The sequence below is a fragment of the Ovis aries genome, chromosome 23 (assembly GCF_016772045.2).
Source record: "Ovis aries strain OAR_USU_Benz2616 breed Rambouillet chromosome 23, ARS-UI_Ramb_v3.0, whole genome shotgun sequence".
Classification (NCBI taxonomy): Eukaryota; Metazoa; Chordata; class Mammalia; order Artiodactyla; family Bovidae; genus Ovis; species Ovis aries.
In genome coordinates, this window is record NC_056076.1 from 12179800 (window position 1) to 12251888 (window position 72089).

The 72089-nt window shown below is 38.5% G+C and overlaps 1 non-coding gene across 1 annotated transcript; it reads left to right on the forward strand.

Moving 5' to 3' along the window:
• The first annotated feature begins 30076 nt into the window (after positions 1-30076).
• On the forward strand, positions 30077-30149 carry TRNAG-CCC (transfer RNA glycine (anticodon CCC)). Its single transcript has one exon. It is a non-coding gene; the product is annotated as a tRNA-Gly (tRNA).
• The last annotated feature ends 41940 nt before the right edge of the window (positions 30150-72089 follow it).

The window sequence follows — 72089 nt, forward strand, 5'->3', positions numbered from 1 at the left end:
TTAATAGGACTGCATTATTATTAAATTCCCTGGTTTCAGCAATTGCACAGTAGGCATGTAAGGTGTTAGTGTTAGGGGAAGCTGAACGAGTGATCCACAAAGATTGCACCTCTCCAGTAAGCCTCAATTATTTCAAAACAAAATGTCAAAATGAATCTTACGCACAAAGAAATTACTCATGTAATGACTTACATTCTAAAACTGTGAGATTAGGCTAGCACACGTGCTGTCTGGAGGAATAAAAGTGTGAATGGCCCATCTCATGCAGAATAGGTACTGTCCCCTGCACTGGTACGCAAAGGTTACCACCTTAGAGTGGAGGCGTGACTTTGGCAGGCAACTTAACTCATCTGAATTTTTGCCAGAGAAACAGCTTTTCTCACCCTTATGAAAGGTTGTTGCTGAACCACAAAAGACACCGGGATTCTTGGCCTCCAGAGGAGAAGAATTCAATCTAGGGCCAGAGATGAGGCCTGACCACTCAGATCTTTTGTGTAATAGAGTTTTATTAAAGTATAAAAGGGATAGGGAAAGCTTCTGGCATAGATATCAGTAGGGGGCAGAAAGGGTACCCCTTCACTAGTGTTAGCAATGGAGTTACGTACTTTTAATTAGTTATTGCAATGAATCAAAAGAATGTCTGGAGGTTGTAAAGACCTTACTAGACCCACTCCCATAGTTTACATTTTAATCTTACAGGATTAGCCAGGAGGTTTTTTCCAGAAACTGTCCTCAAGCGGGATACATTATTGTTATATAATCCTAAGGAATGTAGAGGGGAAAAAAAAATTGTCCTTTGCTCCTTGAGAATTCCAGACCCCTCTCTCCTCGGAGACCCCTGGACTTCTTATCAACCTGCCTAATAATTGACTCTCACTTATTTATACCTTGTGTTCTGTAAGACTGTCCCATATCTGGTTTCCTTCTTACCTCTGCTTCAGCTTCTATTTAGATTCTCAGAAATACTGAGTGTCTCCTTTCCCACTGACCCTCCTAGAACTCAGGTGTTCAGCTCCCTTCTCTTGGCCATTATTCCCTTTTCTGTGGATTCTGCCTTTCCAAAGTGACCCTGAGACTATCTGAGAGAGGCTGAAAGTATAATTACTCGCCAGTTCACTTCTGTAATTAGCAAGCTTACAGCCACTGTAAAGGCCAACTCAGCGGTACAGGATTCTTTTGCTTCTGTAAGTCAATGTGCATACAATTTGGGTTAGCATCTACAGATTGATTAAAACTTAAAGACTCAATGAAGATGGAATAGTAATAAATAATAAATAGAAATACTAAAGTTTTCCCTTTGTATCAGGCTGAGAGCTTCACACTTGCTACATATCAGATAGGTAGTGTTCCCAACCACATTCTAGAGACAGGAACACAGATGTCCAAACAGCTGTTAAGTCACAGATAATCCAGGATTTGAACTCAGGCAGTATGACTTCAGAGTCCATGGGCCATTCTGTTTCTATAGTCCAATATTTTATACTATTTCTAAAGTAGAATTGAGAATATGCTCCCTTAACTGTAAAAGTGACTGCCATTTTCCTGGTGAATTGCCAAGATATTCAAAAACCATATATAGAAGGACACGCTACATGTTTGGAGGTTTGGGGAAGCACCTAAAGAAGATCATCCTTCACAAATGATGGCTCTTGGTTTCTGTTTGAAAGATATAAAATTAGGTCCAAAATAGGAAAGCAGGGGATATGGTGGGAGATGAGAGGAGGGTCCATGTTCTGAAGATAGATATCTGACCCCTGAAGGAGAGAAGGGAATACAAATAATAAATTATACCCTGCAAGCAAATCCCAGCAAGAGACAGTCCCACACCCATCCCATCGCACCCTGAAGAACATCTGAAGGAGGAGCTTTGGCCACACTGGTCCATGGAGCATCCAAACCCAGAAAGCCTATGAGTAATAGGAGTCAGGGATTTCCCAGGGGGCTCAGTGGTAAAGAAACCACCAGCAATGCAAGAGACGTGGGTTTGATCCCTGGGTCAGGAAGATCCCTGGAGTAGGCAATGGCAACCCACTCCAGTGTTTCTTGCCTGGAGGATTCCAAGGACAAAGGAGCCAGGCGGGCGACGGTCTACAGGATCTGCAAGGCTCCACTCAGCACGGTGCACGTGCTCCCAAGCCTCGACCACGCTGTACCCTCCTCACTCCTGTCAGTGTGCTACGAGGTTTGGATTTGTTTATTTTCCCTTGATCCACTTTTTTTGCATAAATTCTTCACAGGGGGTTACAATGAGAAACTGTGACGGAGGAAGTTGTTAGCGCTAATGGCTCTGAAAGTTGTTAACGTTAATGGATTAGAACTGGAGGCGTTTTCAACTCAGTGATTTCAGGTAGCAGGGGAATGGAGCAAAAGACTTTCTAGGCTCTGGCTGGATTTCCAGAGTTCAAATCACATTAATGCCATTTGATCAAATCCACGTAAAGAACAATTCAAGCACAAATCCTGTCATTGCGCTGAGCTCCCAGGATTCACTGCCTGGGTTGACTCCATCTGTTTTAAACAAGGTCAGACTTGGGTATCTCCGAAGGAAAATTCAGAATGATTTTGTCTCATTGCATGAACACTGTATGTATGTGCATATACACATATATTCACACATATATACATATATATATAGCTTCTCAAAAATTAATAACATAATGAATTTTTCTGAATACACACATTTTTTCACCCAGGTTTTGGGGTTCCTGAGGTGACCTCCTCAAACAGTTAGGTGGTGTTTTGGGAGGAGTTGTCACCTCCTCTCTTGATTTTGTATGGAAGTGTTCAGGTCACCTAGGGCTGCCATTTGTGCTTTTTATTCTTCAGTAAAGGATTCTCATAGGATTGTGTCAACTCTGCAAAGGAAAATGGATTTTCCTGGGTGGAGAGTTTATCAGAGTACAAGAAGTTGTTTCCTGAAAAGAATTGCCACTCAGCCTGACATCGGAAAATGGATGACTCTGGGGGAAAGAAGAAAATTGTTCTAGTCCTGGAATTAATGGGATGCCGAGATTAGGAAGAAGGCCATTTGGGGGGCCAGGATTTGGCCAAGACCCCAGACCCATCAAATCCAGCCTAGCATGGTTTAATCACCCAGCAATCTGTATGGTCATCATGGCCTGGCTGGTGGGAAGGGGTGCTTCCTTGAACCTTTGAGTGGACCCATGTGAGGCCAAGAAGTCTGAAGTCAAATCCCCATGATCCTTTGCTGCCATCGGAGCCAGTCCATTTGCTCCTGCCTGTTGCTACCCAGATTGTGGTACTTTGTTTTGACGACCCTACTAACAGAACGGCATTCTGTATGATAACAGATTCTAGCGATGTGAAACCAAAATGTTTTTACACAAGTCCCTGTCTCCAAATCTGTTCCACAAGCACAAAAGTTGAATTGATTCCTTCTGTTATTGTTGTGAGTGTGCTAAGAAGTCTCCTTGAGGCTCTAGAGAGAGCAAAGAGCAACATCCAAAGCAGCACTCTCCCCTGCTCTTAGGGACTGTGTCACCCCAGAGGCACTGACGCAAATGGCTTTGCTCCCCCAGGAATCTCAGAGAGTGCAGAGACCACGAGGGCCACAAAGCACAGGCCTCTTAAAGGCTTCTCCTGTGGCTTCGGTTGTTTTCCTTTTTTTAAGATGCTGCCTTGGAAATTGAAGATGTATTTACTCTGAAATTTTACTTTACATTCACTGCCTTTTAAATGCTGTAGGGCAGATCAGAAAGTTTGTTGCAAAAATGTTACATGAAGCCCAGTTGTATCAAGAAAATTGTATCATAAAGTTCACAAGCTGGACTTCCCTGGTGGTATGGTGGATAAGACTCCACCTACCAATGCAGGGGACACAGGTTCCATCCCTGGTCCGGGGAGATCCCGCATGCCTCGGAGCAGTTCAGCCTGTATGCCACAGCTACTGAGCCCATGAGCCTAGAGCCCCATGCTCGGCAACAGGAAAAGCCACCGCGTTGAAAAACCTGAGCTCACCACAACTAGAGAAAGCCCAAGTGCAGCAGTGAAGATGCAGCACGGCTGAGAAAAAAAACAATCTCAAGCTTTAAAAAATAGATCCTTGTAAAGATGCTTGGTAATTGTATGGTACATACATACTAAAATTTAATCACTTATTCAGGAAATACAAAAATTAAGCAATATTCATCACTTGCTGCTACTGCTGCTAAGTCGCTTCAGTCGTGTCCGACTCTGTGCGACCCCATAGACGGCAGCCCACCAGGCTCCCCCGTCCCTGGGATTCTCCAGGCAAGAACACTGGAGTGGGTTGCCATTTCCTTCTCCAATGCATGAAAGTGAAAAGTGAAAGTGAAATCGCTCAGTCGTGTCCGACTCTCGGTGACCCCATGAACTGCAGCCCACCAGGCTCCTCCGTCCATGGGATTTTCCAGGCAAGAGTACTGGAGTGGGGTGCCATTGCCTTCTCCACTTACTTCATCACTAATGCCATAAAGTTAGCATTCCTATAATGGAAAGAGCCCAGGATAGTGAGTTAGGAAACCATGACTTTTGTCTCAATTCTATTATAATTTTCTTTGAAACTCAGGTGAGTAGCTTGACTTTTTTCATTCACAGGTGCCTTTTCTGAATAAAGGATGAGTTATATATAATCCTGAGGTTCTTTTACTGCTTTAAAAGGGTTATATTGCCATACTTATCTTTATAATTAGTAACGTTACTGAATGCTAAGTAGTTCATTCATAGAATTCCCTTTCCTTTTTTTCCCTTTTTTACATGGAGAGGGCGGGATTTACTCTGGCAGATCCATTCCTTACCAATAACACACCCTCTCTGATCAGAAAGAAAACTGCATAGTGGGAAAAATTTTATTGCTGAGGACTGGCCTATACTCTGAGTGTATTTCTCAGGACAGTGGTGGTCAGTGCATCCCTGTTCTAAGTCTTTATCCTTCATTAACTGACTCCTGTACATACTTCCCTCTTTCATGTATTCAACTGAGATTTATTAAACACTTTCTGCCTCCTAAATCAATCAGTGCTCATGATAGAGACTTAAAGACTTGAAATTATGATTCCTGCCAGTAAAAACTAACAGAATAGCCAAGGGTACTGGAATAGAGGACGAATCAATGGAGAAATCATGTCAGAGGAACACATAAACAGGATCTTGGTGTTTTAGTGTAAAACAGAATATATGTATCCAATATGGATGTCTAATGCCTTATATACATTATGCCTATGTTGGGGGCCATAGCAGAGCCCAGGACTTGTCCTCTTTTAATAACTTAGCATCTAATGTAGGAGGTTTGGGTGGTATGTACTAATTTTAAAAAGAAGATAACAATTCTAGTGTTAGAATAAAGGGTTACACATTATCTGTAGAGGAAAAGGAAGACTAATTCTTCCTGGCTAATTAGAACTTCATATAAAGAGTAACATTTTCCTGGAGCTTGATCTCAGTAGGGTTTGACAGGTGGAGACAAAGGGAAAAAGTCATTCTTATGAAGACAAGTGTGTGTGTGGCAGGGACAGTCATCATAACTCAGAGTGAGGTTACTGGAGAGCTACTAGACTGACAGTATAACTCAAGAAGGGGCAGAAATAATATCAGATTCAGCTGGAAACACAGGCTCAAAAAAGGCATTGAAGGAATGATTGTATATAGTATGTTTGTATATAAGCAAATGGGAAAGAGTTTCACTGATGATGTTCAGGAGTTTAAAATACTGAATAATAATCAAATAGGTTAAGAGCTGAGAAGAAGCCACACGATTTCATTTCAAGAAGTGTATCTCTTGAGATAAATATGTGTACTTTCATTTGTTGGAACATGACAATAATTTAATCATATTATGTAAGAAAATACTTTCACCATAATTCCCATAATGTATAAAGAAAATATGATTGGTGAATTATAATATTTGGCTTATCTTTTGTGTGTAATGGTATTTGTGTTTAGTATTGTCCTTGATTGACTTCTGTTCTGGCTTTATGCCTAATCAACTACTACTTCAGCACCAAGCCCCTGCCTGCCTGCCGCTCAGTCTTAGCTTTCTCTCTGTCCCTACTTTGTGCACATTCTATCATGTATTCCATTGATTCAAAATTAGTTGTTATTTCCCAAATACACTCCTATCTTTTGTATCTCCATTCTCCCTCCACCTGTAATATACTTCCTGAATTCTAAGTCTCATATCAAGCTGAGTGTCACCCACCTCAAATACTTTCATAAATGCATATACTTTAAATTCATAATAAATAAATGTATTACTGTAAACTTGTAATATAGAGTTATAATTATTTCCATGTTTAGGCTTACCACCTGTTGACTTTTCTAAAGCTACTTATGATTTAATATATAATAGTTATCTAATGGGGCTTCCTAAGACCCCACCTGTCAATGTAGCAGACATAAGAGACAGGGCGGATGCCCCAGAGGAGGGCATGGCAACTCATGCCAGTATTCTTGCCTGGGCAATCCCATGGACAGAGGAGCCTGGCAGGCTACAGTCCATGGGGTCGCAAAGAATCAGACATGACTTAGCATGCACGCCGTTATCTAATAATGGGAGGGAAGTGTCTCGGCCAAAATTTATTACTCATTCAGTAGATTCCATTGCATTATTCATACTATTACTCTAAAAGAGTACCTCACTCCCTAATGAGCGTCAAAATGTGCTGAAGTCAGGTCTGACAATTGATTATGCAGAATTAGTGGCAGTCATTTGGCATGTGTTTATGAATTACCTTCTTCAGGTGGTAAGGAGGCAATTTTATTCATCTCTTGAAATCAAGCTAAAATCCCATTGTGAGAGTCAGCTCGGGGACTCGAGGCACCTGTTCTCTGTTCTCTGCAGAGACAAGGCTCCTGTTGTCAAAGTGCTAATAACAAGTGCAAATATGTGCACAGCATTGCTTGTTAACGCTGCCTCTAAAGTAGACTTTTCTTTTACAGGAGACAAATAATCGGCACATCAGCACACCAACTGTGAAATTATAGAATACCTTTGATTCCACACGGGAGATGTGCAGGAAATATTTGCAGCAACACTATGAAAATACATACAGCTCAATATGGAAGTTTAAGATGGTTTCCCTTTTAAAAATACAATTATAAGATTTTTTCTCTTTAACTAGTATTTTAAAGTAATAAAAGAAAATAATAAATTCCATCCAGAACGCTAACCAGTCTTACAACTTGATTACTTTATAAGGTGTGTGGAGAGAGAGAAAAAAGAATATTAATGACGAAGGTAGAATGAATTAGTGAGCAAGAGAAAAGCACATTTTCACTACTTTCCATTCTTTATTTTTCCTAAGACGTATTGTTTACAAGGATTCTACCACTTACCTCAATCACTTGATTCCTAAGTTCCAGAGGAAAAAAAAGAATCTGAAGATATTAACATACTCCTGAATATTGGGTAATGAGATGATATCGGCTCAGACAGTAAACAATCTGCTTGCAATATCAGAGACCTGGGTTCTATCCCTGGTTTGGGAAAATCCCCTGGAGGAGGGCATGTCAACCCATTCCAGTATTCTGGCCTGGAGAATCTCCATAGACAGAGGAGCCTGTTGGACCATAGTCTGTGGTGTTGCAAAGAGCAGGACAAGACTGAATGACTAAGCACAGCACCCTATTCTTCAGAAGGAACTTTCTCTGACCCACATTTTTCTACTAAGTTGCTATGTGACTTTAAGCAAGTGATTTCTCTCTCTCAGATTCCTTATGTGGAAATTAAACTAGGACATTTCTATATTCTCATTCGATTTGAAAATTCTGCCTATCATCAAATTCATGGACATACTTAAGTCTTATAAAATTTACCCCTTTTCTTATCAGACAATTCCTTGAATATAAAATCCTCTGGAATAGATCTACCTGAGAAATTCTACTTCCACAACCCTCTTTTATATCTTATATTCTCATCCTTCTAGTTCTCTCATAATTTAACACCACTCATTTCTGCCTTTTGGTTGAAAGAAACCTGAAGATTGAGAAATGCTGGTCCCTGAGAAATGCTGGTCTGGCTGAAGCACAAGCTGGAATCAAGATTGCCAGGGAAAATAGCAATCACCTTAGATATGCAGATGACACCCCCCTTATGGCAGAAAGCAAAGAACTAAAGAAACTCTTGATGAAAGTGAAAGAGGAGTGAAAAAGTTGGCTTAAAGCTCAGCATTCAGAAAATGAAGATCATGGCATCTAGCCCCATCACTTCATGGGAAATAGATGGGGAAACAGTGGAAACAGTGTCAGACTTTATTTTGGGGGGATCCAAAATCACTGCCGATGGTGACTGCAGCCATGAAATTAAGTGACGCTTGCTCCTTGGAAGGAAAGTTATGACCAACCTAGACAGCGTATTAAAAAGCAGAGACATTAGTTTGCCAACAAGGTCCGTCTACTCAAAGCTATGGTTTTTCCAGTAGTCATGTATGGTTGTGAGAGTTGTACTATAAAGAAAGCTGAGCGCTGGAAGAATTGATGCTTTTGAACTGTGGTGTTGGAGAAGACTCTTGAGAGTCCCTTGGACTGCAAAGAGATCCAACCAGCCAATCCTAAAGGAAATCAGTTCTGAATATTCATTGGAAGGACTAATGCTGAAGCTGAAACTCCAGTACTTGGCTACTTGATGCGAAGAACTGAGTCATTTGCAAAGTCCCTGATGTTGGTAAAGATTGAAGGTGGTAGGAGAAGGGGACAACAGAGAATGAGATGGTTGGATGGCATCACTGACTCAATGGACATGAGTTTGAGTAAACTCCGGGAGTTGATGATGGACAGGAAGGCCTGGCGTGCTGCAGTCCATGGGGTCGTGAAGAGTTAAACACGACTGAGCAACAGAACTAAATTGAATCTGTCTACCCCTCCTGGCCTGTCTTCTCAGTCCCTTCCAGAGCACACAGCTGATCATCAGTTCTAGTTCCCCTCAGGTCTTTCATTTACTTTGTTGTTTTTATTGTACTGTATTTTCCTAGTAAAATTCTAACTCAGAATCAGTGGTAGTGCCCGCCCTATCATTTGTAGGTGCAAATGGCTGAGGATTATTGGAGGATATTACACAATCATGCAAGTTTTTTTTCCCCAAGAAATTTGTGGTTTCATTCTGATTATTTGTTCTAGGCTATCATTCTCTTTGGGCTTCCCACATGGTTCAGATGGTAAAGAATCTGCTTGCCAATGCAGAAGATGCGGGTTTGATCCTTGAGTTGGAAAGATTCTTAAGAGAAGGAAATAGCAACCTACACCAGTATTCTTGCCTGGAAAATCCCATGGACAGAGGAGCTTGCCAGGCTGTAGTCCATGGGGTCACAAAAGACAGACTCAACTTCACAAGTAAACAACTCCGACAAATCATTCTCTTCTATTCCTGTCTCTGAATATTCCAGGCTTTCACAGAAGTCTCCATCCACACCTAAGATCACCAGTAGTGCTTTGGTCTCTCTTAGCCCCTGCAGTTCAGCTCTTCACCCCTGCTCTGAGTATTTGCACCCAGAAAGCTTCAGTTTGTTAGTTTTTCTACTGTATCTTCAACATTCTCCTTTCTACTTTTTCCTCTTAGACTCTAAATGTGCTAAAGCCTCACTAGCCAGTTCCCAGCCAGCTGTGCTGTGTTGTCCTAAATCACTTCAGTCGTGTCCAACTCTTTGTGACCCTATGGACTGTAGCCCTCCAGCCTCCTCTGCCCATGGCATTCTCCAGGAAACCATCCTGGAGTGTGTTGCCATGCCTTTCTGCAGGGGATCTTCCTCCCCCAGGGATCCAACTGGTGTCTCTTACATCTCCTGCTATTGGCAGGCATATTCTTGACCACTAGTGCCAAGGCCAGATCTCCCCTCCCCCCCTCCCCCCAGTCAGCTACTCTTCCATTTATAGCTCCTACTTCCACCTGCAATTAACAGAAGCTGTGTTGCCACCCTTCTCAGCCTCTCCTTACACTGAATGCTCCAGTGCCCTGCACACAGGCTTCTACTCTCTCCATGGTACTGAAACTGCTTTGGTTTCATTGGTGGTCTCCCACTTTTGAAACCAGTTACTGAGCTCCTTTGCTACTTTGGGGGATGCTGCTTATTTTTTATTCTTAATGCTTTCTAAGCTCTTGGTTTATATCACACCACAGTGCGCACTGTGCTGTCTGTTTTAGGGACTGGCCTCTGATATTTTATGTTCTCTATTAGAGGATTCCCCTGTCTTAAAGTTCCGAGTTCTTGTTCCCACAGTATTATTGTTTGCTTCCCTGTTATTCTGACTTGATACTTTACCCCAGGCTATCTCACTTATTCACATGATTTAAACTGCCACAGACCTACTGAGAACTTCCAACTTTATTTGTCCATCCCAGGCCTCTCTACCAAAACTTTATATTCAGAGCAATATCCTTGGATATATTATCTTAATTATGTCACATAAGCATCAAGATTCATCAGATAAAATGATAATTTCTCATTTTTCCCTCTCAGCTGACTTCTCTAATACCCCTTTCTTTGTCTTTTGTTTCTTACTCACTTTAAATATAATAGTAATATAATAATAAAATATTTCCTAATTTTGCCTCTTATACATTTTTTATCTGTCTGCTTCTCTCCATCTCTGCTAATAAGTTTCACACGAGGTACCATCACCTTTCACTTGGGTAATTGTGTACATTTCTAATTATTTTGTTTCTTTCTGGTTTTGCCCTCTTCAAATCTATCCTCCACTGAGTTGCTAGAGGCAATTGAAACCTAAATATGCATAAATATTTATCCCAAGCCAGGCTTCAGCAATACATGAACTATGAACTTCCTGATGTTCAAGCTGGTTTTAGAAAAGGCAGAGGAACCAGAGATCAAATTGCCAACATCCACTGGATCATGGAAAAAGCCAGAGAGTTCCAGAAAAACATCTATTTCTGCTTTATTGACTATACCAAAGCCTTTGACTGTGTGGATCACAATAAACTGTGGAAAATTCTGAAAGAGATGGGAATTCCAGACCACCTAACCTGCCTCTTGAGAAATCTGTATGCAGGTCAGGAAGCAACAGTTAGAACTGGACATGGTACAACAGCCTGGTTCCAAATAGGAAAAGGAGTACATCAAGGCTGTATATTGTCACCCTGCTTATTTAACTTGTATGCAGAGTACATCATGAGAAACGCTGGACTGGAAGAAACACAAGCTGGAATCAAGATTGCCGGGAGAAATATCAATAACTTCAGATATGCAAATGACACCACCCTTATAGCAGAAAGTGAAGAGGAACTAAAAAGCTTCTCGATGAAAGTGAAGGAGGAAAGTGAAAAACTTGGCTTAAAGCTCATTCAGAGAACGTAAACATTCAGAAAACGTAGATCATGGCATCCGGTCCCATCACTTCATGGGAAATAGATGGGGAAACAGTGTCATACTTTATTTTTGGGGGCTCCAAAATCACTGCAGATGGTGACTGCAGCCATGAAATTAAAAGACGCTTACTCCTTGGAAGAAAAGTTATGACCAACCTAGATAGCATATTCAAAAGCAGAGACATTACTTTGCCAACTAGGGTCCATCTAGTCAAGGCTATGGTTTTTCCTATGGTCATGTATGGATGTGAGAGTTGGACTCTGAAGAAGGCTGAGCACTGAAGAATTGATGCATTTGAACTGTGGTGTTGGAGAAGACTCTTGAGAGTCCCTTGGACTGCAAGGAGATCCAACCAGTCCATTCTGAAGGAGATCAGCCCTGGGATTTCTTTGGAGGGAATGATGCTAAAGCTGAAACTCCAGTACTTTGGCCACCTCATGCGAAGAGTTGACTCATTGGAAAAGACTCTGATGCTGGGAGGGATTGGGGGCAGGAGGAGAAGGGGACGACAGAGGATGAGATGGGTGAATGGCATCACTGACTCGATGGACATGAGTCTGAGTGAACTCTGGGAGTTGGTGATGGACAAGGAGGCCTGGCATGCTGCGATTCATGGAGTCACAAAGAGTCGGACACGATTGAACGACTGAACTGAACTGATGGTTATGACAATCTGTATATATTTCTCTGTGTATAACTAGGAGAAATTTTTCAGGGTAAAAAAATTGGGCTTTTTCATGTATGTATTCTTAGTAGTATATCAGACATACAGGAAAGAACTAGATATGTAGAATAAGACAGAAAACAATGATAAATTCTTAAAAGAATACTAATTACCCTTCTTTGGGGAGATGAAAGATTATAATTTCAATAAATTCAACTAATTGTACTCATTCAGTGAATACTTATTTGAAGGTGAAAGTGTTAGTCACTTAGTCATGTGCAACTCTGTGACTCCATGACCCCACCGGGCTCCTCTGCCCATGAAATTCTCTGGGGAAGATTATTGGAGTGGGTAGTCATTTCCTTCTCCAGGGGGTCTTCCCAACTCAGGAATCAAACCTGGCTCTCCCACGTTGCAGGCAGATTCTTTACCATCTGAGCCACCAGGGAAGCCCCATATATCTATTTAGTATCTTCTATATAGCAGACCCTGGTTGTATAGCAGTCTAGAATATGATCTTTGTCATTGAAATTTAAATTTTTAATGGAAGATACAGATAAAAATGGGTGACATGGAATAAAAATAAAAAGCAGTGGGTTATTTTTAAAAAATGTAATGGAGGCTGGTTGCAATTTTAAATATTGTAGTCAGGGTAAGTTTCTTTGAAATTTGGTAATAAGTTTTTAAGTATAAGAAGGGAGCAGACCAAATTAGGCAACACGGACATTTAAAGGCATCTTATACAGAGGGAATAGAAAGTATTAAGACCCTGAGAATGGGGTTTTCCAATGAGTTTGAGGAAAGTTAAGGAGACTGTTGTAGTTGGAGCAGTTCTAGTGAGTGACAGCAAATGTGTGTCCAAAGAAGAAGTGGCCTTATCATCAATGTCGCAGAGTTTTAGGATCATAGAGAGATTACAGTCTGAAATCGGAAGAGGAACAAGGAGAACATTTACCCCAATGTTAGCCCACTGAGATACAGGCCAAAGGAGATGATGAAACAGCTTTCACCTGATTGCCTACAGAGGCGGCCACATCCTTAAGAGAGATTTAAGTTTCGTTGAGAGTGAGTCAAAGGTAGTTTTTAGAGAAGAGAACATGGGAGTTTTATTTATTACAGACCATAATTTCCAGAGGGCTCACTGGAGAGACTTTAGGAGTTAGTGAAGATGCAAGACAAGGACATTAAAAAAGGATGTGCAGAGATGTTTAGTGATTTAAATGTGTGCAGTGAAAGGAAACCTGGAAGCCCAGAACTCCTTGTGTGATTGACATAAACAGGTTATAGGCTTAGTGAGAATAGTTCTGGCTGGTCTCCAAGTAGACAGTGGTGGCGAGACTGTCACTCTTTGAGGATACGTTCCACTTTGTGCCTGCTGATAGTTATTGAAGCCTGAGTGGGCAGCTCTTATCCCGCTATGTGGACTTATCCCTCCAGAACCCGGTTCATGATTATTTTGATAGAGAAATATACATATTTTTAGCTTAAGTGTGTGTTTGCATGCTCAGTCACTCAGTCGTGTCCAACTCTTTACTAACCTTTGGACTGTAGCCCAACAGGCTACACTATCCATGGGATTTCCAGGTAAGAACACGAGAGTGGGTTGTTATTTCCTACTCTAGAATAATCTTCTTGACCCAGGATGAAACCCATGTCTCTTGTGTCTCCTGCATTGGCAGGCAAATTCTTTACCACTGCACCACCTAGGAAGCCCCAGCTTAATTATAAAGATGAATAAAATATCCTTGTGTTCAGAATAAAATTTTGTGTAACTTAACACCATATTTTAAAACACTTGATGGTTTATCCAGACATTTGAGATACACTTTTGCTAAATTCATGTTGTGGTAAGCCTTGCCTTATTTCAGCTGTATTTAGAGTCTCTGAAATACATATTCTCGCTTGTCTGCTAGCATTTCCACTCTGGAATTTATTCTTTATGATTAAGTCATGTACTCAGCAGAGAGGAGATGTCTATCACTCACTCACATGTGGGGAAGCAATTTGTCCAAATCCTCCAAGCTTGAAGATGTCAAGATGATTAGACATGCAAGAGGTTACTGGGGCAAGTGCCTGGGAGGGAAAATGAGAATGGAAAGCCATGAACCTACAGCATAGCTCTCAGCCTGTGAAGGGCATGGAAAGAACAGAAGGTCTTAGACTGCAGTGCAGTTCAGTGACAGTTTAATGAGACTGGTGTGAGATCTTCAGGCCAGCATCTCCAGCCAGAAGAGCACTGCATCTCCTAGGAGAGCTCCTGCCTTAGGACCCTTGCCGCACTCTGCCACCAGCTAGGAGCAGCCAAGGGGAGTGTCACCTTGGTGCAGATACAACAGAGGGTTTGGAGCACTACAGCCAAGACCATTCGTTAATCATGCTCATGGCAGTAGAAACGTGAAAGATGGAGTCTGTCATCAGCTACAGTAAATCAGCATGCATGTTCAGATAAGTTCAGTTAAATATCGTGCAGCAAAGGGCATGGGATTGATGCTGCAAAAAACAAGTGCTGAAACAGAAGAGGGTGTTGAGTTGTAAGAATCCCAAAGCATTCTGTGGGCAAAGAATGATATTGTGAGTTGAATTGTGTCCCCTCTAAGTTCGCATGTTGAAGCCTTAACCCACATTAAATCATAGAAAAACATAAAGTAAAAGTGTTAGTCACTCAGTTGTGTCTGACTCTTTGCAACTCCATGGACTGTAGCCTGCCAGGCTCCTCTCTATGGAGTTGTCCAGGGAAGAATACTGGAGTGTGTTCCCATTCCCTTCTCCAGAGGATCTTCCCAACCTAGGGATTAAACCCAGGTCTTCTGTATTGTAGGCAGATTCTTTACCATCTGAACCACTAGTGAAGCCCCCCAATTTTTATAGTGCCACTTAAGAGGTGATTAAGCTAAAATGAGACCTCTAAGGTGGGTCCTAATCCAATTTGACTGCATCTTTACATAGAGAGAAATTTTGATCAGAATGAGACATCTACGATATGTATACACAGTAGAAGAACCTTGTTAGGACACAGCAGAAGGCAGCCAACTGAAAATCCAACAGAGAGGCCTCTAGAGAAACCAGATCTGTCAACACCTTGATCTCAGAATTTTAGCCTCCAGAATGGTGAGAAAATAATTTTTTTTATGTCAGTTCAGTTCAGTCGCTAAGTCGTGTCCCAATGTTTGCGATCCCATGGACTATAGCACGCCAGGCTTCCCTGTTCATCACCAACTCAAGGAACTTGTTCAGATTCATGTCCATCAAATCACTGATGCCATCCAACCATCTCATCCTCTGTTGCCCCCTTCTCCCACCTTCAGTCTTTCCCAGCATCACAGTCATTTCCAATAAGCCAGTTCCCCGCATCAGGTGGCCAAAGTATTGGAGTTTCAGCTGCAGCATCAGCCCTTCCAGTGAATATTCAGGACTGATTTCCTTCATGATGGACTGGTTGGATCTTCTTTGTGTCAGCCCAGGATATTTCGTTAGGGCAGCCCTAGCAAATTAGTACAAGTGGTCTTCTCTTCAGTGTGTTTGCAGAACAACATAATGCCTTACGCATGGCATAGCAGAGCTGCTTGGGTTTTCTTTCATTCTCTTAGACCTTCTTCCAAGAAGGTCTCTGAGAAAGTAATGTTTGAACAAAGACCTAAAGATAGTTAAGGCCCCAAGTCTGCAAAGGTCACAATTATTCTAAGCAGAGGGGCACACAAGAGCAGAGACCCTGAGTGGAGAAGAAAGACTGGATGAGCACCTCTCAGGAATGTTACAGGAGGAATTTCAGCACTGTGTGCAATACTCCCAGGGCCTCTCTGCACCCTGAGGGCAGAAAACACCATTAACCCTAACATGAATTAGTGCTACAGGAGAATCATTTTCTTGGGCACTTCCCTGATGGCTGTATGAAAAGTGAAAGTGAAAGTCACTCAGTCGTGTCTGACTCTTTGCGACCCCATGGATTGTAGTCCGTGGAATTCTCCAGGCCAGTATACTGGAGTGGGTAGCCTTTCCCTTCTCCAGGGGATTTGCCCAACCCAGGGATCGAACCTAGGTCTTCTGCATTGCAGGTGGATGCTTCACCAGCTGAGCCACAAGGGAAGCCCAAGAATATTGGAGTGGATACCCTATCCCTTCTCAAGTGGATCTTCCCACCCCAGGAATTGAACCAGGGTCTTCTGCATTGCAGGTGGATTCTTTACCAACTGAGCTATCAGGATGGCTGTATGCAGGCTATAAAACATGGCCACAGGTTGTGTGTGCCTAAATGATCCTTAGAGGTCATTTCCTAGTTGTATCGGATTGGCCAAAAAGGTCATTCAGGTTTTTCCATGAGATCCTATGGAAAAAACCCAAATAAACTTTTTGGGCAACTCACTGTTTTGTAGAGTTTGGTTAAAATACAAGTTACTGAGAATACAGTGACATACTTGGCAGGTATGGAGAACACTGTAACACACTCTTAAAAAAAAAGAATCTGATTCTTTCCAACTTTGCTTAAGAAGTAATGTCCCTTATTTTTATTTTTATAAAAATAAGATGATATACATGAAAGGATTCTTATAGCCTAGTTTAATAAAATGAAAAGAGATTTTTTTCCTTTATATGAAGCAAACTCTGTGTGAGTCTCATTAAAGACGAAGTTTGTTCTTCATGCAGCAAGCTGAGAGTTATCAAAATTAACACCAAAGGCCCTCATTAAGTAGAAATACTTGTAGGTCAGAAATAGCCATGATAACAACTAGAGATTTGGAAATTAATAAGCTGAGGATAAGTATGTAACATGAGTTATGCAATTTACCAGTTTGAGAAAAATAAACTCAGACTTATATTTGGATTAATAAATATTAGTTACTTGGTGTAGAATATATGTATAACAGAAAAAAAAATAACCTGATTGTCAGTATCAGTTTATTCCTTATATTGGTCAAATTTACTTTTAGACCAAACCCATGTAGCAGTATAATTAATTTACTATGACATACAGATGAGTAATGGAACAGTGACATGGGTTATCATTTAGTTTTAATCTGAGAAGAAAGGCATGTAATCTTACTATATACTGCTACTGCTACTGCTAAGTCGCTTCAGTTGAGTCCAACTCTGTGAGACCCCATATACAGCAGCCCAATAGGCTCCCCCGTCCCTGGGATCCTCCAGGCAAGAATACTGGAGTGGGTTACCATTTCCTTCTCCCATGCATGAAAGTGAAAAGTGAAAGTGAAGTCTCTCAGTCCTGTCTGACTCCTAGCGACCCCATGGACTGCAGCCTACCAGGTTCCTCTGTCCATGGGATTTGTCAGGCAAGAGTACTGGAGTGGGTTGCCATTGCCTTCTCTGAATCTTACTATATAAATACTATATAAATCAGAAATTAAGGACATTTAGGAATTCAGTGATTCTAAAGTTCAAAAGAACAAAACAGGTTGCTTAACATTTTTATAAGAATTACAGTAAGATGTTTACAACTCTAACTGTACATTCAACTTTTGAAAACCCATTTTTTATCCTATTGGTTTCAAAAGAATTCACTGGTCAACCACTTGTAAAAGAATGAAACTAGATCACTTTCTAATACCGCACACAAAAATAAACTCAAAATGGATTAAAGATCTAAATGTAAGATCAGAAACTATAAAACTCCTAGAGGAGAACATAGGCAAAACACTCTCAGACATAAATCACAGCAGGATCCTCTATGATCCACCTCCCAGAATGCTGGAAATAAAAGCAAAAATAAACAAATGGGATCTAATTAAAATTAAAAGCTTCTGCACAACAAAGGAAAATATAAGCAAGGTGAAAAGACAGCCTTCGGAATGGGAGAAAATAATAGCAAATGAAGCAAATGACAAACAACTAATCTCAAAAATATACAAGCAACTTATGCAGCTCAACTCCAGAAAAATAAACGACCCAATCAAAAAATGGGCCAAAGAACTAAATAGACATTTCTCCAAAGAAGACATACGGATGGCTAACAAACACATGAAAAGATGCTCAACATCACTCATTATTAGAGAAATGCAAATCAAAACCACAATGAGGTACCACTTCACACCAGTCAGAATGGCTGCGATCCAAAAATCTGCAAGCAATAAATGCTGGAGAGGGTGTGGAGAAAAGGAACCCTCCTACACTGTTGGTGGAAATGCAAACTAGTACAGCCACTATGGAGAACAGTGTGGAGATTCCTTAAAAAATTGCAAATAGAACTACCTTATGACCCAGCAATCCCACTTCTGGGCATACACACCGAGGAAACCAGAATAGAAAGAGACACATGTACCCCAATGTTCATCGCAGCACTGTTTATAATAGCCAGGACATGGAAACAACCTAGATGTCCATCAGCAGAGGAATGGATAAGAAAGCTGTGGTACATATACACAATGGAGTATTACTCAGCCGTTAAAAAGAATTCATTTGAATCAGTTCTGTTGAGATGGATGAAACTGGAGCCGATTATACAGAGTGAAGTAAGCCAGAAAGAAAAACACCAATACAGTATACTAACACATATATATGGAATTTAGGAAGATGGCAATGACGACCCTGTATGCAAGACAGGGAAAGAGACACAGATGTGTATAACGGACTTTTGGACTCAGAGGGAGAGGGAGAGGGTGGGATGATTTGGGAGAATGCCATTCTAACATGTATACTATCATGTGAATTGAATCGCCAGTCTATGTCTGACGCAGGATGCAGCATGCTTGGGGCTGGTGCATGGGGATGACCCAGAAAGATGTTATGGGGAGGGAGGTGGGAGGGGGGTTCATGTTTGGGAATGCATGTAAGAATTAAAGATTTTAAAATTTAAAAAAATAAAATTAAAAAAAATAATAAAAATAAAAAACTAAAAAAAAAAAAACAAACAAAAGAATTCAAGGAAAAATGTTCTGGGACATTAAAAAATATGTCGTGATGTTTCTTAGCTATACTTCTAGATTAGATTTTTTAATGTAGACTTCCCTTGAGCTGTTTGTGGGAGAGATTTAATTTAAGCACAGTTCCAAGCTTGAGTATTGCAATTTCCCTAACAAGGATTGAGATCAGGTCTTTAACTTAACTACCTAGGCTTGCGTTTCTACTCCACCACTTATCTATAGTAAAGGACAAGGAAGCCTGGTGTGCTGCAGACCATGGGGTCTCAAAGAGTCAGATATGACTTATGACTGAACATCAACTTATCTATGCAAACATGAACCACTAAACCATTCGATGCCTCAGTGAAATTTAAATAATAATAGTAACTTCCCCAAAGGTTATTATGAATGATAAAGGAGTTAACACATGTAAAGCATTTAAGGCAGGCATGACTCTTAAGTGTTTGATACCTATTGGCTTCTCTTACTGCCTGAACTATAGAAAAATCCAAAACAGTGTGCTTGGATATTTTATTGTTCTTCAGTTGCTAAGTCATGTCCCACTCTTTGTGACCCCATGGACTGTACCCTGCCAGGCTCTTCTGTCTATGGGATTCTCCAGGCAAACATACTGGAGTAGGGTGCCATTTCCACCACCAGGGATATTCCCAGCCCAAGGATCAAACCCATATCTCCTACATCTCCCACATTTGTAGGAGGATTCTTTACTGCTAATTCATTGGGGAAAAATATAGTCATTGTAGAATGTATAGACCTTCCAAATCCCCCACCCCATCCCTGTGATGACCCTTTCGTCCTGTAGAGAGGGAGGGGGAAAATTTTTGCTGATGCCTGGTATACAGATGTGTCTAGTCTAGGTCATCTATGCATATGGAATGCAGCTACTGTTCAGCTCAACACGGACACCATCTGCATGGACACAGGGATGAACCACAGGGGCCAATGGAGGCATTGTGTAGGTGTGGGTAAAATTTGCAATTAATTGACCTTCAGTAAAGAACACTGCCTTCCATGATATGAATGAACCTCATCTAATCAGTTGAATGCTTTAAAAGAATAAAACTGAAAGTTTCCGAAAGAGAAGAAATTCTACCTATAGACTGCAACCTCAGTTCCTCTGCAGGCTTGCTATGTAGACGTCAGATTTACCAGAGCCAACGATCACATCAGTCAGTTCCTTAAAATAAACCTCTTGATACACACATACACACACATCTTCATTTTGTTTCCCTAGAGAACCCTGACTGATACAGTACTGGTACACATCATCTTGTGTATTTGTACTTAGTAGTAGCACATACTGTTATTATTATATTTTTATCAAAAAAATTTAAAACTTTTAGTTAATCTTATAACATAAAAATGTGACTTATTGCTTACTATTCTGGGTGGTGTTGTTTTTATTCCAGAGGGTTAATAAGTGTCAGGAATTTAGAAACATGGAAACTGTTGAACGATAAGAAATGGAATGGAACATCGATTAATCAAAGCCAGTTAACAGTATGGTTGGAGGCTTTATGCTAATGGTTTTCTTGGAGATTCCCCAGTACTGAGGAGGAAGGGGTGGAAACCATCAGAGATGGGCTTTGCTCCTATTTCCGACTTCTGGTCTTCAGCCATCTGGTTGACTCATTTTATTTATCAGGTCTCTGTACACAGCTTCATTGTAACACAGAATCCCACTGCTAAAGTTTGATAAACATTGCCTTGCCAAATGAGTTGTCGTGAGATTAGATGGGAAGCATATGGATGATAGAAGTAAGGACATGGAGGTTTCCTAGACACTGCCTCCTTTTTTTGAAGAAAATGTCATGTCTAAGTTTGGGAGCTTTTTCTTTTTCCCCAGAGAAAGAAAACAGCCTTTATTTTAAATAGAAAAGTTTTCCCAAGTCACAGACTTTCTTCAGAGTTGTTTGAAAGCACACAGGACCTCAAGGAAAATTTTCAAAGTTAATTTTACAAAAGAAAAAATATAGTCATCAAGTGATATGAATAAACATAATATTAATCTGAATTAATATTTTCTTCCCTCTGTTGTACTAATGGTTTAAGAATCTCATAGAGTTAGGTTTATCCTAGCCTTTGCCGCATTCTGCTTCTGTAGTTAAGATTCTGTCAAGTTTTCCACTCTAATAAAATCTCTGTTTGGGGATTTATAATTTCATTTCACGTCTTCCCTATGGAGTGACACTTCGTAGACAACCTTGCCTGGGAGATAGCTTCTTTAATTTTGAATTGAGAGGAATATGCCAAGTAGGTTTTTCACTAATACATGTATAGTTCCTCTTTTCTTTTAATGGAATATTATGTTTTTTTTTTTCATAATCAGCAACTAATTTAATATTAGGACTCTTTGAACTCAGGAACACGGCAAATATTTACTCAACCATCAAAACAATGCACAGAGGCTTCTTTTTTTTTTTTAATACACTCACGCCATAAGTTTCTAAATAATTTAATGTGACCTTACATTCCTAGAGAATGGAGAAATTTCCCAAGGCTAAGCCAGTTAAAGTTGCTTGGCATTTGTGCTATTTCTGGAGGTAATAAGCTATTCCCTCCTTGTTCAGTGTCACAGACCCTAGTGTTTACACCGTATTATAAAACCTGATGACAGACAGCACAGCACCGGCTGGCAATGTGACCTTTCTTTCCCTTAGTGATTCCATACAAAGCAGGCACTTTCTTTTCACTCCATCTTTCTGCACTTTTCCTCCTTATAGTCTTAGCTTTAGCTACTATAGATTAGAGAATTAAATGAGATTATACATGAGTCACAGCAAAATGCAAATGAAAGGTATTTAGTATTTATATTTTAGATGGCTGCTTAAATGATTACCTTCTCTCCCAATGCCTGAATTTTATTATTTGCTTTCATAGGCAGCCAGGTTAAGTGGGAAGAGCATAGGCTGTGACCATGGACAGATCTGGACTTGAATGTGTGTTAAAACACCAGCTAGGAAGGGATGATGGCAGAGGGATTTGACCTCTCCACATTTCAGTCCCCTCATCTGTACACCTGGGATGACAAAACCCACTTTTGATTGTATTTTATTCATTTATCTTTTTATTGGAATAGAATCGTTTACAGTGAGTGTTGTGTTAATCACTGTCACACAGCAAAGTAATTCAGTTATAGATACATTCTTTTTGAGTATATTTTTATGAGTGTTATAAAGTGTTGGCATCCAGTGGGCATTCGTGCATTGGAATTATAATAATGTAAAGATTAATTTTTAAGAAAAATGATGTTGATAAAGACTAGTTTTTATAAATTCATTATTTGCTAAGAGTTTATTGGCCTAAAAGGTTTCATTCATCACTGCTACTACTGTAGGATGGAGAAGGAACAGTCACCAAGGATAACCTGGAATATGGCCAAGTGAAAATCCGCCTGTCGATAGTTCACTTACAGGTGCTCGGGGCTTCCTGTAATGTACAGTTTTCTGTCGCCCTGTGGGCAGCTGACTGTTGATTCCTGCATTCATCAGGGCCTGGACAGTGGCAGAAAGAAAGTGTTGTTAATCAGTCCTATTATAACAAACAAACAAAAAAAGCACTCTAGTTAAAAAGAAAACTTCCTGGAAAAAGAAGTTTTCCAGATGAACAAATAGCATGGAGTTGTGCGATATAATGTCTTTAATCAAAAAATTAAAAAGGAATTGTGGTTCCCGTGTCTAGACTGAAATATTAGGAAATTCACAGGTTTAACCTCAAATAGGCCTGGATTTAAGTTTCATCTCTATAATTGTTTATTTCCATTTCTCTATGTGAACAATTATATTGCAAGGGACTGATCTGACAAATACAGAAGGGATGAAAAGTTTATGAGATTGATGGATAATCGGGCAACGTTGCCTCAAATGCTAATTCTCAAAATTTGAGCCCAGTTGTATACACTTGCTGGATAAACTGTGCTCACATGCTGTGAGAATTACTTTTTCCCATAACATCAGTGCTTACTTTGTGGAACAGCAGGACAAGCTATTTCAGGGCATGTTCAGAGTCCATTACAAACAGTCTAAGCGGGATGAAATTTTAAAATAAAACCCTAAATTCTGATTGATTCTTTCCCTGAGCTTATAAACTTGAGAATAATGCAGCTCAAATATCTGTCTGCATCCTGCTTTTAAAACCCTCAGGGCTCAGTGGCTTGTCTGCTAGCTTACCTGCCTAGGCTGAGTCAAGAGGTATTACCCTGATGGAGTGTAAGCAACCTTGCCTTTTTATCTCCATAGGTATCAATGATGGGGCCAGGATTCTTCTTAGGATAGTTTGTTTTCTGGGACTTATACATCAGCTGTTCCCCAAAAAAAGCATTGTTACATATACCAGCCACTTTCAAGGAACTAAATAACAGTGAAATAGTGAACTGAGCAATAATTAACAATAAATCTGTAAACATTTTGGTTTACAAAGCTGTATCCATTTTTATTTTGTTGTTCACCTGTAAAGGACACCAGAAGATAAGCCAGGAAACTCGTTAAAAACCAGTTCATTGCTTCTAGAATATATATTCATATTATGCAAAAAGAGGAGAAATAAGTTAATAATTATAAAATGAGTGTTTCTATGAAATTAAAGGGAGCTTCCCTGGTGGCTCAATGGTAAAGAATCTTCCTGCCAATGCAGGAGACACAAGGGTGATCCCTGGATTGCCAAGATCCCCTGGAGTAGGAAGTGGTAGCCCACTCCAGTATTCTTGCCTGGGAAATCCCATGAACAGAGAAGCCTAGTGAGGGCCTGATATGACTGAGCAACTAAACAATAGCAACAACCACCCAATGAAAACATTGTGTTAGATACGATGGAAAAAGAGACTCCTTAAGTCTTTACCAGAAAGAGAAGCTTAGTGTCTAGTAATTACCCTTTTATAACAAATGTCATATTGGGTGTTATTTCTGTTTTGGAAAGAATGTAAACCATAATCTTAAAAGTGACACTGGTCACAGTCTGCATCGTTAAAATTATATAGGAGCGGCTTCACTATACACCTGACGAAATTAGTGTTTTCTTAAAATGAAGTCTTCTCCATGATAATTTACCCTAAATGTTTAAAACATAAGAATACTACATTCAAAACAAGCAATAAGATAACGAAGAGCCTTCAAACCCAAACACCTGGAGAGTTCATTATCTGCTTTGTGAATTCTCCCAACTGGATGTGCCTTTCATACAGAAGAGTTTATTAAGAGCAGGGTACGTGAAAGGCTATTTTGCCAGTCAGGGAGAATTGTCAGCATCTCTGGGAAATATCTAGAGACTCTTGTTTTTGGCTGTGTTGTATCAGAAGGACTTTTGTGGGTTGTCAATGCTCTCAATCAAATCACTTCTTCATTCATATGTAATATCAATAGTGTCAACTGCAGTGTTGTTTGGAATGTGTTGATGTAGCATGATTGATAACAAATTGAAGGAAGCAGACATTGATAATAACAAAAGTGCATTCAGTTGATTTTGCTTCCAATTGGCAGGAGTGGTGGTTGTATATTTGTGGAAAAGAGGCAGAGAAAGGGAAGAGAGCTCCTTTTTCTATACATGTGTTTATAAATTTCTGTAAGCCACAGTAATACACTCAGAGTCCAGGATTTTTTAAAAAAGGATAGAGAAAAAAGCAAACTAAACAAACTGACAGAATAGGCTAATTTAATACTCCTGATTTTTAAAATTATATATTCATATAAATGTATAATAACTTAGCAGAATAAAGTGATAGTTACCATTAAACTTAGAGTTAACAATAAGGCAAACCCATTAAAATCAGAACAGTTAAACAGTTACCTGGCTTTATAATCATTAGGTAATATTATGTAAATGATAGCTGAATGCAATGAGATAAAAAGGCAGAAATCAAGACTTACATGCTAGAAATGAGCAGATTAAATTATTTGCACATTCTGTGATTATACATAAAATATGCCAAAAAATCAACTAAAACACTATTCATGTTCTTTAAAAATTAGAGAAAATGAGAAACATAAAATTAGCACACATAAATAGATATAAGATGATTTTAAACAGAACAAAGGTCTTGGTGGCACAGTGGTAAACAATCTGTCTGCCAATGCAGGAGATGCAAGAGACATGGGTTCAATCCCTGGCTCAGGAAGATCCCCTGGAGAAGGAAATGGAAACCCATTCCAGTATTCTTGCCTGAAAAATTCCGTGGATAGAGGAATCTGACAGCCTACCGTCCATGGGGCCACATAGAGTCAGACACGACTGACGAAGCATGCAAATAAAACAAAGGGGTAGTATGTCTTGATAGCAGACACTAATGCTAGAGAAGGCACAGTATACTAGGCTTAAATTCTTATGCAGTGCACAATTCTTATGCAGTGCAGTATCTATTTATATATGCCCCAGTTATTAGAAGCACAAAAAGTCTGACTACTCTTAGTCACAGTAGGAGATTTTAATGCTTAATTTTTCTAGATTTGATAGAGTAAGCAGGTACCATATAAATTAGGTTTGGAGCAGAGGTCCTTAACATTGGCAAATGGACATTAAGGAGTCCATGATTTTCTTTCAGAGGAATCAGGAGCTCCTTAATTTGTATGTCATATTTTACCTGTATGTTTAATGCATCTCCTCCAGAAGGATTTGGGCTTCCCTAATGGCTCAGCGGTAAAGAATCCACCTGCCAATCCTTGAGATGTGGGTTTGATCCCGGTTTGGGAAAATCCCTGGAAAAGGAAATGGCAACCCACTCCAATATTCTTGCCTGGGAAATTCCATGGACAGAAGAGTGTGGAGGGTTACAGTCCCTGGGATCGCAAAGAATTGGATGTGACTTAGAATCTAAACAAAAACAGAAGAATATCCATCACAATGTAATCAGATTCAAAAACTGTTACTTGGTATAAGATATCTAAATATCATCAAGGTTTTTGATATATACTTTTTCAAACTCTTAACTCTAAAAAGAAAATAAAATATTATGAACTGCTTATGGATAATTTATTAACATTTATGATGATACACCAAAATATAAAATTGAAAATAAGAAAACATTGTCATAGGAAAGTATTTACCAGTTAAAACACAGTGAAAATAAAACACAAGTGCACTAATACATGTGCATATGCTATTTGCAAATACATGTAAAGTGAAATATGAAAAATGGATTTGAACAAAAGCACACAGTGTCTCTGGGAAACGAAAAGGCGGTTTGAGTAAGTTGAGAGATAGAGCATGATCCTTCCAGTTTACACCAAATTAATCAGTTGAATTTCCTTTCAACTTAGTAGGTTCTTAGAAATCAAAACAATGAAACAGTGTTTAAAATATCAGTAATAATTGCTATGCTATCAAGAAAAGGAGGCAAGGTAGATCATGCTTGCTATATATACTAGGATGAATAATCAGCAGGAAAATAGCAGAACTGTCAAAATTACATTTAAACAGAGACATATAACCTGTGATATTTCCAATTGTTCTGGAACAGTATAAAGCATATAATTTGCCTTAGTAACAAAACAGAAAGCTAATTATATGAATTCTTCCCACAAATCATCTGATGGCTTCTTTGTGGAAGAAAGACTTGCAGAGCCAGAAGGCTCCCAGTTACTAACATGTCGTCCCACTGATAGAGTGAGGCAAAAATCAGCTTAAAAATAATAATTCAAAAATAATATGTATCAAAAGCTAGCCATTAAAATCTTATTTTGTCATCACTTTGAAGTGGTAATATTCTGAGTGATTTTTATCTTCTTTACAGTGTTTTATTTCTGAATTATAAAGAAAGGAATTCTATTTGTTGGAATTAAGTGAAGATGAAATCTTTTCCGTTATATAAGCAATCTTGAGAAAGAGGAATGGAACTGGAGGAATCAACTTGCCTGACTTCAGGCTCTACTACAAAGCCACAGTCAACAAGACAGTATGGTACTGGCACAAAGACAGACATATAGATCAATGGAACAAAATAGAAAGCCCAGAGATAAATCCACACACATATGGACACCTTATCTTTGACAAAGGAGGCAAGAATATACAATGGAGTAAAGACAATCTCTTTAACAAGTGGTGCTGGGAAAACTGGTCTACCACTTGTAAAAGAATGAAACTAGATCACTTTCTAACACTGCACACAAAAATAAACTCAAAATGGATTAAAGATCTAAATGTAAGATCAGAAACTATAAAACTCCTAGAGGAGAACATAGGCAAAACACTCTCAGACATAAATCACAGCAGGATCCTCTATGATCCACCTCCCAGAATTCTGGAAATAAAAGCAAAAATAAACAAATGGGATCTAATTAAAATTAAAAGCTTCTGCACAACAAAGGAAAATATAAGCAAGGTGAAAAGACAGCCTTCTGAATGGGAGAAAATAATAGCAAATGAAGCAACTGACCAACAACTAATCTCAAAAATATACAAGCAACTTCTGCAGCTCAATTCCAGAAAAATAAACGACCCAATCAAAAAATGGGCCAAAGAACTAAATAGACATTTCTCCAAAGAAGACATACGGATGGCTAACAAACACATGAAAAGATGCTCAACATCACTCATTATTAGAGAAATGCAAATCAAAACCACAATGAGGTACCACTTCACACCAGTCAGAATGGCTGCGATCCAAAAATCTGCAAGCAATAAATGCTGGAGAGGGTGTGGAGAAAAGGGAACCCTCCTACACTGTTGATGGGAATGCAAACTAGTACAGCCACTATGGGGTACAGTGTGGAGATTCCTTAAAAAATTGCAAATAGAACTACCTTATGACCCAGCAATCCCACTTCTGGGCATACACACCGAGGAAACCAGAATTGAAAGAGACACATGTACCCCAATGTTCATCGCAGCACTATGTATAATAGCCAGGACATGGAAACAACCTAGATGTCCATCAACAGATGAATGGATAAGAAAGCTGTGGTACATATACACAATGGAGTATTACTCAGCCATAAAAAAGAATTCATTTGAATCAGTTCTGATGAGATGGATGAAACTGGAGCCGATTATACAGAGTGAAGTAAGCCATAAAGAAAAACACCAATACAGTATACTAACACATATATATGGAATTTAGAAAGATGGCAATGACGACCCTGTATGCAAGACAGGGAAAGAGACACAGATGTGTATAATGGACTTTTGGGCTCAGAGGGAGAGGGAGAGGGTGGGATGATTTGGGAGAATGACATTCTAACATGTATACTATCATGTAAGAATTGAATCGCCAGTCTATGTCTGACACAGGATGCAGCATGCTTGGGGCTGGTGCATGGGGATGACCCAGAGAGATGTTGTGGGGAGGGAGGTGGGAGGGGGGTTCATGTTTGGGAACGCATGTAAGAATTAAATATTTTAAAATTTAAAAAAATAAAAAACTAAAAAAAAGAAAAATCTTAAGAGAGCATATAGATAAATTATATTGAAATAAATTACAAATAAAATGGAAAAAGTTTGCAGACTTTAATTCATACAAGACAAAAAAAATTAAAAGACAAATATAAAAATGAAAAGAAAAAAAAAATCAGAACCTCCCTGGCAGTCCAGTGGTTAAGACTCTGTGCTTCCATTGCATGGGGTAAGGGTTCAGTCCCTGCTTAGAGAACTAAGGTCCCACATGCCACAAAGTGCAGCCAAAAAAAGAAAAAAAAATCCAAAAATGATGAAAGTAGTTATTGGACCCAAATAAAATTTGCTTACAAATATTCAAAATTAATGTATACAATATGCTTATGAAAAATTCATTGCCACTAGAAATCAAAGAATGCAACTCAAACCTTTCCATAGGGTCTATGCCCAAATCCTTCTGCTGGGTTCTCCCTTGATAAAATTTGATGTCCTGTCACAGCCTACAAGGCTTTATGTTATCTGTATAGGACATCCTCTTCACCCCACGATCTCCTGGGCCCCATATGATGCTGTCCCCTTCCTCACTTTCATTACAGGAGCTTCCTTGCTCTTCTTTCTACTTCCCAAGTAATTCACATCTCAAGAGTCTCAGCACTTGCTATTTATTCTGCTTGGAGAACTCAAATCCCAGAAACTGTGTGCATTCCTCTCTTCTCACTGCTTTCCAGTCATTGGTCATCCTTTACATGTCACCTTGTCAGAGAGGTTTTCTCCGAAATCTTTATAAAACAAATCTGATTGCATAATACTTGTAAATCATTGACTATATATATATATATATATATATATATATATATACATATATATATATGTGAGTGTGTTTCCCCAAGGTTGCAAATTAAAAATTATAATAATGTATGTTCTCAACTTTGTTTAAATAGAGATCAAAACAAACATAAGTGCAAATATACATGAAATAGAAATAAGTTGAAAGAGTTACACCAGATAATTATTCAGTCACTCAGTCATGTCTGACTCTTTGTGACCCTATGGACTGCAGCATGCCAGGCTTCCTTGCCCTTCACTGTTTCCCAGAATTTGCTCACTGATGTCCATTGATTTGGTGATATCATCCAACCATCTTATCCTCTGTCCCTCACTTTTCCTCCTGCCTTCAATCTTTCTCAGCATCAGGGTCTTTTCCAATGAATTAGCTCTTTGCATCATGTGGCCAAAGTATTGGAACTTCAGCTTCAGCATCAGTCCTTACAGTGAATACTTGGTATTGATTTCCTTTAGAATGGACTGGTTAGATCTCCTTGCAGTCCAGGGGACTCTCAAGAGTCTTCTCCAGCACCACAGTTCAGAAATATCAATTCTTCCACTCTTAGCCTTCTTCATGGCCCAACTCCCATCTCCGTGTATGACTACTGGAAAAACCATAGCTTTGGCTATACAGACATTTGTTGGCAAAATGATGTCTCTGCCTTTTAGCACACTGTCTAGGTTTGCCGTAGTTTTTCTTCCAAGGAGCATCAGATAGTATCATTAGAGATATTTACCAAATATTTTAGTTTTTCCCAACATATGATAGAATCACATGACTTATCCCCTTGAAGGTAGGGATCCTGAGCCACTTGATTTGGCTGATCAAAGGTGAACCTTCTACTCCCCAAGGAATTGTAGCCACAGTTGGTAATGAGCCTATATTCCATTGAGTCACTGTGATTTGGGGGTTTATTTATACCTCAGCATTCTGGCTGACATGAACTTTTATAGATGGATATCTCTGAGTGGTATGAGTACGTGTGATTGCTCATTTTTGCCTCCAGATTATTTTACTTTTTGTAAAATTTCTAAAATAGCCTAGGTGTATTACCTTTTACTCATTACTAAACTTACTTTTCAAAAGAAGGACAGGGACTTCCCTGGTAGCTCAGTGGCTGAGACTCTGTGCTCCCAATGCAGGGGACCCAGGTTCAATCCCTGGTCAGGGAACTAGATCCCACATGCCACGACTAAGAGTTTGCAAACCACAACTAAAGATTCCCCATGTGGCAAAGAAGACTGAAGACCCCAGTGCCACAACTAAGACCCAACACAGTCAAATAAATAAATGTTTATAAAAAGAAGATGAATCTAGAGAAATAAAGAGATTGCAACCTAGCACTAACTATGTGTGAAACCCTTCTTAATGTTATCAACTTCTCATGTATTTTTCTTTTTGAGTTGATACTCCTGATTTTGGCCCCCAATGTCTGTTTTATCTCAATATTTTGCTAGTTGTTAATCCTGATAAATCTAAGGAAATTCCAGTATTTGACACTGAAAGAAAACCCAGTGTATATTGAGTGCCTCACATATATTTTGTAGGTTAATTCACAGATAACCCACTTAAGTTAGGCTCAAGGCCTGTGTGCATTTTACTGATGTGTAAATGTAGGCATAGTAGGATAGCAGGATTTGTCAACTAGATACAAAGAGGAAAGTCTGGAATAACCACTGCATGGGGCACTTTAGATGGGCCTTATTTCCTGCTGCTTTCTGCTTCTTGCTGTTACTGCATTTTTGTCCCTGTCAGAACTAGCTATCCGACTAATAGCATGTAGATAGTAAAAGACTAAATGTAAGGAACCAGTATGTATGCCATAGATCTGGAAAGGCTTGATTTCCCAGGGGTGTGAAATTATGTAAAGTAAAGTAACAGGGATCGGGCTGCTACTAATTATTCTCTTATTACATATTAAATCTAATTGCTATCTAAGTCAGATTCCTTCTCATCTTTTCCTATGCCCATTAAAATGAAGCTATGACTCTAGGATAGCCTTATTAAAAGGATTGACAATAAAATATTAAGTCAAAAAGAAATAATGTGATCTTAATTAAGGTGGTTATTTCTATTCTACTCTTATGCAGATAATTCAGGGGGGAACAAGTGCCAAGACCCAGCTTGGGGGTCAATAGAAATCTGAGAATCTCATTTAAATGGTCTGAGGAACACTTACATAATCACTGGTTTTCTTTCTTTTAAAATACTATTAATTTTTAATAATCTCAATGAATATATTATTGAATAGTCCTATTTAAGCAAATATAGTAATTAGAAGCCAAAGGTGACATGGATGTAGTTGTATGCCTACACATAATATAGACTCCTTCTAGGTAATTATGTTTTCTTAAGTAGCCTTTTCTAATTATAGCATTCACACATGTTCAGGTTTTGAGATATAATCTCAACCAAAATACGATTTCCCTGCAGTGATTGCTTAAATAATAACAATAATTTACATATTTTAAAATAGCTTTAGATTTAAAGAAAAAAATGTGAAAAATAGTACACGGAGTTCCTGTATACTCCACATCCTGTTTTCCTTATTGTTAAAAGCTTATATTGGAATGGGCCGTTTGTCACAAAAAAAGAAGCAATGCTGATATTAGACTATTGGGGGACCTTTTTGACTTGGCTCCTGTTTCCCTTTGAAATCCCTTTCATTGTGTTTGCTTGCTAGCAATTTCTTACTTTCTGGCATTATAAGATACTACAAGATACTCTAGGCTCATGTCTCCAGCAAGCCTGAATTCCTTTAGTTAAGGATGGTAATAGAAACCGAGACTGCAGCACTACATGTGCTCATTATCATTGGTGGTCATTTAGTTTAGGCCCTCTAAGCATGGAGATCAAACACAGGAAATCAAACCAGTCAATCCTAAAGAAAATCAACCCTGAACATTCATCGGAAGAACTGATGCTAAAGCTGAAGCTGTAATATTTTGGCAACCTGATGTGAAGAGCTGACTCATTGGAAAAGACCCTGATGCTGGGAAAGATTGAGGGCAGGAGGAAAAGGGGGCGACGGAAGATGCGATTGTTGGATGACATCATCAACTCAATGAACATGAGCTGGAGCAAACTCTGGGGCAGGAACGGAGAAGGCAATGGCAACCCACTCCAGTACTCTTGCCTGGAAAATCCCATGGACGGAGGAGCCTGGTGGGCTGCAGTCCATGGGGTCCCGAAGAGTCAGACACGACTGAGCGATTTCACTTTCACGCATTGGAGAAGGCGATGGCGACCCACTCCAGTGTTCTTGCCTGGAGAATCCCAGGGACGGGGTAGCCTGGTGAGCTGCCGTCTATGGGGTCGCACAGAGCCAGACACGACTGAAGTGACTTAGCAGTAGCAGTAGCTAGGGCAGGAAAGCTTGGCATACTGCAGCGCATCTGGTCCCAAAGAGTCGGACGTTACTGGGCGACAGAACAACAGTGAAAGCAGGGAGATCAAGGAAATACAGGTGTGTACACAGCCTGTGTATGTGCACATGTCTATAAATATCTCTATGCGTAGCCTTTAGTTTCTATGTTAAGCTAAGCGTGAGTTCAAACTAATGTCTCCAACTCATTACCACATGGACCTGTTCTTTGCATTGGTTGTTTCTTTCACTAATATGACCCTTGGTAACTGTAGCTGCACATCTACATTTATGAGGGTGAGTTCTGTAACTTTGCTGTTCTACTTCAGTATTGTGTTGAATATTCTATATTGTTTCCATTTTTATATGAACGTTAGAGTCTGTAGAAATAGTTTATTGGTACCTTCATTTTTAGTACATGGAATCTACACATCAGATAGGTAAATGAAGTGAAGGTCGCTCAGTTGTGTCCCACTCTTTGTGACTCCATGGACCATACAGTCCGTGGAATTCTCCAGGCCAGAATACTGGAGTGGAGAGCCTTTCCTTCTCCAGGGGATCTTCCCAACCCAGGAATCGAACCAGGGTCTCCTTGCAGGCAGATTGCAGGCAGATTCTTTACCAACTGAGTTATCAGGGAAGCCCAAATAGGAAGCCCAAATAGGTAAACATTGACACAATAGCAATATATTCCAGTGCATGAGAATGGAAAAACTCTGTGTTTAAATAAAACTTTGTATTTATTTATTTAGGTCCTCTTTGATTTGTTTCATCAATGTTTTGTAGATTTTTTACAAACAAGATTTTCCCTAATTATTTTTCTCTTTTTGCTGCAATTGTAAATTTTATCTTTTAATTTTAAATTCCAATCGTTCACAGCTGGTATACAGAAAAACTATTAATAAATATTATATATCTTTTGTTTTGCATACTTGCTATAATCACATGTTAGTTACAGGAATTTTGTAGATTATCTGGGATTTTCTGTATAGATAATAATTTCATATGCAAATAAAATACAGCTATGTCTTCCTTTCAAATCCATAGTTTTTTTTAATTTTTTTGTCTTAATTGCTGTAGGTAGGGCTTCAGAGTAATACTAAATTGGTGTGGAGAGAGATGATATTCATATGATATTCTAAATTTTTTTTTGGTGAGAGTAGGGAGTTAATCTGGCTATAGATATATTAATTTTATTGGTCTTTTCGAAGAACCAACTTAAAATATATATTTTTATTTTCCTGTCTTCAATTTTATTGATTTTCACTCCAATTTTGCTATTTTTTATTCTATTTGATTTATGCTTAACTTGTTCTTATTTCTCTAGTTTCTTTAGGTGATTGCTTATTTATTGATTTTATATCTTTTCTAGTGTATGTATTTAATGCTATAAGATTTCCCCAAGCATTACTTTCACTGCATTCCACAGATTTTTATGTTTTACTTGTTTTAATTTAGTTCATAGTTTTTTTTAATATTTTTATTGAGATATTTTCATTGATTCATATGTCTCTTAAATGTATTTTGTTTTATTTCTTAATATTTGAAGTTTTTCAACTATCTTTTTGTTATTGATTTCTAGTTTAATTCCCCTGTTGTATGTCTTTGTGAATGTTCTATGTAGGCTAGAGAAAATGTATTCTTTTATTGTTAGTTAGAATTAAGTTAATTTATAGTATCAAGCTATCTATACTCTACTGATTTCTAGCCCCCACTATTTACTTATTAAGAAAGGGATATTGAGGCTCAATTACATTAGCACTTTTTTCTGTTTCTCTTTTCAATTCTACATGTTTTGGTCTCAGATATTTTTACACTCCCTTGCTGGCTGTGTAAATGATAATGTTCTTGTTCTAATGTCTTCATTGTCTGAAAATAATGTGGCTCCTTGTACAGCATAGTAATGGGTATTGTTTATTTATCCACTTTTTATAGTCTGTCTTTTTATATCTATATCATGAAATTCATAATGTAATTATTAATATATTTGGATTAATGACTACCATGTTTGTAACTCTACTCTTTGCATTTGTATTTGCTTTTCCATCCGAATCCTACTTTTCCTTAATTCTTTTATTTATTTGTGCATTTGTATGTTTTTACTTTATCAATAGTGTATAAAATATAGTTTAAAAATATATAGCTGTTTCCCCTATAGTTTACTATATATATATATATATATATTAACTAATTTAAGTCTACCCTTAAAAAATACTGTATCACTTCTCAAATAGTCCATGTACCTTACAATAAAGAATCCCTAATTCTCCCATCTTCCTTCCCATCGCATTTTCTATTGTTGCCATCCATTTCAGTTATCCATATGATATAATAATCATCCATACTTTGTTATTATGACTGCAGACAAATAGCCACCTTTTATATCAATTCAAAATAGGAAAAGTAAAATATCCTATTTCCATTCAATTACGCCTTCTCTAACTCCTATTTTCTTTGTGTAGATTCAAGTTTCTGACATATATCATCTGCCTAATAAACTTTAAAATCCTTTCTTGCAAGGCAGATGTGCTGGTGATGAAAACACTCAGTTTCTATCTGCTATTGATAGTATTTCTCTCTCATTTTTGAGGGAAAATTTGAATGGATATAGAATTCCAAGTTGGCGTGTTTTTCTTTAGACCCTTCAGATAGCTGGCATGATTGTCTTCTTCTTGCATGGTTCCTCATGAGGAGTCTACCGTAGTTTTAGAGATGGTTCTCTCCAGGTAATCTGTACTACTTCTCAGGCTCTGAGACAGTGGTACAAAGTTGGAAAAGGACAGAACATCCCTTTTCTTGTTTTCACCACACACACCAGGGCTTCCCTATTTAATTACTTCTTCAACAGGTGATTGTTTAATTCCTTCTCTCTTCCTGTCACTTCTGGGAAACTTTTAATGTAAATAGCACAAATATTTTTTAATCAATTCTGTTATTTCCAATATAGTGATTTAGAATCCATGGATTTTTTTGCCATTTTATTTATTTTATTTTAATTTTAATTTTTACTTTACTTTGCTTTACAATACTGTATTGGTTTTGCCATACATTGACATGAATCCACCATGGGTGTACATGAGTTCCCAGTCCTAAACCCCCTCCCACCTCCCACCCCATATCATCTCTCTGGATCATCCCCGTGCACCAGCCCCAAGCATGCTGTGTCCTGTATCGAACATAGACTGGCGATTCGTTTCTTACATGATAGTATATATGTTTCAATGCCATTCTCCCAAATCATCCCACCCTCTCCCTCTCCCTCTGAGTCCAAAAGTCCATTCTATACATCTGTGTCTCTTTTGCTGTCTCACATAGAGGGTTATCATTACCATCTTTCTAAATTCCATATATATGTGTTAGTATACTGTATTGGTGTTTTTCTTTCTGGCTTACTTCACTCTGTATAATAGGCTCCAGTTTCATCCACCTCATTCGAACTGATTCAAATGTATTCCTTTTAATGGCTGAGTAATACTCCATTGTGTATATGTACCACAGCTTTCTTATCCATTCATCTGCTGATGGACATCTAGGTTGTTTCCATGTCCTGGCTATTATGAACAGTGCTGCGATGAACATTGGGGTACACGTGTCTCTTTCAATTCTGGTTTCCTTGGTGTGTATGCCCAGAAGTGGGATTGCTGAGAATCCATGGATTTTTGAGGCACATAGTTGTCAGCATGCCACTTTAGTGATTCTAACCTAAATGAAATAAATCCTTATGATTTTTAGCAATCAAAGGGCATTTCATTGAAAAGCAGCTGAATGCTTAAGAGCACGGAGCCAAACAGCCTGTATGAAACACAATTGTGTCACTTACTCATGTGACTCTGGGCCAGTTATTGACTCCCTGTGTGACAGCATCCTCATCCATAGGGGATAATAATGATATTTCCTGCCTCAAAGGGTGGTTGTAAGGATTAAAGGAATTGCCAAAGTAGCAAACACTTAGAACAGTGTTGGACTATGGTAAAGATTATATAAATAAATATTATTACTTAGACACTGAGCATAGTTTATTATCCCTAGTATAACTTTTTCATCTTTTTCATCTTCATAAGTAAGAGTTTAATTAGGGGAGTATGATTTACAGTGAATAAGAAACACTGTTTTTTCAGCTGCTTATATATACTCTTCATCAGACATGAGAGAACCTAAATGGAATTTGAAGAATAATAATAAGGTTTCATTCTTTTGATGTCTGTGACCCAAAGTACTCTTATCGAAAAGTTAAACTCCTTACTGATACTGTGTTAGAGTAAAGGAATATGAGTCTATTCCAGAATATCAGAGAATGATCCAAATTATGGCCTGTATTCTGATCTTTTGCCCTGTTCAAGAGATTAAGACGCCTTGGAGAGTCACATGTTCACATATACTGAAAGTTGGCCCACAAGAAGCAAGAAAAACTGTGTATGATTATAAAGGATCCATTATATAAACTATAAATACTTCTTTAGCTTCTGAAGGCTCTTTTTGGGGTTTTGTCTTTTTGGTTTCACATGATTGCTTCCGTACCATTAGCAGTGAGTCCATTCGAATAAAAATAAAAAGTAGCACTTAAAAATCCTCTTTGGCACTTCAAAAGGCCATATATTAGAGAGCTAATTGGTGTAGCTTTTACAACTTTCACATTGATTTTTTTTTCCCCCATTGATTTTTTCCCCTCCTTTGAGCTGTCTTTTCATCCTGCTACTACTGTGAATTCTTCTTCTCAGTTCTTGGGGAGTAGATTATATGCAAGAAAAGATAGTCAGTGAAAGTTACAAGATTCCCAAGAATTCTTCTGTCCTGCTGTATTTTAATTTCAGATAAGTAGAACTAGTTGAGAGTATACTGATTGGACTCTGTCAAAAATCTTTCTACTTCAGAGTCTCCATGCAAAGGAGGTTCTCTGTCAATTCTGCCTGGGAAAGCTGAATTTGTGTTTTACAGAGAGAGTCTTCCATCTTTAAAAAAAAAAAAATTGAGGAATGACAAGATTTACTTTTGAAAGCTAATTTCCTTCTACACATAGGGTCATGAGCTAAATGAGAAATATGCTCAGTTGCTAGATCATGTCCAACTCTTTGTGACACCATGGACTATACCCCACCAGGCTCTCATGCCCATGGGATTTTCCGGGCAAGAATGCTGGAATGGGTTGCCATTCCCTTCTCTAGGGGATCTCCTTGAATCAGGGATCAAACTCTAATCTCCTGCACTGACAAGCAGATTCTTTACCACTGAGCAATCAGGGAAGCCTCATCTTGTTCTGCACTAAGACTTCTACTGCAACTCTGCCTTTTTTCCCAACATATGATTAATGAATTTGACTTTGCATAAAGTTTTCTTATTCATCACACCCTCACCTCATCCAGAATCACAATCTTTCCTTTGGAAAAATTACAAAATTCAGTTACATGTTGTTATTAGAGTCATTTAAAATTTTGATGGCCCCACATTTTTTATTACCATGTAATTACATTGAGATTTAATAACAAATATATTTTTATTAAGTGAGAAGATTGGCCCTGGATGGTAATCATTATAAGCATAAACTCCTATTTTTGCTTTTCCATGTAATTCAAAGAAACATTTAACAAATTCTCTGAAAAGTATAATATCCATAATTTAAATAAGGAAATCTTCTTATTTTGGCCCAAGGTCAAAAAGTATCTTCTAATTATTATTATTATTTTTAATGTCTACTCTAATATCAAGCTGTCAGAACAGACTGGCAAAGCTAATAAAGATCTGCAATTTAAGTCTTTAAAAACAGGATTCAGCAAGCTTTCTGACAGAAGGTATTATATTGATATTGTAGTTTCACTAATCAGCTTGAAACATCTCTCAAATGGATGGAAAACAAGATATCCTTGCAAGTAAAATTCACTATCTAATCTCAGAGGGAATCAGTTAATCTCTGTCCTTCCATTTGCACTACTTCATGCAGTATGGTGTATTCCAGAGCGTTGGAAGGGTTATATTTCTTTTTAAATATTTGGGGATTATTATATATAATTTTATAGAAAATAATGTTATTTTAAGTGGAAGTTTTTATTTCAAAAGGAAAACAATAATATTGCCACACTATTTGAGGGTTGTTAATTAAAATGTGATCATCTCAGAAGGGATAAGTTCATTTTTCTACTGTATCTGAGAAAATATGTTACTCCACTGTATTGCATATGTAAAACATATTGCAAAAGGTATACTTTACCTACAGGCTTCTCTAGTGGCTCACTGATAAAGAATCTGCCTGCTAATGAAGGAGACATGGGTTCGACTCCTGTGTTGGGTAGATCCCCTGGAGAAGGGAATGGCAACCCACTCCAGTATTCTCCCCTGGGAAATCCCATGGACAGAGGAGCCTGTCTGGCAACAATCCATGGGGTCACAAAGAGTCAGACATGACTTAGCAGCTGAACAGCAGCAATACTTTACCTACACGAAATTATTTTAAGACATTCTTTTGATGATTGCAGCAGCAGTTTGCATTAATTCTATAAGGTTTGTACAATATAGACAAGCACGCAGGCAAAACTGAGATCAGCTGTGATCCCAGCATGCCACCATTTAATAGCTCATTGTATTTCAAGCTTTCTCCTCTTCCTCAAAGCTAATTATATAAATACATATACTTGGTGCTACATATTTAAGACATTTTACTTATTAATTTGTACTCTGTTGGTCTTCTTTAGTAAGAGACGTAGCTATTTCCCAAGATATTAAATATTCTTTTACAATATATTCTTCAGTATTTTGTTTCTTAATATTTCCAGTTTCACCAATCTTTGGGGATACTTTCAAAGTATTGTTGTTTTACTTATAGGCAAACGAAATGTTCATTACAAATTTTAATGTAGTCATAAAATGATTCCCTGAAGGATCTCCAAAAAATGAATTTTGGGTTGTTTTTATATTTGAATATTATTCAAAATACCTTAAATAATTAAAATGAATCAAGCTGTTTTATTTTAAATATTGGCATGAATTAGTCATTAAGTCAGTTTGGATATGGCTTAAAACATTAATGACACATGTACACCTGTGGCTGATTCATGTCAATGTATGGCAAAAGCCACCACAATATTGTAAAATAATTAGCTTCCCATTAAAATAAATAATGAGAAAAGCTGGGCTGGATGAAGCACAAGCTTGAATTAATATTTCTGAGAAAAATCAATAACCTCAGATATGTAGATGACACCACCCTTATGGAAGAAAGTGAAGAACTAAAGAGCCTCTTGATGAAAGTGAAAGGGGAGAGTGAAAAAGTTGGCTTAGAACTCAACATTCATAAAACTAAGATCAGGCCATTTGGTCCGATCATTTCATGGCAAATAGATGGGGTAACAGTGGAAACAGTGGCAGACTATTTTGGGGGGCTCCAAAATCACTTCAGATGGTGATCGCGGCCATGAAATTAAGTGATGCTTACTACTTTGCCAACAAAGGTCCATCTAGTCAAGGCTATGGTTTTTCCAGTGGTCATGTATGGATGTGAAAGTTGGACTGTGAAGAAAGCTGAGCACCAAAGAATTGATGCTTTTGAACTGTGGTGTTGGAGAAGACTCTTGAGAGTCCCTTGGACTGCAAGGAGATCCAACCAGTCCATTCTGAAGGAGATCAGTCCTGAGTGTTCTTTGGAAGGACTGATCCTTAAGCTGAAACTCCAGTACTTTGGCCACCTCATGTGAAGGGTTGACTCATTGGAAAAGACTCTGATGCTGGGAGGGATTGGGGGCAGGAGGAGAAAGGGACGACAGAGAATGGCTGGATGACATCACCAACTCGATGGACATAAGTTTGGGTGAACTCCAAGAGTTGGTGATGGACAAGGAGGCCTGGTGTGCTGCAATTCATGGGGTGGCAAAGAGTCAGACACGACTGAGTGACTGAACTGAACTGAACTGAACTCCTTGGAAGGAAAGTTATGACCAACCTAGACAGCATATTAAAAAGCAGAGACATTACTTTATCAACAAAGGTCCGTCTAGTCAAAACTATGTTTTTTCCAGTAGTCATGTATGGATGTGAGAGTTGGACTGTAAAGAAAACTGAATGCCAAAAAATTGATGCTTTGAAACTGTGATGTTGGAGAAGACTCCTGATAGTCCCTTGGACTGCAAGGAGAGCCAACCAGTCCATCCTAAACAAGATAAGTACTGAATATTCATTGGAAGGACTTATGTTGAAGCTGAAACTCCAATACTTTGGCTACCTGATGAGAAGAGCTGATTCATTTGAAAGGACCCTGACGCTGGGAAAGATTGAAGGAGGGAGGAGAAGGGGACAACAGAGGATGAGATGGTTGGAAGGCATCACCGACTCATTGGACATGAGTTTGGGTAGACTCTGGGAGCTGGTAATGGACAGGGAGGACTGGCGTGCTGCAGTCAATGGAGTCGCAAAGAATTGGACATGACTGAGCTATTGAGCTGAACTGAAGATAAATAAATTTTTTTAAAATGATTTGCTTTTGAAATAGAATGTACCTGGAATGAAATCTTGTTTTCAGGAAATATTATACCAAAAGGGACATCTGGAAAGCTATAGTTTTATTCTAATATCTGTGCTTTTGCATGTCATGATATGAATATGGGAAAAATAATTATTCTTTCATTTCCACCAGAAAACAAGCACAGAGGAAAAAAAGAAGCTAGAATCTACGGATAATGTGCTGTCCACTTCTTTAGTTTAAATGTAGAAGATTCCTTTTTTTGTAGTTGTCAACAAGCACATTTTGGGGAACAATTCTGCTCAGATGATTTATTTCTTCAGAGGAAAGATTCATTTTGTACAAGAAACTGAAAAAGAATCAAGTCCTCTTAAAGGGAAAAGAGTACACAGGACATTTTGGAAGGGAGGGGATCTTTGCTTATGCCTGATGGAGAAGAAATCGCTTTTCATTTAAAAAATGTCTTTCTTGGGGAGTTCTGTTCTTCTTTCTGCTAAATAAAACAGCTTGAATTTCTGATGAGAGCTCTTTAGAGTATATTTCTCTTCTGCTGACACTGAGATTCATGGGAATACTTGCCATTAACACAAATGAGAGCTAAACACATCAATTGCTTCGTGTGAAGATTAAAATGTTTCTCTTCATTTGAACCCAATACATTATTGGTAATTACATTATGTGTCAATAATAATTACTCTTATGCTGTTTAACACTGCTGCTTAGAAACAAGCATCTTATTGTACCACAAGGATTATAAAAAAAAATGGAAAGAAAAAAACATGGAGATACTTTATTTCAGAGTTTTACAGGGCTCAACCTGAACATAGGAAAATTTATTAAAGTTATATCTATTGCCAACAGACACAAAATAGAATAAAATATTTAACACATTTATATAAAATGCTGTATTTACAAAATTAAAGTTTTTCCAGATGAGATTCTCTTCTAATATGTGCCAAAACCAACTTGAAGATGATAAAAAGATATTTTAAAATATGGTATATTTGAATCCCAGTAAAGATGTTCATGTTGTTTTATTTTTTAAATAATAATCATATTGTTTACTTAAGAGTAAGTGAAGTCACCTATAATTTTTTTCTAAATATTCCAAAGTATTCTACTTTTTAAGCTATTACAGAATATTTTTATATTTAATATATATATATCTTATTTTACTTCAAAGAATTGAATCATCTCTGTAGACATTTTTGAAGATATTTTATTATTTATCATGCCATGATGCATACAATGTAAAAATTCAAAAAATAAACTTACCAAATTTTTCCAAAATGCTTTTCAAACCCCTTTGACAGTCATTGTAGTTTGTCTTTTACTTTAAAATATACTGTACCATTAAGAGCATTGCTGATGTAGAATTTCTTAAAAGAATGTGCCACTATTATTTCTGGTATTTTCTTCTAACCCACTGACACACATTTTGAAAATTTTAATGCTGGTACCTTCTCACTCTAATGAACATGCTCAATAGGACATTTTCTATACAATGAAAAAAGTGAAAGTGAAAGTCACTCAGTCGTGTCCACCTCTTTGAAATACCATGGACTGTATAGTCCATGGAATTCTCCAGGCCAGAGTACTGGTGTGGTAGCCATTCCTTTCTCCAGGGGTTCTTCCCAACCTAGGGATCAAACCAGGTCTCCCGCATTACAGGTGGATTCTTTACCAACTGAGCTATCAGGGAAGCCCCAATAGTTTTAGACAACTTTTAGGGCACTGTGACTCCTGATTTGCTCTGCAATTGCTTATTAATTGAAATATCAAGGAGTTGGCACTACCTGTTGATACCATGAAGAATAAACAGCTAATTTCACTCATCTGAGAAAAATGTAAACCGTGTCACCTGAACAACAGCGACTGTAAGATGTTACTAATTGGAAGATTTACTTTAATCAAGAGATGTTAAAATACACACGCATATCCTTTAACAATAAAATGGGAAATGCATATTGTGGTATATTCATATCAGGGGTGCATTAATAACAATCAATGTGCAGAGCAAGCTTGTTTCAGAAACATTATATGTTTTCATAAATGTGAATCTGGTCTCATAAAGTGTTATTGAGTGAAAGAAACCAAACATTCATGAATATATCCTGTGCTATTCCATTTCTATAAAGTTAAAAAACAGGTAAATGTATGGTGAACGGTAGAGGAACCAGAGATCAAATTGCCAACATCCGCTGGATCATGGAAAAAGCAAGAGAGTTCCAGAAAAATATCTATTTCTGCTTTATTGACTATGCCAAAGCCTTTGACTGCATGGATCACAGTAAACTGTGGAAAATTCTGAAAGAGATGGGAATACCAGACCACCTGACCTTCTTCTTGACAAACCTATATGCAGGTCAGGAAGCAACAGTTAGAACTGGATATGGAAAAACCGACTGGTTCCAAATAGGAAAAGGAGTACGTCAAGGCTATATATCTTCACCCTGCTTATTTAACTTATATGCAGAGTACATCATAAGAAATGCCGGGCTGGAGGAAGCACAAGCTGGAATCAAGATTGCTGGGAGAAATATCAGTAACCTCAGATATACAGAAAGTGAAGAGGAACTAAAAGCCTCTTGATGAAAGTGAAAGAGGAGAGTGAAAAGTTGGCTTAAAGCTCAACATTCCGAAAACTAAGATCATGGCACCTGGTCCCATCACTTCATGGGAAATAGATGGGGAAGCACTGGAAACAGTGTCAGACTTTATTTTTTGGGGCTCCCAAATCACTGCAGATGGTGACTGCAGCCATGAAATTAAAAGACGCTTACTCCTTGGAAGGAAAGTTATGACCAACCTAGATAGTATATTGAAAAGCAGAGATATTACTTTGCCAGCAAAGGTCCATCTAGTCAGGGCTATGGTTTTTCCAGTGGTCATGTATGGATGTGAGAGTTGGACTGTGAAAAAAGCTGAGCGCTGAAGAATTGATGCTTTTGAACTGTGGTGTTGAAGAAGACTCTTGAGAGTCCCTTGGACTGCAAGGAGATCCAACCAGTCCATCCTAAAGGAGATCAGTCCTGGGTGTTCATTGGAAGGGCTGGTGCTGAAGCTGAAACTCCAGTACTTTGGCCACCTCATGCAAAGAGCTGACTCATTGGAAAAGACCCTGATGCTAGGAGGGATTGAGGGCAGTAAGAGGAGGGGATGACAGAGGATGAGATAGCTGCATGGCATCACCGACTCGATGGACAAGAGTTTGAGTGAACTGCAGGAGTTGATGATGGACAGGGAGGCCTGGCATGCTGTGATTCATGGGGTCACACAGAGTTGGACACGACTGAGCGACTGAATTGAACTGATGGTGTTTATAGCTAAGATAAGGGTTTCTCTCTAGAGAAGTATGATATACACCACTGCCTACACAGGCAAAGCCATCTTCCGTTAGAGGGCAAGGTTACCATTGCTTTGTTGTTTAGTGGCTAAGTTGTGTCTTACTCTTTTGTGACCCCATGGACTGTAGTCTGTTAGGCTCCTATGTCCACAGAATTCTTCCCAGAGTCTCCTGCACTGGCATGTGGATTCTTTACCATTTGTGCCACCTGGAAAGCCCATGGTTATTGCACTAATTTCTGCTTATACTTCTCTATGTTGAACAATCGCTTGGTAACGCCCCCATCACAGAAGATAATTTAGTATTCTTATCCTTCCTGCTGCTAACTTTCCCTTTATTTCCTTCTTTTGTCTTGTTTAATGTAATTACTTCATCTGGTGTTTCTAGACTTTTTTTTTTCTGATCAACCATTTTATTTTATTTTATTTTTTTAATTTATTTATTTTTAATCTTTTCAATGACTTTTTTTTAAAAGAAATGAGTTACACCTGGTTTTTTCCTCTTTGAAACAATTTCAAATTTATGGAAAAGTTACAAGGATACTACAAAAAATAATTCTAGAGACTATTTGTTTCACCAATTCATAAGACTTTGACACTTTTGCTTTCTCTGTCTTGTGCTCATGCTCCCATTCATATATATTTATATATACATATATATGCACAAAATTAGCATAGCTATATATCTACATAGATATATGAAATTGAAACTGTTAGTCATCCAATCGTGTCCAACTCATCATCCCATTGATTGTAGCCCAACCAGCTCCTCTGGCTATAGAATCCTCCTGACAAGAATAGTGGAGTGGGTTGCCATTTGCTTCTCCAGGGGTTCTTTCCCACCCAGGGATCAAACCTGGGTATTGCAGGCAGACTCTTTACCAACTGAGCCACCAGGGAAGCTTATGTCGATATAACTATTTAAGAGTAAATTGCAGACATCATAAATTGTTACCCCCTAAATAATTCAGTGTTCCCGTGTATTTTCTAATGTTTCTAAAGGAAACATTTTCCTTACTGAAAAATAATCAAATTTGGGAAATTTAACATAGATACGCTATTTTCTAATACAGAGTCTGTGTTCAAATTCTGATGATTTTCCCAATAATGTCTTGTAAACTGCCCACCACCTGTTTGCTTCAAGATCTAAATCTGCTTTAATTTGGACAGGCTCCTTAACCTTTCTTTGCCTTTTGCTGATGGTTTTGAACATTCACAGGCAGTTGTTCTTTAGAATCTCTCTCAAATTTGTCTGATGAATCCCCATGCATTCAGGTCATGCATATTTTGTAGGACTATATACAGGTGACATTTTTTCTTCCTTAGTGCATCACATCAGAAGGTGATGCTTTGACTCATTATAGATGGTGTTACCTTCAGTTCTTTGGTTCATGCTCTTTTCAAAAATGTCTTTGACTTGCAAGTATTGAATAGTATGAGGTGATATACTGTGGACTTACATAAGTATCTTGTTCCAAATGAAATCGTATTGAGTAATTTTAGAAGCCGTTGACAATCCTGGCCTGAAATAATTATTTTCTAATGGTTGTAAAATGACTTACCTTAATATATAATGTCTTCTGCATCTATTTATTGGTTAATTTGCTTTCTCATTTGTTTTACTATCAACTATGGAATTGTATTGAATAAATTATAATACATTACTATTATTACTCATTATATGTTCATTTTCTCCACAGATTTGGTCTGTTGGAAGGTTTCCATGCTGACTGGGTTTTATGTTTCAAAATACCTTTATCTCTTGTTTCTTCTTTTAATTTTTAGCACTTTTTCCCTGACACAACTCATCATTCCCTCCCGTGTCTCTTATATCAATCATATCACCAATAAGTCCTAGTTTTATTCGAAGCAGAATATTATTTAGAAGTTAGGCTCTCCAGGTAGCAATTTTTACAATGCTCTCTGAGTTTAATACATATGAGGATCCAGGAGGGAGGGGAAAAGTGGAGAAAGGTGTGGAAAGCCAACCAGCACAGTTGTTCTATATAGACTATTTCAACTGTCACTCTGCTGAATCCTTGTTCTTACTTTTGTCCTTGGGAGTCAGTTGATTTCGATCTTAGAGCCTCTGAAAGCCAGTAGAAACTGGCTGTTCAACTAAATCTTACTTCACTGAAGCTCTTTCCTGTTTGTTCTGAGTTGTTGCCTCCACTTTCTGTTATTCCTTGGCAGATGTCCATTCACTTCCTATGATCTAGATAAATGTGGATGTCTTTTGTGCACTGATATCTTTCATACCACTCTCCTCTTCTTTTTGCTCCCCTGTGGGGTGAGGAAAGAGTGGAGAACCCTCCAGAAAACTCACATCATTGTGAACTAGAAATATTTGCAAAAGCACATCCTGAGATTACATCTATATACATATGCATACACACACATAGACCATAGACAATGTCTCAGTCAACTGCTGCACTTAGAAACTATCTTGTTCTCGTTCAGTCGCTATGTCTGGCTCTTTGTGACCCCATTGACTGCAGCACATCTGGCTTCCCTGTCCTTCACCATCTCCCAGAGTTTGTTCAAACTCATGTCCATTGAGTTGGGGATGCGATCCAACCATCTCATCCCCTGTCACCCCCTTCTCCTTCTGCCCTTTGGAAAGATAAAAAGAAATTTTTTCAAAAGGTTGGTTTTATGTCTTTTTCCTTATTGTGAATTTCAGGTCATGAGATGTTTAAATTAAAAGTATCTCTGTTAAATTAAAATTGTAAATTTTAAAAATATCCTGATAAGGCTAAGTTTGTGGTCCAGAGTTACAGTGTGGGAAGAAAAGCTGATATTATACAGTTGGATCTGATTCTTTGTTTCTAACTGTCTGTTGAAAATTAATAGATAAAAGTTGGGCTAATTTTACAAGTGTCTCAGTTCATTTGTACTGAAAGAACATACGATACACCGGGCAGTGATAGAAACTGTATTTAACAGTAATTTACTTCTCACAGTTTTGGAGACTGGGAATTCTAAGATCAAGTCACCAGAATGGTCCAGTTCTGGTAAAAGTCCTCTTCCCGCTTCATGGCTAGTGCCCAGTGCCTTCTCACTGAATCCTCACATGGTGAAAGGAACTAGGGATTTTTAGATCCTCTTTCATAAACACTAATCCCACTCATCAGGGCTCCATCTTCATGACTTAAAGTGAAAGTCACTCGGTCATATCCCACTCTTTGATACTCCGTGGACTGTAGCCTGCCAGACTCCTCTGTCCATGGAATTCTCCAGGCCAGAATACTGGAGTGGGTAGCCATTTCCTTCTCTAGGGGATCTTCCCAATCCAGAGATTGAACCCAGGTCTCCCTCATTGGAGAGGGAGACTTTACCATCTGAGCCACCAGGGAAGCTTCCTGACTTAGGCATGTTCTAAAGGCCCTGCCTCCTAATGCCATCATCTTTGGGAGTTGCAACATATACTTTTGAGGGGGACAAAAACATTGTAAAATAACATTTTTTAAGAGAAATGTTAATTCTGTAAAAGCATTTTATAATTACAAAACCTGTTACCCAGTAAGTTGATTTATTTATGAGAAAAAGTAGAAGTGTTAGTCCCTTATTGTGTCTGACTCTTTATGACACCCAGTTCCTCTATCCATGAAATTCTCCAGGCAAGAATACTGAAGTGGGTAGCCATTCTCTTCTCCAGGGCATCTTTCTGACACAGGGATTGAGCCTGGGGTCTCCTGCATTGCAGGCAGATTCTTTCCCATCTGAGCCAGCAGGGAAGCCCATTTATATATTTTACCAAAACACTGGTTGTAGATCCCTTTATTTTAACTTAATTGTACAATCCAGCTCGTTTGTTATACAGAGCAAATCAGATCTTTGAATCTAGGTAGCACAGAACTGAGCTCATCAGCAAAAATCAGAGCCAATATGTTAATTCATAATTACCATTTCATTTAGATAGAAACATGCTCAAATCATAAAAATACTAAGATTCCTAGAATATTCAGATTCTACCTCCCCAAATAAATTACTCTTATTTAAAATATTTGGTAATAGGTTAACACAATTTAGACTTTACCTGTGTAGTTTAAAGTGGAAAGTCAGAAGGAAAAACATAACATTTGTAGGCTTGCAGTGGAAGTGAATCCTTATAAATCTAACTTAGAATAATGCAATTGATTATTTCCAGGTTGGCTTTCTAACAGAGCATTGCTAAAGAAAATTACTGGATGTTTCTGCTAGTTTGCAATTAGATGCAATCATGTTTATTTGTATTTGCAAGTGAAAACTGTAATTTACCAGTAGCTCTTCTGAGAATGACTGTGTACAGAAGGATTTTTAGCAAACCACTATGTATGATCGAACTTGCCAGGTTATCCTTTGGGGAAATCAAGTTGCCCAGTTTTTTTCTTTATGGAAGGATTCTGCTACAAATCGAATGTTTGTGTTCCCTCAAAATTCATATATTGAGACCTTAATCCCTAAAGTGTTGGTATTTGGGCATGGGGTCTGGGAGATAATTAGGTCATACAGTTGGAGCCCTCATGATGGGATTACTACCTATAAGGAAAGAATTTATGCTTACTTCTCTCTCTTCTTCCCGCCTCTCTCTCTCTGCCAGGTGAGAACACAGAGACCAGGAGATGGCCATCTGCAGGCAGAATGAAGACTATCACCAGAACCTGAGCTTGGACTTTGCAGCCTCTGGAAATCTCAGAAATAGATTTCTGTTGTTTAAGCCGCCTGGTCTGTGGCAATTTGTTACAACACTCCAAGATGCCTCAGTTCAGGCTTCTACCTCTGTAATATGATTGTCGACTTAAAAAATAGTCACAGCCTAGAAATTGAGAGTTATGTTTTCTTTGGTGGGAATTTTTAGGAAAATTTCACAAAACTTAGAGAAGAAATCAAATGCGAACCTTTTCTTTTAGGCAGAAGAGAGTGTACTAATCTCGAATTTAAGGATTTTTTTTTCCTTCTCTCTTGCCTTAATAATTGTTAGGAAATATTGATGATATAAATCAATTTAACAACTCAAAATATACTTTGGCATTCACACTGCCTCTCCACTGTTAATGTGATTGTGGATATGAAAACATTGGATGGGATTAGTAAAAAGGAATATAAACAGCTTGAGACAGAATTCAAGACAGCATGCTGGGCAATTACCAATCTACATCAGAAATGATGGCCGTGGTGTAGACACCCTCAGAGTCGGGCCGCCGCAATCTGTCTGCAGCAAACACAAGAGCCGCCCGCTCAACGTACCCACCCGGCCCCAAAGCATGTGCAGCGTGGAAAGCACTTGCAGGTCTCGTCTTTAGATGCTTAGATTTTTTTTTTCAGAACAGTTTCTATTTGAAAGGTTCAGATGGATTTATTCAACATGACATTTATGGCACAGAGGACAATATACCTAATCTTGATCCCAGAAATGTGAAATGATATTGTTTGGGGACATGTGTTTTTGGTTTTGTTTTTGACTCTGAAGCAATATTCATACAGAAAATTTGTTTTCTAGGTCTTACAACCACTGAATTTTGTAGCTCCTGTTACTCAGAAATATGTCACTTAGTTTACGTCTGTTTAAAAACTCTGCTCTGGCTTATGGTGAGAGTGATTATAGAATTTAAAACACTTTAATCAGTCCAATTGTGGAAGTGGGTTGTTGCATTATTTGTTGCTTTTTAAAAAGTGTCTTCCCCATTGAACATCAGACCTCTGCTTTGGATTTAGAGGAAAAGCTGGGTATTTCCAGATAGGCAGCAGAGAATAGAGAGTAAGCAGAGAGCATCAGTAAGTCAGAGCAAAACAGAGCGAAGGCAAATTGCCAAGAGCCTGCTCTTGAAAGAATCAGTAGCTTGTTTTCTAGATAAACATCTCCCATTTTGTTTAATCCATCAGATAAAGCGTTCTTGCAAATGTAGCCATTTGAATCCCTGTGATCTCAGTGTTTGTATTTTAGCAGCTAGAAAACCTTGAAAATATGTTCCCTTTCATTCTTACCCCATTAGTTTAAAATGATGAGACTATTCATTGATGATGGATTCCTGCTGAAGAAGAACCAGGCTTAGGTGTTAAAAAAGAAGCTAACAATTTGCTATCCATCTCCTCTACCAGACAGGTCATATTACAGAAACGTATGTTACTATTCTAACTGTCCCCCTCAGATATTGGATATTTTGTCTTCCACCCTTTTCAAGACACAGCACCATTTCAGTAAAAATTACAGTACCCACTCCAACTGTGACTTGAGTTAAATTAGGATTCCACGGATCAGGTTGATGTGGCCAAGTCCATTTCTTGGTTAGTTGGCTAGTATGAATAAGCAGAAGTGAAAGAGAATGCTTTTTATATCATCAAAAAGGAAAAGCAAAAACAAAGAAAAGTAAAGCCCCAACCAATTCTTACAGAAGGGTTATTATTTAATCTAATATTGATAATAATGTTAATATTGAGTTTTTGTTAATGTTCCAGATGTTCTGCTCATCAGGAAACATGTTTTATTTGGCTTAATCCTTCTAAAAATACCCTGAATTAGGCATTGTTGTTATTTAGTAGCTATGTCCTGTCTGACTCTTTATGACCCCATGGACTATAGCCCGATAGACTCCTCTGTCCATGGGATTTTCCAGGCTAGAATACTGGAGTGGTTTGCTATTTCCTTCTCCAGGGGATCTTCCCGGCCCAGTGATTGAATTGCATTGATAAAATCCATTTCATGCATTGGCAGGTGGATTCTTTACCTCTGAGGCACCTGGGAAGCCCCTTTAACAAATAAAGAAACTGAGTCTTAGAGATATTGCATAAATAATGAATAGTACCTAGTTCTTTTTTCTGCATTCCTCTGACCCCAACCAATATACATTAGTGACACCTCTATATTTATTGTTTTATGTTAATAATATAGATAATGTCAACATTGGAAAAATATCAATGGTCAAAACAATGGAAAAAGATCATGGTCCAAAATATTATGGTGATTTAAAATGTCTTGTTTTGGGCTGAAACTACTGCATAATAGGATTCCTTAGGTATGCTGCTATAGAAAACTCTCCTAATTGTGTCTGGTGAGAAGAGAGGTTATCATTTTTATCTTTGTTTCTCATACTTTATTTTCTTACAGCAAATTTTAGGTTCACACAAAACTGAGAGGAAGGTACAGATATTTCCCCTGAAACCACTGACCACACATATGCATAGCTTTCTCTCTTAGCAACGTCACTCCCCAGAATAGTATGTATATATTTTTTACAGGGATGAACCTACATTGATACATCATTACCCAAAGTTCAGAGTTTATCTTACATTTCATGTTTGGTGTTGTATAGTCTTAGGGTTTGGACAAATGCATAATGACACATATCTATCATTCTAATATTATACAAGGTATTTTCTTTACTCCAAAAATCTTCTGTGTTCCACTTATTCATCTCTCACCCTTCATTCCCCAATAACATATAATGTGGAGTCTCTTTTATTTGCCACCTGTGTATCTTTGGGGAGGTAAGGTATATTATGGTTGACAACCCTTTATCAGAAGTCTTTTCCAAATATTTTCCCCCAGTCCTTTGGCTTGTGTTCTAATTCTCTTGATACTGTTTTCACACAGAAGTTTTAATTTTAATGAAGTCCATCTTATTGGCTATTTTATGGACTGTGTCTTTGTATTGTATCCAAAAAGATATCACCATGCCCTGGAATGTCTAGGTTTTCTCCTATGTTATCGTCTTAAAAGTTTTATATTTTGTATTTTGAATTTAGGTCTAGGATTCATGAGGGTTATCTTTTTATTAATGTTGGGATGAGAAACCGTAAGCCCATACTTTGCATACCCTCACTAAAAGCAGCAGCTGAAGAAATTTAAAACAGCTTGGAAAAATTTGGTGGAGTGAGTTTCTACTCTCTTGCCTCTTTGTCCCCACTCCAGGAAAGCAGCTAGTCTGACTGGTGAACACATGAGCTAGGTATGTTAGAATCACAGGCTAGATCAGAGGACCTAAGCTCAACCTCCAGTCCCAGCTGCTGACTGTTTTTGTGAACTTGAATAACTGACCTGACATCTCTATATCTGTTTTCTTTGTAGCAAAGTAAAGTTCAAATTGCATCACCTTGTAGGTTTGTTGTAAAGATTTTATGAGTTCACAGATGCCAAGTACTTGGTACTGTGCCAGATGCATAGCAAATACTCAAAATACATTAGAACAGGTAGGCTTGTTACCTGGCTGTATTACCAGTGGGCATTGTTATTGTGCTTTAAAATCAACAGTCGGACCAAACCCCATATCTGAATTTTGACTCTGCTAAGAGTCTCCTTGCTGCCTGATCTTGTATTTTCCTTCTTATAAGTTCAAGGGAAGAAGTTCTAATTCTGGTGTAAGCGCAAAGGTTGTCATTGCTGTTGTTCAGTTGCTAAGTCATGTCCAACTCTTTGTGACCCTATGGACTGCAGCATGCCAAGCTTCCCTGTCCTTCACCATCTCCCAGAGTTGGCTCAAACTCATGTCCATTGAGTCCGTGATGCCATCCAACCATCTCATCCTCTGTCATCCCCTTCTCCTCCTGCCCTTAATCTTTCCCAGCATCAGGGTCTTTTCCAATGAGTCGGCTCTTCGAATCAGGTGGCCAAAGTACTGGAGCTTCAGCTTCAGCATCAGTCCTTCCAATGAATATTCAGGGTTGATTTCCTTTAGGATTGATTGGTTTAATGTCCTTGCTGTCCAAGGGACTCTCAAGAGTCTTTTCCAGCACCACAGTTTGTGAGCATCGATTCTTTGGCACTCAGCCTTCTTTATGGCCCAATTCTCAAATCCATACATGACTACTGGAAAAACCATAGCTTTGACTGTATGGATGTTTGTCAGCAGAGTGATGTTTCTGCTTTTTAATATGCTATCTAGGTTTGTCATAGCTTTTCTTCCAAGGAGCAAGAGTCTTTTTTGCTTACCATTAGCTCTATTCTTTGATTGATGTGGTGGGAAAAGAATGGAAGGAGGCCCAATTGAACAATATTGTAAAGTAATTAGCCTCCAATTAAAATAAATAAATTAATTTAAAAAGCAATTAGAAAGTGACATGTTATAAATAAAAATGCAAGCTTAAAAAAAAAAACAAATGCTCTCTTTTTCGTCAAGTTTTTATAGGGGAAACTTGTTTTGGATGTAAATGTTTCCTTACAGGGCCATTCACATAAAGCCTACAATTTGATTTGCATTTAACTGCTGTTTCTTGTATGTAGTCCATACATAAAAAGCCAGAACAGAATAAGAGGACTGGGTTACAAGAATTTGTCACCTGACCAGAGAAGTTCACGTAAAAAAATCTATAAAATATGAAATATTCATTATTTCCAATTATTTCTCCTCCACCTTGAATAAACAAAGCATCATTTTTATGGAATTTAACAGGATATGTTGGAGATGAAAGAGATTATTGTCTTCAACTAGCCTAGAGGTCTCCTATCTTCAGTAGACTTCTCTTGCATTGTGAGGTTTTGGACTTCTTTACAAAATAGTGTATTTAAATGTATAATGTAAAATATGTGGAATGATTAAAATATGTGTAGATTATTATTTATCTTTACTAATAAAAAAATGACAGGATATGCCAGTAGGTCTAATGGTTATTATAATTTTGAAGCAGTGATGAACTTAAATGACAGTGTGAAATATCTATAGTATCTTATTGTAATATGAAATACCGTCATTTCTATTGTTGATAAAATCACAGGTACTCCTGATACCTTTGTGGTTTATATCTATACTCAAAGTTGAAATAAATGCTAAATTTCAGATGGAAGGTCATTAATGTCAAGTAGTTGTAATTTCCTGTCTGAGATGCCATCCTCCTTTTCCTCACTTCACCCCGCAAGGAGTACGTTAGACCATGGTGCCTTGAATCTCAGGTTCAGGGTCTAGGACCTAGCCAGTGTGATTACTTAACAGACATGGACACTGAGGCTCAGAGAGTTAGAGTTCTTCCTTTGTTAATTTCAGGCAAAGCTGAATTCAGAAGGAAAAATCCCTGATTACTAATCCATTCATTGTTCATTGTCTCATGCTGTTCTGTCTGCAGTGAAGCTACTTCAAGTGAAGATGAAGAAAGATTTCCTATCATTATTTTCTAGCTATTGAATTAACTTCATTCCAAACTGAATAGTACTAAAGAACTTGCAAAAAATGGGCAGCTTCAGCAGATTAAGATCCACTAAGAATCTAGTTTTAAAAAAAAAGAAAAAGAGATCACCCCAGGAGAAAATCAGTCAGTTCTTTTGAGATTTTCATATAATCCTGATTTTTCATCTCACCAAATGCAAATTAACTTTTTGTTTTAATTTGAAGACACTGAGTACAGCTAAATTAACTTTGATGAAGAGTTTCTTCAGCTTAGGGTTAAGAACTATTTGACTCCTCTAAATTAAAAAAAAAAAGGTAGTATTATCCATCAGATTTTTTTTAAAATTTTTCCTACTATTGTACTCTTTTGCTTTATTTTCATCTCACCAAATGCAAATTAACTTTTTGTTTTAATTTGAAGACACTGAGTACAGCTAAGTTAACTTTGATGAAGGGTTTCTTCAGCTTAGGGTAAAGAACTATCTGACTCCTCTAAATTAAAAAAAAAAAATCAAGGTAGTATTATCCATCAGATTTTTTTTTAATTTTTCCTACTATTGTACTCTTTTGCTTTATCATCTTGGATTCTCTTTATTTCTCCACCTAACCTGGGTCAATAGTTATGTGATTCCTTTGTTGAATGTATTAAATGAAAATTTTTAATTTCAGAGCAGAATGTGAAATTTTATGCTCATGCAAGTAAAAAAGCAGCCTAGTTAAACTTCTCAGGGAATTACAAATTAGCCAAAGAGAGAATATTGAACTTCATATTTAATCCTAGAGGGTGAATTTTCATAGAGGTCATATTTTGTTTTGTAACTGCACAGTATATAAACAGGGATCATCTCAAATCTAAAATGTTCCTAGGTTATAATTGTTAACAATAACTCTTCATACCGTAATGATGGGATCCTAGTGCAAAATTGTTGGGTCTTTTAGGAGTGTTTAAGATGGGGACTAGGATATTCATGGCTTCTCTGGTGGCTCAATGGTAAAGAATCCATCTACCAATGCAGGAGACGTGGGTTCAGTTCATGGATCAGGAAGATCCTCTGCAGTAGGAAATGGCAATCCACTTCAGTATTCTTGCCTGGGAAATCCCATGGACAGAGGAGCCTGGTGGGCTATATAGTCCATGGGGTCACAAAGAGTCAGACACAACTTAGCGATTAAACAACAGCAGCAGATTAATATTTTGTTAAAATTAATGATTTGAGGGTACTGTTTGTTTGATAGTAACATTTTTAGCAATATAATCCTATAAGCAGCAATATTACTTTCTTCTAATGAGTCTTTCTTATAAATGTTTATAGCTTAACTCCTTATGAAAACTAATGACTAGCAATAACTGTCAGAAAGCATTTTTTAAAAAGGCATTTTTTTGTCATTACGCGCAAATTATACATTCTTTGCAACTAGACAAGCATTGGAAAAGTTAATAGGAACGGGAATGGGAGAATTGTAAGCAGAAAAACCAAAGCCACAAGGGACTGGTCAACAATCTGTACAAAATAGTGAAAGTGGATGATAAGCAGTTGGTGAAACAGGATGTAGAGAGTCATTGCCTGAATCCAGTTATTCATCTGGAAAATGTGTTGAGATGTCTAGGACTGCCAGGCAGCTCAGTCCACCATGAACTCAGATGTTGCAAGTGTTGGAATAAAGGATGCTTTGGAAGCAGCATTTATATGGAGTGTTGTGTACCTAAAGATGTGAGCACTAGAATGCAGTTGGTAGGCATGAAAATTGTTTCGATTTTTCTTTCTTTTATTTCTAAATGCATACTTTCCCCCCCTCAACCCCCCAAACAATAGGCTGCCATTCTGATACTGCGTGTGTATTTTTATATGTTTTAGACTGTACACTGTCTTTTAGATTTCATTACTGCTATTATTTTGAGCATCTTATTTTCTTTACTTCTTTCAATAAGCACTACATTTTAAAGGTCTTTCTATGTGTTCGGCTAATTCTCTGCTCCTTCTCATTGTTGTGTGATGCTCCATGATGTACATTCAACACATTTTTTCCTGTCTCTTCTCTTAACAAGGCTATAACCCCGCACTGATTTCAACTCTATGCCATCAAGCATGGTACTACAGTGAACATCCTTGTGTAGGTGAGGATATAAAGTTTTACACAAAGGTTTGGTGGTGGGTATTTTGCATCTGAAGTGAGGGTGCTGATGAGTACACCCCTTTTCACCTGGATTCAGTTCGTAGTCACTATGGGGCAAAACTATATTGATAGGAGCCCAAGTGAATCACCAGGGTTCAACTTGTATTCCAGCCTCTCACATTTCTCTTCTTGTTAATTGTGATAAATTACTTCTATCCAGCTGGGTGACTTCTCTTCTTGGACACAGTGAGTCTAGAGACCCCTGTGGGAGACCATACCTTGGGATGCAGAAGGGACTTTGATGTGTCCTGTGCCAGGTGTTATGGGTGGAACTGTGTGTGCTCACTCAAAAGGAATAGATTGGAGCTTTAATCTCCTGTTGTGCTGCATATACAGATAGGGCCTTTAAGGAGTTAATTAAGGTTAAACAGGGCCATAAAAGTGGATCTTTAATCTGATAGTCTGGTGTTTTTAAAAAAGAAAGGAGGAGACACCAGAAAGATATGTCTATTTCTCCACACACAGAGAAGAAAAGGCTCTGTGAGAATAGAAGACTGTGGGTACCTGTAAACCAAGAAGAAGGCTTCCATAGTAACCAACCCTGATACATTAATCTCAGACTCCTAACCTCCAGGACTATGAGAACATACATTTCTGTAGTGTAAGCCACCAGGGCTTGGATTACTGTGATATTGAATGGTTTGCCTTGGAGACGAACAGAGATCATTCTGTCATTTTGAGATTGCATCCAAGTACTGCATTTCGGACTCTTTTGTTGACCATGATGGCTACTCCATTTCTTCTGAGGGATTCCTGCCCGCAGTAGTAGATATAATGGTCATCTGAGTTAAATTCACCCATTCCAGTCCATTTTAGTTCGCTGATTCCTAGAATGTCGATGCTCACTCTTGCCATCTCCTGTTTGACCATTTCCAATTTGCCTTGATTCATAGACCTGACATTCCAGGTTCCTATGCAATATTGCTCTTCACAGCATCAGATCTTGCTTCTATCACCAGTCACATCCACAGCTGGGTATTGTTTTTGCTTTGGCTTCATCCCTCCATTCTTTCTGGAGCTATTTCTTCACTGACCTCCAGTAGCATATTGGGCACCTACTGACCTGGGGAGTACCTCTTTCAGTATCCTATCATTTTGCCTTTTCATACTATTCATGGGGTTCTCAAGGCAAGAATACTGAAGTGGTTTGCCATTCCCTTCTCCAGTGGACCACATTCTGTCAGACCTCTCCACCATGACCCACCCATCTTGGGTTGCCCCGCGGGCATGGCTTAGTTTCATTGAGTTAGACAAGGCTGTGGTCCTAGTGTGATTAGATTGACTAGTTTTCTGTGAGTATGGTTTCACTGTGTCTGCCCTCTGATACCCTCTTGCAACACCTACCATCTTACTTGGGTTTTTCTTACCTTGGGCGTGGGGTATCTCTTCACGGCTGCTCTAGCAAAGCCGCTGCTCCTTAACTTGGATGAGGGGTATCTCCTCCTGCCGTCATTCCTGACCTTCAGTGTAGGATGGCTCCTCTAGGCCCTCCTGCACCCGGGCAGCCACCACTCCTTGGGCATGGGGTTGCTCCTCCTGGTTGCTGCCTTGGCCTCAGGCGTGGGGTTGCTCCTTCTGGCTGCCGCCCCTGGCCTCGGGCACTGCCCCTGGCCTCAGATGCGGGGTAGCTCCTCTCAGCCATTCCTGCGCTGTCAAAGCCTGGCACTCTAGGCCTCTGTCCCTGATCTCGGACGTGGGGTAGCTCCCGGATGTGCTTAGTGCACCGGCCGCCGCCACCACCGTCTGCACATAGGTCAGTTTTCATTCCAATCCCAAAGAAAGGCAATGCCAAAGAATGCTCAAACTACTGCACAATTGCACTCATCTCACATGCTAGTAAAGTAATACTCAAAATTCTCCAAGCCAGGCTTCAGCAATACATGAACCGTGAGCTTCCTGATGTTCAAGCTGGTTTTAGAAAAGGCAGAGGAACCAGAGACCACATTGCCAACATCTGCTGGCTCATGGAAAAAGCAAGAGAGTTCCAGAAAAACATCTATTTCTGCTTTATTGACTATGCCAAAGCCTTTGACTGTGTGGATCACAATAAACCATGGAAAATTCTGAAAGAGATGGGAATAGCAGGCCACCTAACCTGTCTCCTGAGAAATCTGTATGCAGGTCAGGAAGCAACAGTTAGAACTGGACATGGGACAACAGACTGGTTCCAAATAGGAAAAGGAGTACGTCAAGGCTATATATTGTCACCCTGCTTATTTAACTTATATGCAGAGTACATCATGAGAAACACTGGGCTGGAAGAAGCACAAGCTGGAATCAAGATTGCCAGGAGAAATATCAATAACCTTATATATGCAGATGACACCACCCTTATGGCAGAAAGTGAAGAGGAACTAAAAAGCCTCTTGATGAAAGTAAAAGAGGAGAGTGAAAATGTTGGCTTAAAGCTCAACATTCAGAAAACGAAGATCATGGCATCCGGTCCTATCACTCCATGGGAAATGATGGAGAAACAGTAGAAACAGTGTCATACTTTATTTTTTGGGGCTCCAAAATCACTGCAGATAGTGATTGCAGCCATGAAATTAAAAGATGCTTACTCCTTGGAAGAAACGTTATGACCAACCTAGATAACATATTGGAAAACAGAGACTTTACTTTGCCGACTAGGGTCCGTCTAGTTAAGGCTATGGTTTTTCCAGTAGTCATGTATGGATGTGAGAGTTGGACTGTGAAGAAAGCTGAGCGCCGAAGAATTGATGCTTTTGAACTGTGGTGTTGGAGAAGACTCTTGAGAGTCCCTTGGACTACAAGGAGATCCAACCAGTCCATTCTGAAGGAGATCAGCCCTGGGATTTCTTTGGAAGGAATGATGCTAAAGCTGAAACTCCAGTACTTTGGCCACCTCATGCGAAGAGTTGACTCATTGGAAAAGACTTTGATGCTGGGAGGGATTGGGGGCAGAAGAAGGAGACAACCGAGGATGAGATGGATGGATGGCATCACTGACTTGATGGAGGTGAGTCTGAGTGACCTCCGGGAGTTGGTGATGGACAGGGAGGCCTGGCGTGCTGCGATTCATGGGGTCGCAAAGAGTCGGATACAACTGAGCGACTGAACTGAACTGAACTGAAGCCACCAGGGCTGTAATGTTTACTATGCCAATCGAAATGCTAATACAGACGGAGTCTATCCCTTTGAAGAGCCATAACTTCCCATCTGCATAGTTTCAAGTTGTGAGAACTGTTTCCACCCTAGGGTCATCGGATCCTACAGAGAACATCATGCGATGTAGAAATCTTGGCTTTGATATATACACATCACATCTTGAAGGACAACACCTATTTTTTCAAAGTGTTTTCTCTGAGTTAATGTTTCAAATGAGCCATTATAAGACCATTTCAGCGTTTTCTGAGACTGGGTACCTTCAGATGTTCTCCATATCAGTGACCGCTGACCATACCTGAGGCCTCTGTGATCTCCAGCAATGATACTGCATCTGTCAAAGCAAGATGACCAGGCCTTCTGTTTGGTTAAGTTTGTAGTGGCCTGGACTTATTCTCCAGGATTCATTCAGTGTCAGAGTGACAAGGGAAGATATCCCAGAAACTAACACCTCTGTGTCAATTAAGTTTTTAATAATAGCCATCTGGTGGCTCAGTAGAGACACGGATTCAATCTCTGGGTCGGGAAGATCCCGTGGAGTAGGAAATGACAACCCACCTCAGTATTCTTACCTGGGAAATCCCAAGGACAGAGGAGCCTAACTGGCTACATTCCATGGGGTCATAAAAGTTTAGCGATTAAATAGGGACAATCCTCCACAGGGACTTTTTTTAAATTTATGATCTTGATTGGGTAGGGATTGGAAGGCAAGGGTTTATGCAAGTTCAGAACATTTCGCTCGGCCTGTCTACTCTAATAACTCTTATCTGACAGAATAGAGAACCAATATGGTGGCAACGCCAAATGCCAAGCATATCAGTTCCAATTCTATTCTCAAGGACCGGAGAAATGACCACTGATGGGTTCAAGGATGTATCTGACCCAGTGTCTATGGACTTTCATTTTCACAAGGGCTACTTAATATTTATGAGCAAATTCTGAGAGAGAGGGGAGGACAGGAAAGCCTGATGTGCTGCAGTCCATGGGGTTTCAAAGAGTTGGTCACAGCTTAGCAGCTGAACAACAACAAGAACAGCTCCATGCAGGTCAAAACCCCTGATTAATAGCCTAGCTCTGTGACTGCCTCTCCCATGATGGACCCTGGTCTGCAGAGGAAAGCCTCCACTGAAATTATTGATGCTCCAGCCCTCTGTCAATCATCCTCACTGTAGTCAAAGATCTGAGCAGCTCATCCTTATGGCAATCACATTTTACAACCCTGGGCTATCAGGAAGGAATGACTCCTCTTTATGTACCTGGAATTAATGACTTAAGATGCATAAGAAACATAAACATAAAAGCAATAATGCATGCATTGAGGGAGAAGAAAAAGGCTGACAAGTGTATAAACACTTCATTTACCTTCATCTTTAGTTATTTGTGGGATTATATCAGCAGGTTCTACAGTTGAGTTAGGAAGGGACTTGATGACTTAATATGGGTAAAACTACATATGGGAAGACTGAATAAAAATGCAAGGAACAAAAAGGAAATTTAAGAAAAAATACTAAATAGGTAGACATGTATGTTAAAGGTAGTGAAAGATAAATGGAAACCAGAAGAAATGGAAATGTAGTGATAGAAATGGGTACACAGGGAGATGACAGAGAGCTCCAAAGGTCATTAATAATAATAATACTAGTTATTTAAAAAGGCAGTTGGAACCTGCATGGGATTTGAAGGCTAGGGTCAGAGTAAAATAAAACTGAAGTCTCTTCTGATGACAAGTTAATGTTATGTTAATTATGCTAATTTGAGTCTTCTGAAGAAAGCATTCTCCAAAACCAAAATTTTAAACTAAAATTAATTCATGCATATTTCACACATACAGCATGTTCTAGTATTATATTTATTAAAGTCACTAGTGGGTGGAAGTGGTAAGCAGACCACACTTTTCCAGTGCCTTCATAAATCCACAATAATTAGCCAGAGATTTTGGAGACTACTCATTAGTAAATTATTTTTCACAGGATGCCTCCAAACTTCCAATCAAACCCTTTTAATCTGAAAAAGTTATATGTTATTCTGCCTGGACATTAAGAATATTCTTATCACTGATTTCCATTAATTTCTTAACCAGTTCCTATGATGGTCACTCTGTCCTGATCACTGTTTAAGAAATAGGGTTGCAGTGGTGGAGTATACAGATGCTTTTCCAGTTCTCATGGAGCCAAATCATCTACCATCACTGATCTATTATTTCTTTTATTTCTCTTTAAATTTTGACATATAATCTCACTGTATAATTAAGTCTGGTAGCTTATTGTTGTTGTTTCAACCATTTAAATATTTCACTCCATAGTTTTCTTTGCTTGTCTGGTTTCTAATGAAAAGACCTCTGTAATTCTTATACTTGTTCCTCTAAAGTAAAGTCTTTTTTTTGTTTATGTGTTTTTCTCCACTATGGTTTCTTTTAACATATTCTCTTTGTCTCTGGTTTTCTGTAATTTGAACGTGATATGTCTCAATGTAGGTTGGGTTTTTTGGTTGTTTTTGTTTTTTAAATAACCTGCTGGGTGTTCTCTGTGCTTGGTGTCTGTCATTAATTTTGGAATAATCTCAGCTATTATTACTTCAAATAATTCTTCCTCACTGTTCTGCTTTTCTTTTTCTAGTGTTCCAATTAATCATATGTTCTACCTTTTGAAATACCCCTGAAATTTTTAAATAGTTTAATTTTTCTTCCATTGAATTTCAGGTGAGACATTTCTATTTATACATGTTTAAGCTCACTAAATTTTGTTTTGGCCATATTGAGTCCACTGATGCACCCTTTGGAGATTGTCTGCATTTTTGTTTCAGTGTGTTTGATTCCCAGCATTTCTTTTTGATTCTTAGAGTTTCAGGTCTTTGAATGTATTACACATCCTTTGATGCCGTATGCTTTTTCTAATACATCTCTTAACATACTACTCTTCCTCAGTCAGTCAGTTCAGTCGCCCAGTCATGTCCGACTCTTTGCGACCCCATGAACTGCAACACGCCAGGCCTCCATGTCCATCACCAACTCCTGGAGTTCACTCAAACTCTTGTCCATTGAGTCGGTGATTCCATTCAACCATCTCATCCTCTGTTGTCCCCTTCTCCTCCTGCCCTCAATCTTTCCCAGCATCAGGGTCTTTTCTAATGAGTCAGCTCTTCGCATAAGGTGGCCAAACTATTGGAATTTCAGCTTCAGCATCAGTCCTTCCAATGAACACCCAGGACTGATCTCCTTCAGAATGGACTGGTTGAATCTCCTTGCAGTCCAAGGGACTCTCAAGAATTTTCTCCAACATCACAGTTCAAAAGCATCAATTCTTCGGTGCTCAGCTTTCTTTATAGTCCAACTCTCACATCCATACGTGACCACTGGAAAAACCATAGCCTTGACAAGAGGGACCTTTGTTGACAAAATAATGTCTCTGCTTTTCAATATGTTGTCTAGGTTGGCCATAACTTTCCTTCCAAGGAGTAAGAGTCTTTTAATTTCATGGCTGCAGTCACCATCTGCAGTGATTTTGGAGCCCCCCAAAATAAAATCAGCCACTGTTTCCACTGTTTCCCTATCTATTTGTCATGAAGTGGCAAATGATGCCATGATCTTAGTTTTCTGAATATTGAGCTTTAAGCCAACTTTTTCACTCTCCACTTTCACTTTCATCAAGAGGCTCATTAGCCCTTCCTTTCTTCCATAAGGGTGGTGTCATCTGCATATCTGAGGTTATTCGTATTTCTCCCGGCAATCTTGATTCCAGCTTGTGCTTCTTCCAGCCCAGTGTTTCTCGTGATGTACTCTGCATATAAGTTAAATAAGCAGGATGACAATATACAGCCTTGATGTACTCCTTTTCCTATTTGAAACCAGTCTGTTGTTCCATATCCAGTTCTAACTGTTGCCTCCTGACCTGCATACAGGTTTCTCAAGAGGCAGGTCAGTTAATTTTCAACTATCTGTCTGATAATTCCAGTTCTATGTCATATCTGAATCTTGTTCTGATATTTGTATTATCTCTTCAGAATAATTTTCCTTGCCTTTTGACAGCCTTTGTAACTATTTTTTTGTTCTTGTTGAAGGCTGATTACTTTGTGTTGAATAAGATGAAGTGAGGTTAATTGACCTTCAGTGTGAAGCTCTGTGTCAGTCTGGTTAGGGATGCAGCTGTGTTTGGTGTTTGCTAGAGCTGTTAAGTGTCAGAAGGTTCCAACTCCTGCACTGTACATTTCCTTCTCTCCTGAAAGGTTGGCTTTCTCTGTGTACTTCTCAGATGGAGTCTATCTTATTGTAATGCACACTTATCCTACTTGAGCCCTATTATTTTGGCAGTAACAGATGAGTGAGGGGAAGTTTTCTGTAATCCAGTGGTTACATTACAGTTTGCAGTGGGCAGACATGCAATTTTCACAAGTGTTTCTCTGGTGTTAGAATACATTCTCTCTTACATAGAGCAAGAAGTGTCTAAAGTGCAGAGAATGCCCTTCCCCAGCTGGGTGATACTCTGGTTAAATGTTTTCCCCCAGAAACCAGGCCTTTGTCGTGCAGAACACTTTGGGTGTCCTTTGATGATTTCTCTCCCTCATCTCCCACCAGGTCCATGAAGCCCTTAGAACCTGGTGATAAAAACAGAAGCAAGAGTTTCTGGAGGTAAAACCAATGTAACCGTGTGGGTTCCTCAAGCCTCCTGCTCCTTGCTTGAAGTTTTTCACCTCAAGCTAGTGGACACCCTGCCTCCAGCAGATCTTGACCTTGATTTTCTGCATTCACCTGTTACTCCAGATTTCGAGGTGGTGTCTTATGCTGGTGGTGTCTTATGCTTCCGTGATGGCTCAGCAATTAAAGAACCCGCCTGCCAATGCAGGAAATGCAAGTTCGACTGCTGGGCCGGGAAGATCCCTTGGCAAAGAAAATGGCAGCCCACTCCAGTATTCTTCCCTGAGAAATCCCATGGACAGAGGAGCCTGGCAAGCTACGCTCCATGGGTTCACAAAGAGTCAGATACGACTTAGCGACCAACAACAACAACTTATGCTGTTAACCATGTTTCTCTGAAAGAACAAGAACATCCATTGATTTTCCAGTTTGTTTATCTTTTACTTGCTTTAAGGATAGATGTGATGACTTCCAAGCTGTTTAAATGTCAAAACTGAGATTGGAAGTCTCCCTAATTTTTATATACAGTATTTCATTTTTCCTCTCAAGGTCATGAGCTATACAGTGAATTGTTTCATCTCAAAAACAGGTCATTTCTTATCAATGATGTGAATTTTTTCGTTTTGAAGAACCTAGGGACATGTAAGTATTTGACAATATAAAATCAAAAGACACTTGCTCCTTGGAAGAAAAACTATGACCAACCTGACAGCATACTAAAAAGCAGAGACATTACTTTGCCAACAAAGGTCCATCTAGTCAGAGCTCTGGTTTTTCCAGTGGTCATGTATGGATGTGAGAGTTGGACCATAAAGAAAGCTGAGCACCAAAGGATTGATGCTTTTGAACTGTGGTGTTGGAGAAGACTCTTGAGAGTCCCTTGGACTGCAAGGAGATCCAACCAGTCCATCCTAAAGGAAATCAGTCCTGAATATTCATTGGAAAGACTGATGCTGAAGCTGAAACTCCAATACTTTGGCCACCTGATGCAAAGAACTCACTCATTTGAAAAGACACTGATGCTGGGAAAGATTGAAGGTGGAGGAGAAGGGGACGCCAAAGAATAAGACGGTTGGATGGCATCACCAACTCTATGGACATGAGTTTGAGCAAGCTCCAGAAGCTGATGATGAACAAGGAAAGATGGTGTGCTGCAGTTCATGAGGTCGCAGAGTCAGACACGACTGAACGGCTGAACTGAAGTATATGACACAGAAAATCCTAAAGTTCTGTTTTCCATATTCTGTTTGTAATGTATTATATTACATTTCTCTCTTTGAAGGTAGAAATAAATTGGCTCAAATAACTTGTGTTCAGTAACTCATTCATTCACTCAGTTAACAAGTATTTAGGAAGAATGTACTATGGGCTGAGCAATGCATAAAATCCTGCAAGTACCACAATAAATAATATAGGATCCCTGTTCTAAAAAATTTTTAAAAACTCCAGGATCTAGAGGAAGGCGCAGAAACCTAAACACATAATTTAAATATTGAGATAAGTGGCACAATTGTGCCGGGAATTCAAGTTTAAGGAAGGAGAAAATAAATTTGTAAAATCAGAGTTGCTTTCCTAAAAGAATTTATGTCTCTCCCTCCCAAGAATAGTTCCTCATATAGTGTTCTTGATAGTTTAGCACTCAGCAAACATTTTGTCTGTTTGGCACTAAAACACCTAAAATTTAAAAAAAAAATTTTAAAAGACGTATTTTGCATCTTGGACTGTTAATGGAAGTGCCATTTTCACTAGCAATTTAGTGTCTGAACGATAATAATTTTACTGTTTGTTCGAACTCAAAGGTCTATCCCATTTTAGAAACAGACTATTATGTTGTAAACGGAGCTCAAGAGGTCTAGGTGTACTGACACTGATAGTTTTTAACAACTCTTCCAAAATGTATGTGCTCAAGTGACTTTTGCTCTCTCTAACAAGATAGTCACCTTCAGAAGCTATTCTGTTATTTCAGTAATGCTGCCATTGACCAAAAAATTAATGGACTGTCTCTCTTGGAATTGCTTTTAGACCCTGAAACACATTATTTTGTGTACCTCCAATGGTAGAAAATCTTCTTCTTCTGAATGTGACTTATGAACATAACCCAAAGTCAAATGTAAGCTAAAGATATTTAAAAGATCTAAATGAATAAAACAAATTTTAGTCAAACTGAGGTTCCCTTCAAAACAGAAATAATTTTAATGTGGTTCATAGAAACATTCATCTAGTATAAACTTAAAGGACACAGATCAAAATTTACCATATAACACCTAAGAGGGTTATTTTGTAGGCAATATTATTTTAATTTTATAATTTTGAAGCTTTTAAAAGTGCTATTACTGTAATAATATATCAAGCTTAAACTTGCATCCAAACCAAAATGCCAGCATTTATATCTAGTAGATGGCAAACATATTGGATAAGTCAAAAATCATTACCTCAGAATTATAGGTTTAATCAAAATTGGTTCAAATACTTGAAAACACAATGAAAATATCACTTTCCTCTTAATGCATGCTTAACATCAGAGTCCTGAATCCTTCCTTTTCCTTTAAACACTTTCACCATATTTAAGAATCTCATCAGTGTCTATTGTGTCTGCAGAGCCACTTAAAGAGAAAATAAAGAAGAACAAACATACATTAACATATGAGCAGATGATAAATATGTATCAACCAAGGCAGAGGTGAAGATGGAGATGGGAAGTAATAAAATAAGTGCTTGTTCTCACAGTCATTTCTTTCTCCATGGAATAAAATCGCACTATGAAATACCTGACATTGCGCACATTGCTTTGAAATTGTATCTTGTGGGTGTCCCTATAGTCAAGGCAATAAAATGTGATGGATTCCCAGCCTCTATCGCTTCGGGTAGGATAAATTTAGGAAACAATCGGGGTGTAATTGAGATCAATACCAGGTGCTGAGAAACTTTACAGCAGTCTCCCTGACTGATGAGGAATGCGGACAAGCCCCAAGTAACCTGCCTTTTTGCCAAATCCTCTGTTTTTCAGTCTCACCTCTTAGAATTTGAGGAATCAGAGAGGGGAGAAATCAGTTTCCTTTCAGTTTAAGAGCCATGTGTGGTGTGTCCGGACTTAGGTACCAGGATTCCTGTTAGATGTAAAACATCGCTTATAAGTCACTTAGTGAAGAATTATAGTTTAAGCTATACATTCAGCTGAGTATGTTTAGGTAAGGAAATAAGTGCAGTTTTGTAACACTGTTGATAAACGAAGTTGTTCAAAAGGAAAATCATCTTGCTGCAGAATGTGATGAATAATAATACCTAATATTTATTGAGAACTTAAGATATAGCACTTATTTGATCCCCATAGCAACCTTTCAAAATCAGCCCTAATCCTATTAACCTTTTTTATATCCATGAGTAAATATCAGCACAGAGAAGTTAAACAAGTTGCTCAAGCTTTCACAGCTGACAAGTAAAAGATACTGGAATTCAAATCCAGGTAGACAGTCCAGAGTTGAGTGTTTAATGCAATGTTGTATCCAAAAGATGGGCTTCCCTGGTAGCTCAGACAGTAAAGAATCTGTCTGCAATGTGGGAGACCTGGGTTCAATCCCTGGGTTGGGAAGATCCTTTGGAGAAGGGAGTGGCAACCCACTCCAGTATTCTTACCTGGAGAATCCCATGGACAGAGGAGTCTGGCAAACTACAGTCCACAGCATTGCAAAGAGTCAGACAAGGCTGAGTGACTAACACTTTTCACACTTTCACCAAAAAGACGCCATGTAGGCTGGAAGAATTGCAAGATGTTCCTCCAAAAGCCATGATTTTGTTTTTGATATATATATATATATATATATATATATATATATATATATATATATAATTTATTTTTGGCTGTGCTGGGTCATCATTACTGTGCAAGGGCTTTCTCTAGTTATGTCACAAAGTCTATTCTTTAGTTGTGGTGAGTGGACTTCTGATTGTGGTGGCTTCTCTTTCTGTGGAGCATGGACTCTTCTAGGTACACAGACTCTGGTACTTGGCAAGACTCAGACTCAGTAGTTGTGGCTTTTGGGCTCTAGAGCACAGGCTCAGTAGTTAGTGACACATGGGCTTAGTTGCCCTGAGCTTTGTGGGATCTCCCTGGACCGGGATCAAACCCGTGTCCCCTGCATTGGGAGATAGGTTCCTATCCCCTGAGCCACCAGGGAAGTCCCAAAAGCCATGGTTTTGACTCCATAAATACCAGAAACCGTTTTAATCTCTTTCAATCTGTTTGTTTAGTCGCTGAGTCATGTCCGACTCTTGCAACCTCATGGACTGTAGCTTGCCAGGCTCCATGAGATTTTCCAGGCAAGAAAAATGGAGTGGGTTGTCATTTCCTTTTCCAAGGGATCTTCCCAACCCAGGAATCAAACCTGCTGCATTTCTTCCATTGCAAGTGGATTCTTTACAGCTGGGCCACCAGAGCTTCAGTCTGTTTACAGGTGTAAGAAAAAGTCTGTGTGCATTAATCATCCTTAAGAATGTAGTATTCTTTTTTGTTTTAAAGGTTGGTACACACCGTGCAAGCTATCTGGTTATTAGCTTCACAATTGCAGTGAATTCAGCTCATCCTCATGTAATAAGTTGCCAAGTTCAAAGATCAGAAATGTAATGGCAGTGCCTTCAAAGGGTCTAGTGCTGTGTATGTTGGTCTCCCCTCCACTTCCCCTCCTTTCCTGAGTTTCTCTTTGATCTCAAGCTAAACATCAGAATCTGCCTTTTAAAAGGACTTGAAGTGCCTTTCATTTTCCCTCAGCTGCCTGAGGAGCAACAACTTCTGCATCTTACATGAAAAAAAAATGTTTCTTCCTAAAAATAACTTGGGTTTCAAATGCCCCCTGCAAAGAGGTTGAAATAATTTATCTTGAACTCTGAGAAGACAAAAGAAGGTAATTGCATGGGTGAGCCATTACCTGCAGCAGGGGAGGCAGGCAAGGAGGCATTACCAATCCGGCATAGGCAGTAACAGAGTATTTCCTGCTTATGGCTTTGTGGGAGAAGAGGCCAGGGTGCAGACAGGCTCTTCGGAGCCATTCACATCCTTTTTTGGATTATGAACACTGGCCGCATCAATGTACACTCCTGGAGGTACTCTGGTGGTTTTGTTCTCTGCGGTTGTCTCCTTCCTCCCATTAATGTTGTAAGGGCTGTGAGTAGCAAGTGCCCAAACTATGAATTTCCTTGCTCCTTAGCTAAAAATAAACTTGCTCAAGGTAAATTGTGTATGAAATGAAATGATGTATTAAATTAGTAGGGCAAGACATGAAAACGTAAAGACCAGAAAAGAATATACAGGCATATGTGTTAGCACTTTGCAAGTGTTAAACATTTGCTGTGCATTAAATTTCAAAATGAGTTAATACATTCATTTAGACTTAAATTATCTGTTGCCGCACAGTCTAGAATGTTCACAGAAACTTTGTGTCTGAAAAAATATACCTTTTGCAATGGTCTATGGGGTCGCACAGAGTCGGACACAACTGAAGCGACTTAGCAGCAGCAGCAGCAGCATTGTTCTTCCAAGAACAAGTTCTTCTGTGTCAAGCTTAGTCCATTTAATAAAAAGCTACTTTTTCAATGATTGAAAAAAAAAAAAACTGTGTGTTTAGCACTAGTTATGGCACATCAGTCATTCACTGGAATTATACATTTCCTTTCTTTCTCACCTTCTTCAACCTCCCTGTTTCTTTTCTCCTTACTGTTCTAATCCTGCTTCAACTACTCAGTTATTATTTTTTTTCCTACAGTGGATGAGGTTGTAGTGATTTTTTTTTTTGTTTTTAACTTCTTACCACATACTTCCCTGCAAATGCAGTGATATAAACAATAGTTATATTCCTAAGCAAGCCTACAAAAATCCATAATAAACCTGAAATACTACATATTTGCAATAGTAATTTCTCTTGCTATTGTTCATTGCAAGTAATTTAGGCAAGTCATTTAACCTCTTTGGGCCTCAATTTCCTCTTCTATAAAATTAGGGGGCTGGACTCTGTGACATTTGTGGCCCTTTCAGCCTCAATCATCTGTGGTGACATTTCTACTGCATTGTGAATTAGGGGGAATGAATCGTGAGCCTAACCATCATCTCCAACATATTCAAGTTTCTCTTTGAAACCCTAATTGGCTTCTTTCTGATAAAGAAGCCTGTTGACAAACTTGGTATTTAAAATACAAACTGTTTTTTTTCTTTTCTTTTTAAGTTGCCTTTCATTATATGAAACTGGGGAAGGTGAGATATAGATAGGAAGGTCAGAAGGCTATAAGTACTCTCAGGTAGACTCAAATTTAAGTCAAAGTGAGAAAACCACAGTGCTGCTGCGAGCCTGGCCATTGAGGTCAACCCAAGTTCAAGGTCCTGAGACCTTCACTCACTCTGTGACTTTGAGTGAGTTATTTAGACTGACAATGCTTACCCTGGGCTTCTCTGGCGTCTCAGTGGTAAAAAAAAAAATCCTCCTGCCAATCAATGCAGGAGATGTGGGTTCAGTCCCCAGGTCAGGAAGCTCTCCTGGACAAGTACATGTCAATCCACTTCAGTAGTTTTGCCTGGAAAATCCCATGGACCAAGAAGCTTGGTGGGCTACAGTCCATGAAGTCACAAAGAGTCAGACAAAACTTGAAACTGAAATACAATAGCATGCATGTTAGGTGAGAGGGGGTTTCGGCATGGGGGGATACATGTATATGCATGGCTGATTCATGTCAATGTATGGCAAAAATTACCACAGTGTTGTAAAGTAATTAGCCTCCAATTAAAATAAATTAATTAATTTAAACAATTATGACAACACTTACATTATAGGGGTTTTATTAGGATTAAATGCAGAAGTGAATTAAAATACCTGGTGAATACTTAATAAACTATAGCCATCAGTGTCATGAAAAGTAATATTTAGAAATTTATCTTCTGGTTAAGTTAGACTTCACAATAGTCCACTGTATTCTAATTCATTATTGCTCTTCTACAAACTTACACAGCACAACATTTTTAATACAACCTACTCTGTTACTTGTCTTAGATTTAAATTTCTTTTTATTTCTTACATGTGTTTTTTTCCTATTATTTCCAACTTTTTGAGATACAACTGATGTATAACATTTAGTATGTCAAATGTGATCAATAAAATGACTTGATATGTGTATATCTATTGCAAAATGATTACCATCATAAGGTTAGTTAACACCTCAATCACCTCACATAGTTTCCATGCTGTTGCTGGAGTGGTGTTTGTTGAAAACATGTATGATTTACTCTCTTAGTAGTTTTCAAGGATACAATGCAGTATTATTAACTGGAGTCACTACTCTATGCATTAAATCCACAGACTGTATTCCTTTGATAAGAAGAAAGCTTTCTTTTTTTTTTTTAACAAGAGAAAGTGGATAAACAAAAATTGCTTAGACTACTACTATTGAGTCATAGTCATTTATTCATTTAACTATGTAGATTTCATGTATATAAGCCTGATTTTCTATTTGAATTTAAGATTGATATAAATGTTTCAGAGTGAAATAAATAGATATCATGTTAAAAAATAAAGAGTAAAGCTAAATCTGTTTTAACACATTTTGTAAAAATAAGTGTTCAGTATATGTTGTTAATGGGATAACAGTTTAAAATAAATGTGGTTCTCTTCGGTCTACTGCTTCCCCTCCATTTCTCTAAAATGGCCAGGCCAGGAGTATGAACTCTGGACCTTAGAGTGTGTAGGAATTTCAGAGAAAAAGGAGACTCAGGCCTCATGCAATGTAGTTGCTTCTACTCTGCCCAGAGGAGAAAGCGCATGATGTCATCTTCTAACATTGCTAATCAATTGTGAAACTATTATTGATTACTGGTGTCTATGGATTGCTAGTCACATCACTTTGAAATGGTAAGAGTAATTCACAAGATATGCCTTCTAGAAAACCAGAGAGTTTTAAATGATCAGAGTTTTAAAT